The sequence below is a fragment of the Tetrao urogallus genome (genome assembly GCF_951394365.1).
Source record: "Tetrao urogallus genome assembly, chromosome: 1".
NCBI lineage: Eukaryota > Metazoa > Chordata > Aves > Galliformes > Phasianidae > Tetrao > Tetrao urogallus.
The window spans coordinates 73,513,375-73,574,322 of record NC_136813.1 but is presented as its reverse complement, the minus strand read 5'-3'; the positions used below and the strand labels follow the sequence as shown (position 1 = coordinate 73,574,322).

Below are 60,948 nucleotides of genomic sequence, written 5' to 3'. Positions count from 1 at the left end.
TAATACGCTTGCCTTGTTCTGTATGTGAGTACCAGCAAGGCCTATTACCAAGATGAGAAAGACAGAAGAGTAATCTTCTTGCAGTATCTCTGTACTACTTCTGCAACTTTCCCTATGCAGCCTTTGTTAATCCAACTCTTGAGTCAAAGGACAAATATACTGTGGATTTGTAGGCTTTCAGTGGTATGGAGAGTTTCTATCTGAAAAGTATTCAAATATTCCATTTGTTTCCTGCATGTTGTGGGATTTTCAGACTATTTTATACTTGGTATTGTTACTTAGTATCAAATAGCTGCACCAAATGAAAACCAATGTATTTTTGGTAACGGAGGAACAGCAAGTTCTGGAGGGTTTAAAATAGATGACATTTGATACCAATAATAGCCCGGTGCAACTTAGCAGACCTGAGAAACTATTCAAAGCAAAATGGAGGGCAGTTCTATACTCCAGGCTTTCACTAACATTTATTTTGCCATTTTTGCTTTGTTTTGCTTCAAACTTTTAATTAAGATTTCCTTGGCTCTGCTGACTCATTTCTATATTGTTAAAGGCAACAGAAAAGAGGCTGCCAGGATAGCAGAAGAGATCTATGGAATAGTCCCAGGTAAAGTAAAAATATAGACATTCTTAACAAACAGACGTCTATTAGCTACATATTTATAACTTTGGGATTTAAGTCATTGAGATTCCATAAAACAAAGAGTTTGTTGCTAAGTGCATAGGGTGAATGTTTTAACCTGACGTGCCTTTCACTTCTGAGGTCTTTGCAGTGTTGGTATGTGTTGGCATGTGATAGGTGTGCAAAATTTGAGACTGCAACAGCTACCCAGCTCGAATGAGGACGACATTTGCTCAAGGCACTACAGTAGATAAAAAGATTGTTCTAGGAGGCATGGCATTCTTTGGTTTGGGGTTACGGATGGCTTTGTTATGTTTACCAACAGAATATTTAGGGAAAACTTTTGTTGTGTTGATTTCCTGAAAGAAAGCTCCAGAAGGTTATAACTAATTATTTTGTGAATTTATGTCAACAAGTCAGGCCATAAAAATGAATAAATCTGAAATGGTTTTGAAAATTATATGTTGCAGGAATATGTTGTACTTACTATGCCACTTAGCTGGTCATTTCATATTTTTGGGTTTCTTTTTTTCCCCAAGTGGTTTTACCTCCATTGCATCACTCTTATGCATGTGTCTATATAAAATAACGTATAGATATTAGAAGTACTGGAAATGCAAATACCCAATTAAAATGACACAGTATTTTAAATTTACTACTAATGAAGGCATGTTTTCCAGCCTGAAGATTTCTTTCAGCATTGTGACATTTCAGGCCTTTATGTGACTCAGTTTTGGACACTTGCTTCCTGATGAACTGAGCTGCCACGAACAGGTACAGGAAAGTGAGTGGAACTGTCTGTGGTGCAAGATGGTCACCCAAAGCACCGCTGTCCAAGAGAAATATGGCAGCAAAACATTTCTTACAGAGCATTTATACTCAGGAATGTCTGTCTCTGGGTTGTTAACTTGTGTGTTGTCCTCTAGAGTATAAGTCCAATTATTTATTGCTGCCACTGTTTTTTCCTGGTGCATTCATACAATTGCAGGCAGATGTTGACAAACACCAGCTTTTTTGTACAGGTTCTTAGCAAAGTGTCTTGAAATTGAGCAGACTACAACATATTTTTATCTGCAAGTTGCCATTTGCAAAAGCCATTAAGGATAATCTTTCAAAATATAGGACCACGTGACACTGTTGCTGGGGCACTGGATTGGGTTACAGGCAGAGTTTCACAGCGACTTCTCTTTGCAGTGTGGTGCAACAGAAGTGCTCCCAAACTTAACTTAAAGATAAGTTATCCTTGACTTAGAAAAGACAGTGCTTTCCAACATGTCACTTACAGCCCTGGAGGGAAGAAGTGCTCTGTATGGGAACTATATTTGCCACACATTTCAGGGAGGTAGGTTGCTGTGGCTAGCATGGAAGCATGCAACAGCATGTGTTCTCATGAAGCATGTGTGTGCATACACATGCCTTCACAATGCATGTGAAAAGCGCTTACACATGCTCTACAATATGCATAGGAGTTTTAATAAGGCAATGAAGCTGTTACCTCTGAACTCTCCTGGTGGACGAGGCCCCTACTTTTTGTCATTAGTCTTCTAACTTTCTGAACTGAGCTTGCCTATTTCAGACACCAGCATGAGGAGGGAGCTGGGATTTTTTGGATGTTTTCATTCAAATCTTTCTCCATCTACCTGTTTCCATCATTTTGCTTAGTGAGTCCTACTTGGCCCTCAGGAGCCTGGCTGCACACTGTGCTGGCTGTCCTTCTACACCATCCTCCTGCTGTTGGAGCCCAGGGACAGCTCCTTAAGTAAATGGAGAGAAAAGTGAAAACACTATTTAAAACTGTAACGCCACCACAAGGTGAAGTACTAAGGTAATGAAAACACACTACAAGAATGCTAAGGGCTGCTGGAAACTCCTTAAAGCAATGCTGGCTTTAAACCAGAGGGTGATATAGGCCTTTTAGGTCAACCTCCTCTCCTCCTCCTGCAACACTTTGGCAGTCTCTGGTGTACTATCTGTCCTTGGTCTGAAATCCCTAGGGACGTTCACATGCCTCTCATTGAGATTTCTTTGCCTCAAGTAACATCCGGAATGGAGATATATCACCTTTTCCTTTCTCCCTGTTGTGCTGTGTAGTGAAAATAATTAATGGGATGTGGATTTCAAGCACTATGCTTGTGGGGCTATTGTACAATAGAGCACAAATGCAAACACTGGTATTGTTTCTGTTCTCTGGCAGGTTAAATGCACTCCATCTGAGCTGGCTATAAGTATAGGTAGCAGCTAGACAGACTTATTTCGTGGCACATAAATAGATTAGACTAAGGAAAAGAAGAAACCTGCAAGAAGAATTCTGCACAGTTCAACAGCTTAAAATGATTAAGAAAATGAAAGCTTGGGCAGGATCTGTTTTTTTCATGTCTGTTCTGAAAACTTTCAGTGAGGAGGAGGATGAAACTTGTTACCTACCTGTCTGAGCTAGAGAAGTCATTTGTGAAATTGTCAATTTGGGAAATAAAGCGGACAGAGTCATGCCAGAATTCATTTGATGGACAGAGCGTCCCAGTGTCTCTCTGCTATGAAACCCTTAATAAAGTGAAGGGCACTGGAATATGACTTGTGACAAAAGCTCTCTAGAACAGACAGAAGCTGATATCTTTTACAACGTGAGTGCTGCAGGGCTCTGAAGTCTTTGGTTGAGTCTCCAGCAGCATTAAAACTGTGATCTTTGCTGAAGTGTGTTCTTAGCTATTTTTCAAAGCTGGTGTTGAGGCGCCTTACCGAGTGGCCAACCTCCGGAGTGCTGAGCCTTCAGCTGCTCTGCTGAAATCAATTTATCTACAGTTTCGCTGCTGACACTACATTGATTTGAAACCCATTTTGCATTTCCATGTCACTGCACTTCCCCCATCCTCCCAGGGGAAATACCTGTTGCATAGCTGAATTAACTTTTATGAATTTGCTGTTTTAGGCAGCTGGGCGGACAGATCCCCTCTGCATGATGCTGCCTTCCAAGGACGCCTCCTGTCTTTGAAAACCTTGATTGCACAGGTAAAAGCCTGCAGGGTTGGGAAGCAGCATGGTTTCTGTTGAATTGTATCTGAGTCAGTGAGCTGGTAACAGTCTGCTGCAGGCATAAGAAATACAGTCATATAAATAATATACCCCCATGCACGCCCTTGGACATGGATTGGCTGCTTAGTTAAGATGCTGAGGACAAGCCCAGGACAAAGACTGCTATTGCTTGTAGCTGTATGATAAACAATGACGCTCATGCTCTTTTTTCAATGATAAATTGTGCAAACTGGGCTTGGGGAGAACAAGAATAATGTATACATCATCTATTTGAAGGAGAAAAAAAAAAACACAACAAAAAACAACACCAACAAACCAACAATAGAAATCTGTAAAAATATGCATTGCTTTATAAAACAACTATCATAATCATAACATATCTAAAAGGAGATCTGTCGGCCTCAAACTCTGTTCCAACAGCAACCACAAGTTCAGACAAAACAAAGAGAGGAGGAAAGAACTTACGAGAAAGGATAAGAAGTATGGTAAGAATATAAACAGCTGTAAGGAGGTCACAGTTGTGCTTTGCCATTTTTTCTCCTTATCACCCTTATTCAAACCCAGGTCCCTAGTCTGGCAAAAGTGAGTAATTTCCCCCAGCTGTTGCTGATTTCCCAATGCTCTCACTCATCTAGTTCCCTCTGTAAAGCCGTTTTATACAATAAGAAGTGGTAGATCCCTTCTATCTTCATCCGTTCTGTCTTTACACCATCCTGGTCATGGCAGGCACCTGGTGTTGTGGTTTAACAGTGGAGGCCTCTGTTCTTCACTGGTTATGGTTATACATAGGAGGACTGCCAGATGTTACAGATATACATTTTTTATTTAATCTACCCTTTGTCCTGTTCCCAAAGACATTAATTTTAAGAGCGAAGAATGAGAGTCCTTGCTGATGGAATGAGATAGATGCAGTAATGTCTATGGAGTCTGAAATGGAGATGAGTCACTAGTAGGGTAAAGTTCTGCACGGAGTACCATAGATATTGCCTAATAGCTATGCTATTAGCCTAAAATGAAATGGAGAGCTATAATTTAGGGTATGTATGGGACACTCAAAAGTCTCTACCTTTGGATTACCGTTCTTTAGATAGTCAGAAAGGCTTCTGCTCTCCAAGGGATTAATATTAGGAGCTGTTTGTGCCTTTGAGGAGATGGAGCACTGAAGTTTTAAGAAAGCTCAAGGACTCAGCAAGGCTTGATCTAGCACTGAAAGTAGCATCTTGTTTTTGAGATATACTAGTAAGAATGTATACTCGCATGAGAACAAGCTTAATGCCAACAATATTTTGCAGACAGCTATAGAAAGATCTATAACTTGGTCTCCATTTAGTAATGGAGGGGACTGCTGTTTTATCCAAGATATCAGTACTTATTCATTCATTTGCAAGGAATTATTTTAATTTGTTAAATTTATATCTGAATAATTAATAAGAATAGCTCTCTTCTTATCAGGAGCCTCTAGAAAAAATCTCTCTTGAAGGAGTGTACTCATCAGTAAGCATAAAATATCTATATAATTATAAAATGGAATAGTCTCAACATTTTAAAAAAAGATTTTATCTGCTCTTATGCATTGATGTAATGTGCAGGAAAAATTTATCTACAGCCTTCGCATGAACAGTGCTTTCACATTGCTGAAAAAATGATTGTTTTCCTATCACTACATTTCTATCTTGAAGTGATTACAGTGGCTGTTTTTAACGCTTACTGCAGCAGGATTGGTGACTTTTACAGTGTTATGTTGCTCACTGATATTAATGCCTACTGAAAGCCTTTGTAGCTGCGTACTAAACAGTGCACTGCTGCCATCTCGTGAGCTGCCACGTCTATAGCACACTGAACAGAGGGGAAATGGTCTTATGGAAGACACTCAGTCCTACTTCAAGGCCTGTTCTCACATGCGGCTGTGAAATATCACGAGAAGATTCAGCTGCATTTTGGGGACAGCACACATGGCAGCTTCTTGGTTTTTTGCGAATAAACCCGGTGTCTGTTTCTGTGGGAAGAGATACAAGAACCGTCATTTGTGGGAAATGCTGATAATGAAGCATTGTGACTCCAATTCTTTTCTTCCAGTGTAAAACCCCTTCCAACCCAACCAATCTATGATTTTACCATTCTACAATTGTATGATTCTGTGAACTACACTGGGTACTCAATATAGTCAGTGTATGTATTTTTAGCATGGAACCCACCTAACCGAAAACTACTTTGAGATAAGCGAAGTCAGATCCTAAGGGTGCCTGTTTCCCCAAAATGATGGAGCCCAAGGGTCCAACCGAATTCTGAACTATAACCATTACCAGCTACAACGCCTGGGGACAAGCAGCAGACAGCAGTAACAGGACCCACATGCATCCCTAGCCACTACCTACCTCTCTGTCCGGGGCCCAATCACTGCTGGTGCCCCAGGATTGCCACGGAGTTTGGCCAGGCTCTCTCCTCATGCCCCATACTCTACCTTGCAGGGTTTCAATGTGAACCTGGTAACAACAGATCGAGTCTCAGCTCTTCATGAAGCCTGTCTGGGTGGCCATGTGGCCTGTGCAAAGCTACTGCTGGAGAACGGCGCACACGTGAGTCCTGGGCTGGTGGCAATCACCCCAGGGAAAATTATATACGGGTTTTTGTTTTGTTTTGTTTTGTTTTCCCCCATAGTCATCATTAAAATTGCCTCTGGTTTTCTGAGGAATATTTTGGGAATGTCATGTAAGTAAAAATAGACGTGCTTAAATAAATGAGACAGCTTATCCATTATTGAAATAACTTCCCCAGCTGGATCTCAGGTAGGATATACACTAAAAACTGAGATACCCAAATAGGATGATATATATGAGAGCATGTTTCATTCAGCTGGGTTACACACTTTTTAAGCACTGTTTACATGGCAAGAAACTGAGCAACACTAAAACAGGAAATCAGGCTATCTTGAAGAACAAAATACATGAATTAACTTCCTATACTGTACAACCAATTTCAGTCTCATTGAAAGATGAAGAAGAAACTTTCTGCTCAATTTTACTTGATTTTGTTATACAAGTGGCATTACCTTTTCTTAATTAGAAGGTGGCACTACCTTTTCTTAATTAGAAGAATCATCTCTGAATTGTCTGTTGCTGACCTATGAAAAACAACCTGTTCGTGGTACATAAAGTCTTTTGGTTTTCATGTTCCAGTTTGATGCTTGCCTTTAAGTTCAACAAGACCTAGCGCACTTTGGCCACAACAACCCCAGGCGACACTACAGGCTACGGGCAGAGCCTAACTCTAGCCCTTTATCTCCCATCTCTGTATGTTGTGCTGTATGCTTGCAGAACCCATTGTTCTTTGTTCATCTTGCAGAATAATAATAATAATAATAATAATAATAATAATAATAATAATAATAAATAAATAAAGGAATGCAGATTTGCTGCATAAATTGTCTCTGAGTGTTTGCTAGGCAGTCAGACCTTGCAGCTGCTGCAGCACAGCACAACACAGGACTATGCTCTCCCAGTGAAGAACCACAGATGATGGCTCTTGCCAGGTATCTATGTTGGATGTCAAGGAAGGAAATGCTTTCTGTCTTACACACACATATGTGCATAAACACAAACCATTTTGACCTCTTTTCCTGTTTGGGATTATGACAGTGTTTCTGTGAATATGTCCTTTGCTGGAAATGTGTTTTCAGATGAATGTATTAAACATGAACTATATTTTCATTTAAATATCAGAGTTGTCTGAGCATGTAATGGACTTGGGCTGGTACAAAATAGGCAATACTCAGGTTTTCTGCATTAAAAAGAAATAATCTGCATTTTCTGAGCAACCCTAGGAGGGTCACTCATAACAAGCAATGATGTGGCCTTATGGCACTAAGTGCCTGGGAAAGAGAGCAGAGCTCAAAGGAGAATGTTATACGTGTTGTCTCACACTTTGAAAGTTGCAAACCAAATCAACTCTGACATTAAACGACAAGCGTTCTAGTTGAGCACATGATGCATGCTGTAAGGGCGTTGCTCTTATACTGGATTGTTCTGAGCATGTCCTGCTGTTTCAGGTCAACGCAGTCACCATTGATGGGATCACTCCTCTCTTTAATGCCTGCTGCAGTGGCTCTGTGGCTTGTGTAAACATGCTGCTTGAATTTGGAGCCAAGCCACAGGTCGGGAACCACCTTGCTTCACCCATTCATGAGGCAGTCAAGAGAGGTAACAGTCTGTGAGTGAAGCTAACAGCAACTAAGTGTGCAATGCATCTCTTATTGGCTTCAAAACATTTACTTCCTCCCCAAAAAACTTATACAACACAGATAAATATGCTTGGCTTACTCCCAGCTCTTATGCCTCATTGATTGTACTTGGGTGTATTCTGCACTGTGTCACTGCAATTAAGTGATAGTTCTCTTTTGCTGCACAGGACACCGAGAGTGCATGGAAGTTCTTCTGGCTCATGGAGTTGACATTGACGAAGAAGACGTGCACTATGGGACCCTGCTGTATGTTGCTTGCATGTACCAGAGGACAGACTGTGTCAAGAAGCTGTTGGAACTTGGTACGTCCAGAGAAGAAGCTGGGGGAGAGCTAGGGTAGTGTAAGCCATCCCAATTCCATCCAAGTTACCCCTATGTCATAAACATTTTGAAGGATTTCTGCAAGAGATTTTTGGACAGCTTGAATCTGTGAGATAATTAAAATTTCACTTGTATTCATGAAGAATACACGTCCAGGGAGGTGGTGGAATTACCATCCTGGGAGATGTTGAAGAACTGTATAGATGTGGTGCTGAGGGATATGGTTAGTGGGCATGGTGAGGATGGGCTGACAGTTGGACTTAATTATTTTAGTGGGGTTCTCCAATCTTTATGATTCTATGAAATTAGAATCTCCCTACTGGAAAATTCTAATTACAGAGATCTACCTGAGACCATTTGTATGTGAAAGTAAACCAGAGTTTTCTAAAACAATGGCAGGAAACAGAAAATATCAGCTATTATTGATGACCAAAATCAAGTCTTTTGATTATGAAAAATTAAATTGCCATGCTAAGCATTAATCTCATTTTCTTCTCAGCTAATGATGAAAACGGCAGTAAAGATGCTTGAAAAAATAATCTCTGTAGGCCCAGACACAATATATAAGATAGTGTAAATTTCTACTGTTGACGCTTGCTGGAAGAACGGCTCTGCTGCACATGGCTAGCTCAGGGCAACCATTTTGCTAGCTGTGCTCTCAAAGTTATTACAGGCACCTAAAGGGTGTTTTCCTCACTCTAACTAAAATAACACAATCTAAGATAGATTGTTTAATACTAACAAATTTGTCATAGGTTTTGATCAGTGATCATTCAAGGCCAGGCTGGATGTGGCTCTGGGCATCCTGGTCTAGCAGTTTGCAGCCATGCACATAGCAGGTGTGTTGAGACTAAATGATCGTTGTGGTCCTTTTCAACCCAGGCCATTCTATGATTCTATGATTCTATGATTCTATGATTCTATGATTCTATGATTCTATGATTCTATGATTCTATGATTCTATGATTCTATGATCATCTATTGGGTTGACAGTCTAAGAACTTCAATGGTTGACCAGCTTCGCCTGTTGTAGAGAGGACTCAGTAGACCAGTAGACACTTATACAGAGAATATTTGATCTGAGTTTTGCACTGATGTCACAGAGTTGTCACAGAGGCCTGGGTGCCACTCATCCCCTTCATTTATTGAGGCTACCAGTGGATATCCAATCTGTGTAGTGCAAGGTCAGATATTTCTTGCTTTTTCCTTGCACCAACCCTGCATTCTTCTTCTCCCAAGGAGCCAATGTCAATGCAGGGAAGCTACTAGACACTCCTCTCCATGCAGCAGCAAGGAAATCCAGTGCAGAGATAGTTGTCTTGCTGGCAGACTATGGTGCTAACCTGAAATGCAGAAATGCTGAACTCAAATGTGCCCTGGACCTTGCCATACCCAACAGCAAAGTGGAGCAGGCACTTCTACTTTGTGAAGGTAAAGGTTTCTTTTGCCTTTTCCCCTTTGCCTTTTCCCCTTTGTCGTTTCAAAGTAGAACAGTATTAATTTTTTACCTAAAGCCGTTTTCTTAATGAACTTAATCTTGTCTGTAAGTTCTCTTTTGATTTCAAGCCTGTATCACACTACACAGAAATGAGCAAGCAATCTCTGTTTTCTTGCCAGATCTGCTGACAAATTAGAGTTTTAGTGAGCAAATTGGCTAGTTATTCTGTGCCTTTGTTTTCCATTTATCGAAGGTAAATTATTTACGAGCCAAGACTCTAAGGACTGAGGATTGAAAACTGCCATGAGAGTTTACTCACAGATATTATCACAGCTATTTTAGTATCTTATGTTCAGATAAGTACTGTGGCTCAATGACCTTCTTCCTGGAAAAAACAAAAACAAAACAAAAACAAAAAAATGCCAACAAATGTATGTTTATGGGACTGCGATCCAAGCAGAAACCAGTAATACCCTTTGCAGCTTACATGCAGGCTCTCCAATATTTCTAGTTATCTTCCCAATCTAATTGAATAAACTTCTAAGCAGAAATAAATCTAACACTTCTTGTGCTATTTTCACTTCTGCCCCATATAACCAAAACTTTGCGCATCTCCATCCCTGGAGAAGAGACATGCTTTGTTAATTCCTCCTGTCCTCTAATCTCCATGTTTCCTAGCTCACTTGTCTCCTGCTAGCTGGTCTGTGCCCCAGGCTTCTGCCTTCCTGGTCACAGCTCACTCCCTGCCTGTGGTGAGCAATACAACGTGCATAGAAAGCCTAAGAGCTCTTGAATGGTAATTAATGTCAGTGGAGTGTATAAGCTTTGTGTTGGCCTCTGCATGCAGGTGAGTTTTATGGAGGAAGTGAAACATTGGTCCAAGATTCTTCTGTCCCTCTCTCTTTCACCACATTTCACATGGTGATTTAATTTGCCACAGAATGTCATAGAAAGGTTGTAGAATTACATGAGTTGGACAAGACCCCAAAGGATCATCTATTCCAACTCCCAGCTCCACACAGGACCACCCCAAATTCAAACCTTGTGTGTGAGAGTTTTGTCCAAACATTCCTTGACCTCTGACACTTGGAGCCATGCCCACCTCCCTTTGGTGAAGAACCTTTCCCTAACCCCCAGCAGCCCATCCCCTGACACAGCTCCATGACATTCCCTCAGGTTCTATCATTGTCACGTTCAAAAACTTCTGGAGGACATTTGCTTGAATGCTTCTCACTTCTTGTGACTTCCGTCCCTGTGTCTGAGGTGTTCAGGCCTGAGCAAAAGCAGGTGTCTCACTTCAGTTGCCTGGTGTAATTAAGAGCTTCTGTAGATAAATAACTATGCCAGTATTAAAAATCTCCTCCCTTCCTGAACCTCTGCTTGATTTTTACTCTGAAGTTGTACCCCCATCCTCCCTCAAAATCAGGTGGGCCATAGGGTCTGTCAGTTACTGCTGGCTCTTCCCTTCTCAGAAGTGAAGATTTCTCTGTACCTTATACTCCTTCAGTCTTACTTGCAGACACTTTTCTGTATCCAACATCTACAACTCCCTCACCTCATCTGTGTTTTCCGACGTCCTTCTGTTTGAAAGAAGGACCCTAGGGAATTCCCTTCAAGAGTTTTCTTTATTCCTCCTGACTTTTCTTCCGTGCTTATTATTTACATGTCTTCTTTTAAATGTTCATCTTCCTACCTATTATTTGATGTGAAATATAAAATGTTTCCATTTTCTTAATTGTCATGGGAGGTGATAGCTTCTTTTCTCTCTTCAGTGATGGTAGCTCAAGTACTCTTTTCTACAAATCCTACAAATTTCTATAAATTTATTCTCTGAGGGGAGTTAGCAACCAGCTTAGGTGCCTCCATTTTCCTGTAGTAAAAGCAGACTTTGGTGAATCTCCTCTGGGGCTGGCAGCTCTATCCTGTTCACCCCACTGGGGACAGCACCATGGTCTGTGGTGACATGCAAACACCCACAAAATGAGTCTGTGGACAACTTTGCTGTCAGTGGGCTCTCCAGTTTATAATAAGATATTGTCACAGAGTGCAACATTTCCCTCATGGCTCAGGAAGTGCCAAGCCCTGCACAAGAGCTATACGTCCTGGCACTGTCTCTAGTGCAAACTTCTATATGGAACTTTTAGTATTTGCTCAAGAGAAGATTCAGAAAAGCCTAGCTGTGCATGCATAAAAATGCTTTTAGTGTTCAAAGGTTTCGAGGTGCTGAATCTGTTTTGGCAAAATAGGTCAGCAGTGTATGTTGCTCTCCTTAACTTTCAGAAAGTTGTTGTGCAGTCCTCAATTTGATTTTCAAACCTTGCTGCTGTTTGTTACCTTCTGACTTATACTGGGGATGAGGGTGCTTGCTCTTCTGTTTTTTTTCTTTTCTTCCAGGCCCTGCCAGCCTTGCCCAGCTGTGCCGATTGTGTATCAGAAAGCATCTGGGTCGATCGTGCCTATATGCGATCCATAAGCTGCACCTGCCTGAGCCGCTTGAGAACTTTCTCCTACACCGATAAGCCCGTGACTATCTTTGCACTGGAAAAGAAAGAGGAGCAAATGGTTGTGTACTCCAAAATTATTATATCAAAGTAAAAAAAATCAAAGACATCATTTACTGTCTACTCTGGGTACCAAACATGGCTGCAGATTGTGTACACTGAAGCCAATGGAAAACATCTTTTCACAGACACTGAATGGTGTGGATACAGATCCCCCACAGTTTATTGCTGCATCTATTTTTACTTAATTGAGAAGTCGTAATACATGAACAACTCAATCAATGTGTTTGTAGATAGACATGCAGTCATCCATCCACAGATACACACACAGGATTTCCCCTGCAATTAGTGTTGTCTAATGATTATAGGTGAGTTTTTTTTCCTTTGATATCTGTGCAGCTTCTTCCACTTAATTCTAAACAGCTCACTGTCAAAATTAAGGCTGTTATTCTTCCACTAGTTTGGGAATGAAAACCTTCAGTAATTAACGTTAGGCATATTTGTGTAGTGCACATCTTTTGTCCTCTTTGACTCTGCTTCCTGAGAACTTCCCATGTTCTACTAGAGCTTCCCATGCTCTAGTAGATTCATAGGTACTTCCAGCAGGCTCTGGCTGTTCAGATTTCCCCTTACCTGAGCCCAGCTGCCCTCAACACTAATCCATATTCTCCTCCAAGATGAGAGTGATGTTACCAAATCAGATCTGGGGGCTTGGAGTAAGCCCACAAAATTGTTTGTAAGTCTTAAAAAAAAACCTTGTATCTTCTAAAAAAAAGTATATATATATATAAATATATATATATATATATATGTGTGTGTGTGTATATATATATATGAATCTATCTTATCTGAGATCTGGCTCTGTTTGCTATATGAATAATTTTTGTTAGCTTAATTTGAGGAGAGAACAGCAAATGTTTTCATAGGCATATAGTAGGCCAGCTTTCAGTGTCTGTCCTTTGCAAAGCTTAATGAAAACCATAGACTGAGTTGCTTCTCCTCCTTTGAACACTTTGATGTTTCTCAAGATATGTCCTTGGACTGTAGAGCAAGAGAGGGCAAGAGAGGGTCAGGGTCCCTAAGCATGGTTGTGCATCACCCAAATCTTCTTGTTTGTTATTACCCACTAGGAGAATAAGTTGGCAGGGCATCTGCTTCCTCATCACCTACTCTAGCATCTTTCATCACTGCCCTGGGAGGAGAGAATTTTGAAGGAGATTCTAGCTGTACTAGGAGTTTAAATCTTGTCAGGTTTCTTAGCTTGGATGCAGCAGAGTTAAAGCTGTAGACCTCCCCAGCTGAGAAACTTGGTATCCAGTGACTGGTGTCTGCATGGCTGTACAAATAAATGTTTATTTTTCCTATGGAGGCTGTTTTGAGGGCAGAAATGTTACTGTGGACCTGAAAGTTGATAAACTTCAACCATAAAATGGGCAATGGTGTATCATTGGTACAGTAAGACATAGAGGTTAAAGGGCGGTCTGTGTACACATAGCCCAGCTTTGCAGGCCCAAGAGGCTGGTTCACTTTCCAGCTAAGAGTGATTTCTTTATGAGCTATGCATGCTGGTACCAGTTTTCACTGCCCCTACGTTCAAAGTCAGGGGAAATGAGCCTTGCAAGGTATAGTGCAGTGAGCGCTTTTCCAGCAGCCACTGAGCTGCTGTCATCACTCCAGCAGAATCAGCCTCTGGTCCAGTGCTAACGCCTTAATTTCACCACATCAGTTTCCCTCCCTGAGACAGAGGACTCACCTTTCCTGTACTTTCCCATGAATCATTCAGTGCAAGTAAGATAAATTGTGCTCCCAGCAGTTTGTGAGACTAGGCCTGCAGCGTTACAGCCAAAAACAAATGTAGTTTTCAGCCTGTGAAGTACCCTGTGTCTGCACATATTGAATGCCCTCTGACAGTGAGAGCTGTTGCCCATAAAGTTTTCTGTGACATGAATGACCTTGTATAGTACAGTATATCATGGATCTCAGAGATTTGAACACTAAATTCTCAAGAGCTTCTGAAAATCAGATGCTATGAAGAAATGTCATATTAATCAGACGTCTGTAGATCTCTCTCAGGCTTATCCTTGCTTCCAGCTCAGCTACTCTGTTTATAAGCTGGTAGTCAGAATACCATCTGCTGTCCAAATAGAGAGACAGAGCCTCAGCTGTGTGGGTTGTCAGGCTTTTATTGCAATCAAGGAGTGGAGACAATTTATGGGATCTATTTCAGAACATGTAATACTGAATTGATTTCCATCTGTGATCATCAGTGAAAGCAGTATTTCACTTGCATAAGATTTTAAATTGAAAAAATGTATCTTCATTAAGGAGATGCAAAGCCTACTCAGCCTCTCAGCAAGGTTTATGTTATGAAACAGCAGAAGCTGCCCTATTTCATTGCTGATATTAACTTCCCATCAAAAATTCACCTCGCCTTTGCATCCTCCCAGAGACATCATTCTTCTTGAAATTCCATATATCAGAGATTCAAGTGGAACAGAGCTTTAATAAATCAAGAGAGAAGTTCAGAAGTCCTCACGTTAAGCAATCTCATGAAAAACTTCACCTATACTTTTTTTGTTCTTATCAACAGCACGGTTCAGACTAAAAGTTACCCATCTAATTTTCATTGACTGTGCTTTGTGTTACAACAAAGCATGAAAATATTATCAAGGAAGTAGCTGGAAGCTGTATTTGATTTTTATTTTGTAAATATACCATCTCGTGAGGATAAGGAAACACTAGTTATTGTGCTAGGAGTTTGGTAAATCTCATTGGTGATTTTTCCAAATAAGTTTGAAAAATATTTGTCAGATGTTGACAGAGCTTCTTTTCCTTGGGCAGGAGACAGCTAACTAATCATAGAAAGACTGTTTTCTTCAAGATGGGTGGCACCTCCATGCCATTCTATGATCATGTACAGAAACCCATTATTTGGGTGAAATACAACTTTCCTGAGAATGCAGAAGTTTTTCTGTGTTGCAATGTCCACTACTATGCCACAGCTGTAAGACTTTACCCTCTCAAAACTTCCAGTCCTGTCTGCTTCAGAGAAAAGTGAAGCAGATCTCAATAATTTCACAGTATCCTGGTTAGTGGAAAGTGTTGGTATTTTTTTTTTTCCAAGCTACGAACAGCTATTTTAAGTACAGACTCTTTCAGCTTTAAAGCAGGATCTTCAGCTATAGATGCTCACCAACCATAAATCTTTGTCCCAAGTGTATTTGGCAGAAATGTCTTGAAAATGTTACTGATGAGCAGTGTAAACCCAAAAGATTTTCTTTGATTGTTCCCAATCTGTTGATCCACGTTTCAGTTTTATTATCCGTGTTATGAAAGCCAGAAATGTGGACTCAGAAATGTTGATTAAATGAATCTCACGGAATGATAGAATATGCTGAGGTGGAATTGACCCATAAGGATCACTGAGTCCAACAGACATCAAACTAATTAGAAATTGACTTCAAGCTATCATTCATTACTTAGTATTCTTGTTATTGTGATCCAAAACAAAACAAAGTTAATACCATTTTGCATCAGCCCTATCTTTATTTGTAAACCAAAATAAGCAGTCTTCATATCTATGTTCTGCCTAGTAAAGGATGCATTTCCATGACTCAAAGCATTTTTACAGTCCTTTTTGTCTTTACTGTATCTTTTCTCACGCCACTAAGCTCTTGTTCATAAGCGTATCTTTCCTCATCAATTTCATTCTGAATTCATATATTTGTTTTCTGGCTTTAAGAATATGACTTTTAATTTCCTCCTTGAGCAGTATACCTCTTCAACAGCAGCCATTTTAGTGATCCTGTCTCACTGTCAGATGTGTGTTTCTCTAACTCACTAGGCTGCTGTGTTTGGGTCCCCCACTCCACATCTGCACTCTTCAGTGATCTCTTGCGCTGGAGGATGGACCTGGTGTTTGTAGAGACATTGCCCCTCAACATCTGCACCCTGCAGGGAGGCTTGCATACTCCTCAGCTGCATTGCTGTCCTTTCAAGAACATGCCTGCCCTGGCTACCCTCTCCAAGTACAGCTGGAACATTTTGCCATGCTAGATGTTCTCCAGGCGTTCTAACTTGGCACCATAAAAGGTCCACATTTCTGTCTCCTGTCTGGTCTCTGGTTTAAGTAGATTCCAAGAAAGCCTTCACTAGGTCTCAGAATTCCACATTGTTTATTCCCATCCCTGAGTTTCTTCTGTCCAGTTGAATCTCCCACTCTTAAAGTGAAATTAGAAAGGGAGGAAAATGCTAAGTTGCTCCAACAGTGGTCATATTGCAGGAGCTGAACCTTCCCAAATCAGCCTTGAAGTGTGGACATCCTCCCTACCCGTGCAGATGCAGACTTAGAGGTTGGCTGTTCATCCCTGCTCTTTTGATGGGACATACTTGTGCCTCTTTGTATGGTGGTACTGGGAATCATCTCTTCCCTACTCCGTTTTTCACCAGGGAGCTACAGCCTTGTCAACGTCCATCTCAGAGCATTCTGCTTTTGGACTTCTGCTCACCACTGATATTAGAATTTAATATTATGCTGACCCTGTGCAAATTCTTGTGAAAACTGCCCAACACTTTCAATCTCAATTCTGGCCTCTCTCTCCTGCAGCACAACTTTGCTGTTGGCACTTATCAGCCCTCTGATCTTTATTGGGTGAAAACCACTGGTTGTGCCCCAGAAAGTCGTTAGGGCATGACTGGCTATTTGGACTGATACTAATGAAATGAAACATGTTCATGGACTTTACAGAAAAATCAGGCTGCCCTGTATGCTGGGCTGACAGTTTATGATGTCGTTGCATTTTTTTTTTTTCCAAGAAATTAATAATTAGTACAAGCCAATTGCTCCTCTTTGCTGTTTTTGTTTTTTGTTTTTTATTTTTAATTTTATTTTTCTTCAAGAGGTGTATACTTTGTTATTGTCAAATACAGATCATTCTACAAAGAACTTCTGCCCAATTTGATTTCTATTTCTTGAAAATGCCTGTAACCTTAGATTTCATAACATTTGCAGAAACTCTTGATGCACATTGCAAGTGAAGGGGAAACTGTATCAGTTTTGGAATTGAAAAATCAGGAACTGAGGAAGAAAACATAATTTGCATATTCAGCTGTGAATAACACGTGGGAGTTGGGGAGGGATGAATTGGCAGGGCATGTCATTCTAGAATTTCAACAGGTAACACATTAGTCAGCAAACCATTGCAACTAATGGTTGCATATTAACCAGCAATGGATAAAGTCTCACATGTGCAGGGGATTTCCTTTTCATCTTACTTTTAAGTGAATTAGATTTATGTTTAAAGAGCTTTTCTTCATGTCAATTTGAGCAAAACTATTGTAAATGCAAAAACCCAGCACACAGTCAGTCTAGCAATTTTTGACAGTATCTTGTCTGCGATATCCTGCAAATATGACTTCCCAGAATCACAAGCACTAGCTTGGCTCACTCTCATTCAAGCACAAAATTGAGGTCTGAGAAATAAAATTATGTTCCAGCTATGTAAAAACTAAGAAAACAAGAAAAGTGAATTTGGTAATTATAGTAACAAGGGATTTAAATACTTCTAACTGTAAGATGTACCAGACTCTGTGGTGACTAGGAATTGGATAAAAATGAGACTCCCAAGCCACCCCTTGAGGGTAAGGCAGGGTTTGGACTGGGTTTAAACCCATGTTTTACTGAAACAATCCAATGGACTAATATGGAGGGTTCTACAGTTTCATCCTTTCTCTCACATGTAGAGGTTCAGCGGAAAAGATCTGAAGACAGAGAAAGAAAAAGAAGTCTTCTAACCTTTAATATCTTTTCAGGCCTGGAGGCCATGGCTACTTCATCTGAACTCCTCCATAACGCAAGCCGCAGAACCTCACCCAGCAATTGCGCTAACCCAGACTGAGCCCTGGGCTATGGCACGCTTTACAAAACCTGGAGGCACTGAGAGCTTCCCACCTCACCTCTTCACTGCTGCTGCCACCCTAGGCCAGGAGATAAAGAGGATGGGAGGCTACTTTGTCTTTTACATGCATTCATTCTTGTCCAGAGCCTGGAGCTGCCAATGTGACCATCTGAGGTGGTGATGGAGGTGCTACATGGCCAAGGCTAGCGGTGTTTATATCTCAGATTGTAGTAAACCAAACTTTTAAAAAATAAGAGGATAGATAAGATGAGTAATGACAAAAATTTCTATACCAAGTTTTGTTCTTTTGGCATGTCGGTGAATTATGCCGCATCCTACAGATATTCAGCCACGTATCATTTTACCTGTTGTTTGCTAAGAGTGGTTTGTTGTGGTAGATGATTCATTCTTCTACCAGGTCCACCTGTTAGCTATAGAGGTTAATGTGCTGTAGCAACATAGAAATTAGACAGGAAGGGAAGGGAGGGAGTTTTAGAGAATTCCAGAGAAAACTTGTTATAACTTCTGCTGTCTGGTCTAGGAGTCTCTGTGGGTAAAAAGTGTTGTGTGTTTTGTTTCTTTTTTTTCTCTTAGGAAGAATTTAAGGCTGCACAGGCCTTATGACTTACTAATTTTATGACGCCCACATCATTCTTTACCAACTTCACTAACGTTAATTCCAACTTTTTTTTTACCTAGGGTAGTGAGGAACTTGTATTATACTTTGTATTCCGAAAGAAATAGTGTATGAACTTCCTAAGTCCCAGAGAAAGCTATTTGAGAGCTAAGATGCTAAAAATATTCGCTTTTTACACTTTGCTTACAACTGATGCTGTACTGCAACAATAATGAACAAATGGTTATTAATGATCATAAGCTTGAGGTATGTGTAAAGACTCTGGCTTTTTCCATGATTTTTGTGCCTTTTCTCATTGAATTCCTGTCAAGGACCAGTCAACCCCAAATATCCAAGTGAGCTAAAATTAACGAGAAAGATAAATTAAATTTGATACTAGTGCTTTCAGTGTTATTAGGTCTACATCAAGGCATATATCTGTGGAACAGTGTCCTGAATAATTACAGTTAGAAAGGAACAGATTTTTGGGTCAAAGTTTGTAAAGGCTGCAGTGAAAAGTTTCCACAGAAACAATGCCAAATAACACCAGTTTGTTTCCAAAAGCAGTTTCTCATAGGCTGTTGCTTTAGATAGAAGAAATTCCATTATGAACTTGGTGTTGTTTTTTTTGGCTAGAAGTTAGAGCTTTCCAGTTCTGCCCCCGAAGCATTTCCCATCCACCCACTATGGGCAGGCTTGGTAGCAAGGCAAACAGCTGCTCTATCAAGGGTCCACAGACAGCAGCTTGTCTGACATTCATTAAAGCCTTTGAGCTGATGTGACTCATTCTCTGCTGAAAATTTCCCTGTCTGCTTTTCAGTCACTGTTTGTGGAAAATAAGTACCTAGGCTTTTCATGCTTGTAGCAGCTTGGGAACAAATATGTTTTTACCATTGCTCATGAAATCTCATTAGGGATATAATTATTATTATTTTTGGATGTGGCTCCGGTATAACAGCTAAAAAGGCTTATGCTAACCTTGAGATATTTTAACAGATAGTACTCTTTTGCCACCAGCCCTGATGTGGGACAAAGGGGACAACTCCAAGACTTTTTGTGGAGTGGCAGGTTAGGATCAGCTTTGGAAGAGGTCAGTTATGGCTTGCTGTGTATGGAAGATGGGGGAAGGGGAGATCCAGCTGGTCCTACCATACACCTCGGCCTTTGAACTTCAGCCATGGTAAGCTTTGCACCCTGTATATCGGTCTCCAGAGATGTTTCCCTTCTGCCCCAACATCAGATATGAAGTGGCCACGTTGGATGGGTCACCAAGAGAAGCTTGTACATTCGTCACTGTACTCAGTTCATAATCCTTTGGAAGGGATACTCTACTTTCTACAAAATCAGCTTTGTCAATCAGCATTAGTCAATAACCTTTTCCAGAAGAAAATGTCATCACCTGCTATGCTAGTGATATGCTGAAAGGAACAGAATCACATGACAGTTCTACAGACATTTTCCCTCTTTGACTTTATTGTCCAAGCAGTTGAATTGGTAATGTAGATTTCTGCAGGACGTATTTGGAAGCCCACGGAAGGCTCAGTTCAGAACAAGAATTAAAAGATCACAGTCTTTATTGTGAAAGTCCATTAATTGCATTTTTCAGTAGTGACAAGGTGCTGTAACTTTGGGGCATCATTGAAAAGCCCTGGGAGGCTGGCTGTGTGAGAATAGCTGGAGCATGCTGGCCATTCCCATTAGAGGCAGAAGAGTGGGTAGATCTGTCACACTGGTGAAATTTCTAGAGGTAACCTCCAACAAGTCCTGGAAGGCAGCCTTTCTGTGACTGTGGGTGGAAGAGCTTATTGCAATGCAATGTGTTAATGAGCAATGAGCATCTAACCCCAGTAGGGTTGGAGAAGAGAAGCAGTAGAGCAGAGGAGCATCTGAATTAGGTACTCCAACTCATGAGCTTTTGTCGCCTTCCTGTCTGCTTTGCTGACACTCCTCAGCTTTTATTGCTATTGTGTCGTGGTACTACACAGATAGTGGGAAGAGAGAGAAACTGGAGGGAGGCGTAGAAATTGGCTTGGCTTGATAAGACCCACTGTGGGCCTTTGGGCTTGGAAAGATGAGATATTGGTTGGCAAACTTTGTGTCAGGAAGTATTCCTGGGTGGATCTGAATGGGACCTGACACCATGAGCACTGCTTAACAGGACCAACTCTTCTGTGGCATTAAACTTGCTTTTATTATATTTGTGTTTTCTCCAGCATGATCATCTGTTAATCTTATCATGGAAGTGGTGGAAAACTGTCATGTCACCATTATTATTTTTAAAATGGAAATTGTTGTTCTCAGAAAGTGAATGTATTTGGGAATTATTTTGTTTTCTTCAGAAATGGTTATTGTTCATTAGAAAGTTCATGAACCTAAAAGGTTTGATGGCAAGTGACAGAACTGCCATTGTTTTTCAAAATTAATTATCAGAAGATAGAAAAGAGGGGAAGAAAGAAACTGAATTCTTCTTTATGCCTGGATTTGGATTGCATTTAAACTTATTATTGGACAAGGCCACCTTGCAGTTGGCGAAATTCTACTAGGCTATGTTAAAAAAACCAACACAGCTCTCAAGCACTATGTTGAGGTTTTTACTGTAATTACACCTACTGTCTGCTTACCGGTGTGTACTAGCCTCGTGAGAACACACTAATAAGCTGATATGATTGATAATCTACAGTTATAACCCACAAGACAAGCGAAACAAAATCCTAGCTTGGAATGGCTTGGAATCACTATGATTTGGGGGAAAAAAAAAAAAGCTTTCAGAGTTTGGATTCTTTTTGCGTGGTCTGTAGTGCACTCGTTTTAAAGCCGGTTCAGAAAGCAGTGCCAAGATTTATTTTGCAGCACACAAAAACTTACGTAGGTGTTCACTGAGAGATATTTGGCACCAGATGGTGAAAAATGGAGTGTTACTGCTTGTCTCTCTGTGGGGAGGATGCTCTAATCCCCTCCTTTCCACAAAGAAGATACAACAAACTCATGCTAAGTTTGTTCTGCTCTCTGAGATACTGTGGTGCTTCCGAACATCTGCGATGAATTAAAATACAAACACAGGTGCTTGTGATACCAAGACATATTTGCTACCTCTTTCAGGATTTGTTGGCTTTGATTTAGATGGTAATTTTTGAGACTTTCTTATTAAGTAAAACTACCAGCTTGCATAATATAAAAACTGCTTGCAGAAGTCAGTGTGGTCCCCAACCAGGCTGATGGGATGTTTGCCAAGGGAAGTTTCTGTGAGGGTGTGAGGAAGAAAACATGAAAACTTGACATGCTCAAAACAAACGTGAAAAAAGGACAGCCCCTGCAAGAGGAAAGAAAAGAAGGGATACAAGAACTGAATGATATTATGAATTTCATCAAGGGAGGACCTCTTCACCCTGTGCCCATTTGGAGACTTCACGGCAGCTCTGCAAAGAAAACTCAGGTGCTGCTGGAAACAACACTGGTGATTTAGTACCCCTGAGGACAAATTTAACTGCTGTGATTTAAAACATGACTGTCTCTGATGTTTGCCTTGCACATTGGCTAGAAATTAATGCCTTGAAGGGGAGGCAACAGAATGTAACAGATGCTATTGTTTCTGTGCTCAAGTTTACAGGCTGGAATAGAAAACTGCTTTTATTGGGTTTTGAGCTAATATAATGGATCATATACTGAACAAATCAGGCCTCAGTTTGTGGACATGGCTTCCAACCCTAAGGGTGTGGGTAACCTATGCTGAAAGTGGGGAATGAGGCAGGCAGGAACAGATTGTGCCTCTGCAGCTATATCTGCCAGAGGAGGATCAGAACCCTCCCTCTGATGTGTAGGTACTCCAGAGGTGAGGTTTGGAGGCTCAGGCATTGCACAACACGGGGCTGTCGTTGGCTATGAATTCAAACCATGCTCCTAAGGTGGGTTCTGGCTAATCACACGTACACACATCAGCTTCTTGTTCAGAGTCAGCGAAGGCTGATTCTCAAGACTCAGTTCATGTCCCTTCAAAGCAGAGATCTAAAATAGGTCAGATGAATCATGATCTTAAAATGCATATTTATCTTCAGTAGCTCTTAAGCAAAGCTAGGATATCTGACTATGAATCTAAACTGAACAAGTATCTTGCTTTGTGCCCAATTTTCCAAATATCTTCTATATTTCTACGGTTTGTATCCTCAGAAACCAATGCTGAATTTGCACGCCAAGACAGATCTACCAGCAGTGCATTTTCACTGATGTAGCAAATATTAGCTTTAATGATACAAAAAACTCATTGTACGTGCCCAGAATTGTAAACAAGAATAAAGTCTTTTCTGTGATGATTAATGTGGAAAATTTAAAAATTGATTAACAAGGGGGAGAAGAAATAAGGACAGTAGAACACTTAAATGACTTGCTGTCAGCAGCTCGCATCTTTTAAGGAGAAAAAAAAAAGATTCACTTTACAACATACTCTGTAAACATAAAAAGTGATATTGAGTGTCATATGCTCAGCTTCACAATGCACTTTTATGCATGCAAGAATGTTGCATTTGAATTATGATGCAGTGATTTCTGTAACTAGCTTTTTATGTAGAACTTGGAGCTGTAGAGCTATTTAAATGGAAAATAGCATTATAATGACTAAAAGCTCTGTGTTGTGTAAGCTGTTTCAGGTCTGTATTTGAAGTTGTGTGCTGTTTGTCTTGGGATTCAGGTTGACACTGAAACGTGTTTCTTTGTTGTTGGAGAATTTTATGCATACATCTTAAAAAGATTTGAAACTGAGGTAGTTAAATGAGTCAAAGCTTTCTTACATAGCCTTGGTGCCCAGCACGGCTCTGTAGATTGTATAGAAACTGCTTAATTTGGGGATATGTAGCTTGCTCCAAAAATAATGCCTCCTATTTATTTCCATGGACATGTTCACATGCTGATTTCTTGGCTGGCAGTAGGGGGAAACTGCAACAAAGACAAAAGAATGCAGTTTTGCAATTGTGAAGAGAAGCAGAGATTCTTTGTCTTTTACGCTGTTCTCTATATTGCTAATTCAGCCTTTTAGTCATTCTGTTTCTACTACAAACTCAAGTAGCATAATTTAAAGCTAGACTCTTCATAACTGTTTCTGCTATTTCTGTTTCTTGTGAATGTAGGTGACACAGAAAATCTCTGCAGGTGAGATCTGGCCACACACAAGTTATTTGAGATATGTACTCACTGGAGAGAGCCTGTGATGAGACACCACGCAGGACAAGGAGGAAGAGACAGGAATCTGCATTTTCATGAATAAAAATAATATTTATGGACTTTTGCTGGACTATCCTCACACTGCCCTAACCACACTAAGACTGCTGCACAAGACAGTAATTGTGGAGGGGACAGGCAGGGCTCAGGGGACATCAAACTCTGTAGCAAGCAGTGCTTTGTAATGTAAGACATTTCCAGGCTGGAACAAAGACAGGGAGATTCATCACAGGAACTTAAGATGCCCTGTCTAAGCAAAGGCTTCGGGACAGCCCAGGGAATAGGAGTGGTGGTCCAAAGGAGAAATATTATGATCCAAAGGAGAAATCTTGCCCCTAAGATGACATTTCAGAGTGTAGTCCTACAGCCCAGAATGGAGACCCATTTCTGAGGAATGGGTATCGTAGCTGGATCCTGCAGTGTGGCTTTGCCCAGGCCACTGCCTCTTCGGTGCTGTCAGAAGACAAGCATGATCAAACTAGAAGCTTCTTTTATAAGACCTGCATCTATCTGCAAAATGAAATACCAATACACATGAATCTGGACCAGTTTGTTGTGGGGACCTCAGAAGGCTCTTTCATAAAGGATTATGGAGGCAGGAATAGATAGAGGCTTCCTGCAACTGTGGGGAGTGTTGCAGGCTCATCATTCCTGCTGGGTGGTATCTGGGGTCGCATCAGTTTCAAGAAACAGCAAACTGCAGCTCTTCCTTCAATGCAGAGGTTAATACAAGAAATCATGATCAAATATGTGCAACTAATATCATATTATTCAAATGATCAGCAGATCAGAGGGTCAAATGACCCAAGTCTCTCTGTCCACGTATTATTGGGGACTAAAATGGATCATTCAGTCTTGTAGGCTCCTTACTAGTGTTGAATTTAAAGGTCACAGATTATGCTTATTCACTTACAAGCCAGACTCAGAAGACAGGAGAGCATTGGGCAGGAACAAGCCTGGAAAGGACAGACTTCTCCTTATTCATGTTTCATTGGCAGTTGTGAACCAGCGTGTGCCCAAGTTGTCTTCACAGGCTCCCCAGTGACAGGGCTTGTGGATGATGCTCATGCTGTTCAAGTCTTCAAGCAGAAATGCTTTTTTTTTTTTTTTAAAGATTAAATAAAAACCTCAGAATTATTCCAAATCTCTTGCATGTGCTAGAAATGAAGCCCTACTTCTTGGAATTAGCCCAGTTAGAATTTGGTTTATCAAAGTATCACAGAATTTTTGGATTGAAAGGATGGGACCTCAAAGCCCACTCAGCCCCAACCCTGCCATGGACAGGGCTGCCCCCCACCATCTCAGCTGCCCAGGGCCCCATCCAACCTGGCCTTGAGCGCCTCCAGGGATGGGGCACCACAGCTTCTCTGGGCAGCTGTGCCAGCGCCTCACCAACCTCTGGGTAAAGAATTTCATCCTAACATCTAGCGTAAATCTCCCCTCTTTTAGTTTAAAGCCATTCCCCTTTGTCCTATCTCTGGTAATTTGGATCTTCAGATACACACATGCAACTTCTGCTCTCCTAGACCAATTTTATCAACATGAGTGAGATTTTCATGTAGAAGTTCTGCATACTTTCACTTGTGCACAAATGAACATATACTCAGGGGCAGCAAAAGGAATTTGCACTTGTACATTGTACTCATTTGAACAAGAAAACTGTGCAAGCAGAGGTGATCCATGAGATCAGGATTTATGCATGCAGACCCAGAGAAATAAAATGGAGGTCCTCTGGAAAATCAGTTGCCATTTGTTGACGGGTAGCTTTGTGATTCTGGTTTTAGACCAAGAAATTGGTTTAAAATAGAAGGACAGCGGTCGGATATGAAACCCTTTGTGTGACTGCACCGGGGAAACGTTTGAAATGGGGAGGAAGAAATCAGCCCGCTCAGCACTATGCTTTCCACGCCACAGAAACAATGAGGAGCTTCCAGTGGAGAGCGTGGCTCGGTGAACAACATGTGGTTCCAATATTCGCACGGCACGTGGTGACCACCGCCGCGCGGCAGGAATTCGGTTCTCACTCCTTGCGGGGGTCCCGGCTGCTGGTGGGCTCACACGGGGCACTGCTGAGGGAGAAGAAAGCCCAGTACGGTGCCTGCAAACCGCTCGCCTGGGAGTGGTGCGGATCGCACCGGTGTCTCCCTGAGTTTTCTTTGCAAATCCCCCGCAGGCAGAGTTTGCTCAACTAGTTGAACTGGCTCTTTCTCTCTCCCCCCCCCCCCCCCCCCCCCTTTTTTTTTTTTTCTTTTTCTTTTTTTCTTTTTTTTTGGCAAACCAAGAATTTCCTTCCTGATAAAAACAGCCGGCCGGCTCCCCGATTGGGCGCGGGGTTGGGGAGGATATGACATCAGGCACATCTCTCGCTTCGTGCAGTGTGGTCTGCCTGATCACTGGCTGTTTACCAGCACGGCCAGGGAGGTGTTTCCCTAACTCCAGCCTAGGTACTTAAGTTTCTGCACAAAGCGGTGCAGCACCAGTCTCAGCCTGCGGCCGGTTCGGTTGCGCCTATCTGCTGGGCAGATCGCTCCTGCACGCGGGGGCTCGTCGTGAACGATGGAATTTGAACTCCTTCGAGTGACCGTGAAGTGAGAAAACAGACACTGGACAGACGGGACAGAGATGGATGAGGAGGGAATGAATCAAAACGGCAGCAAGTCGCAAGGAGCAGGAGGCCAGGTGCCTGCAACGACTCCATCAGAGGTGCTGATGAGGGGTGAGTAAGGCTCCTGCCTCTGCCCTCACGTCTGCCGGCAGCGGGCAGGGTCAGGCTGCAAAGGCACGCTTCTATAGAAGTTACACTTCAGTGCAGATCCGCAGCCACGTCCCCGTGCTCTTGCTCTTCAAAAGGGATTTTAATAAGTTGTCCATGCTCGATACTGATTTCTCTTATGGTTGTTATTTTTTTTTCTTTTTTTTCCTGGTGCATCACAGAAAAAGTGTCAGATTTTGTAGTGCAGTTCATGCAAGCATAAACAAATGCAGTAATTGAACTACAGCAAACTAAAAAAGAGATTGCAGTGTGGCATGTTGAACTTCAATTGGTGCCCGCTCAGTGTTGGCTCAGTTCCTCTTTTCTTTCTCTTTCCTTCCTCATTTTTTTTTTTTTTTTTTTTTTCCCTTTCCTTTCTCCTTCCTTCCCTCCTTTACCTCCTGGTTTTTATCTGCTTTCTATTTCTCCTTTTTTCTTTTCTTTTATCTGGTTTTACTTTTTTTTTTTGTTTGTTTGTTTGTTTTCATTCTTTTATCTATTTTTCCTTTTTTTTTCCTTCTTCTTCTTTTTTTTTTTCCTTCCTCTTTTCTTTTTAATTTTCTTATTCTTTCCAGTCAGCAGGCCCAAATGCCCTTGCCCAAGCCCAGCCATTCACCCATGCAGGTTCTTCCACAATGGCTACGGCACTATGATCAGCTGTGACCAAAGCTGTTGTGGTCAGTGGTGAAGTTATTCAAATAAATGGCCTCACTCTGATCGTTGCTCTGTTGGCTGGCCCAGAGCCATTGAAAATATGGCATGGTGACTGACCAAGGACAAAGAATTTATCTTTACACAGCAGCTTAGCTTGTAATGTTCCCTGCACCCCCATTTCTGAGACACCATTCCTTCAGTTCATGGTCAGTGAAGTGGGATCATGGAGGGAAATTAAGATAATACGACTTCACAGTGTCCTTCCTCTTTTCCAGGGCTATTGAGAACACTTCCATTCTTACCACATAGAAAAATAGAACACTGAAAAATAAAGAGAGGCAAACTACAGCATAAAGATGATCAGTATGTTGGCTGTGTTGCCTGCTGCTCCTCCTTTGTGTGTGTGCGTACACTGAGCACTGAAGCTAGGGTGGGAGGGGAGGGATGGCAATGTCATAACACAGTGTGAACCAAACCCAGTTTGCATGAGAGATCAGTTCTGCCAAAATGGAGTCTGGGAGGGAGGGAGCCTACAGGCAGCATGGGTGGCTTGGTCTGTTGGGTGCTGGAGCTCATCATGTTCTTTTTTCGTCCGCCTGTCAATAAGCTCTGCTGATGGTTTGCAACAGGAATGTTTTTGGCTACATATATCACAAGTATTAGGTGAAAGCCTTCAAATACGAAAAATCATTCATAGTATTGTTATACATAATGCCATAGTATGTCATGTCATAGTATGCCATGTATATGTAAATGTGTATGCAAGAGCATGCCTCAGCTGAAAGAATTGTAGAGACCCTTGTGAGCTGCACTGTGTGAGGTTACCATGAAATGAAAGCAACCCAGGGAGTTACTGAGTGACTGACACCCTCCTCATGACCAGAGACTGGAAAAATATGCTTTCAGCCTCCACCACAGAATGAATGCTCTTCTAGAAACGTTCTGCAAGCACATCCACAGGCAGCAGTCAAAGCTTGGTTGTTCGTGCAGTTACTGGTATAAGGCTCCCTCTGTAGCTGCCCTGTCAGCATTCAAGGGCCCAGGTGGATGCAGTGCAATCGAGTAGGACCAGAGGTTTCATGTAACCTCTGAGTTGGCTGCAGTTTCAGCAGTGAAAGGGGAGCTGGATGGCCCTATGCCATAAAAAAACAGCGGCTTTTGGATGCTGAAAGCCATGAGGCTTGACAGAGGTTGCTTGTGGATCAAGGTGCAGGGAAATTTCAAATATGGATTAACAGGCTCATTTCTCCATGAGAAAGCAATTGTACATATTTTCGGGAAGCAGAAATTTGCATTGCTGTGGCAGTACATGCAGTGAATGCAACTGTGCCAACTGTGTACACTGGACTTTCTCTACGTAGACTGCTGTGATGGCAAAGTATTTCAAGAACTTTCTCAAATGTCACTATTTGAGAATTTAAGAAGTCTACGGCTAGTTAGCATTGACATTTACTTAGGCTTTAATCAGATGCCTGTATATGGCAATAATAGTGATAATTTATATTACTGATATTCTATCTACTGTGCCATGCAGTCAGCAGAACCTTTCACCCTCTATTCACAATGTACCCAAGATGATCTTAAAGCTGTCTTAGGCCTCCACTTCTTTTTAGGATAAGGGACCCAGTCCTGCCTACTACAGGATGCCCAAGTGGGTTAGGACATCCTTGCATATACACCTTTTATTTTCTAGTGATCCTTATCTTTGACGTTTTTGCTGGTCAGTCTTCTAATTCACTGTTACAAATTCATGAAATTAGAAGTTAATCATCATTCCACAGACAACTATGGTCTGGTTTGGAGTCTTAATGGAAACTTGCTTTTTCCTCAAGAAAACACTGAGTTGGATGGATAAGGGCTGCATGTGGATAGAGCAGACCATGCACCTCCCTCTTTGTCACCAAAACAATTACATGATAGTATAACATCATGGTAGTTCATACAAAATGCTAGGTATTTGACCAAAAAGAGATCAAGCACTGCTCAGAAAACTTGTTCTTCAGTCTAGATCTTGTAAACGTTTCCTTGCAACTCATTAACATCTGGCAACAGCATTGGTAACACCATGGCACTGGATACACAACCAGAGTTAACACTTGCAGGATGGGTAAGAAAGACAGCATGGTGGAACGTGGTTTAGCTACTGGAGAGGATGCCTGGTAGAGGTGAGCTCAGTTCAAGATAAGAGAAACAAAGTTTTGTCTGCCAATATGCTACCATCTGCATTATAAAAAGCTTCATAAAATTGAAGATCTTGGCTTAGTGATGCCTGTGGGGTTTGGTTTTCCCTTGCTCCTATCACTGCTGATTTGGGCCTTCTCACAGAACTACTCAAAACAGCACAATGAGGGTCACTGAAAAAGCATAGGAAAATGTTAGACAGTCGCCTTAGTACATACAATGCACTGTGCCTGGCATTCCTGAGGTGTTTAATGCAAACAAGCAGAGATGCTTTTCAGCTTTGCACCTTGGAAAATGAGATATTTAATTTTACACAGGTGAAGGTAATTTAACAAGCACTATTTGATACACATCACTTTTAAAGCACAGTTATTTTAGTTAGTTAATAATACTGTGCTTTAATAACTGTACCATGGTTTTGCTGTCGTTATCAAATGACATATCCTCATGAGACTAGAACCATAGCTTCTGGAAATTGCTTTCCACTTGCTAAGGCCAAAGAATGGTTATGAACTTACTGCAAGTACAAGCTGTGGTACAGGGCCTATGGAACTCAAGAGGAGGCAGGCAGAAGATGGGTGAAATGCCCTCTGGAAATGCTTATTTTTCTTCCCGGGAGTACCTGGGCTATTAACAGACCAGATATTGAGTTTTGAGGCAATGAATACTGAAGGAGGTAAATCTCTCCTAGAGGGATTAGCGTTCTCTGGTGGCCCTGAGCCATAAAATTGCAATGCTAAAGGGCCCCTCTGTTAATATTTGGAGGACTGTCAGTTTTGCATTAGTTTGTTTCACTGTGTTAAAACAAAGAACAGATATAGCAGCTATGGAAATGAAGTGTAAAGTATTTCCTCAGACCTTTATATTAAGCTGCAAATTGAGGAAAGGTATGTCCTGTAAAATGCATCAAATAATGTTTTTGCCTGTCAAATAAATCTTTCAGAAAAGCTCTCTACATGACTTAACAGGTTTGTTACCAAATTTAATCATAAAGGTTCCCTCCCATGCCTCCTTCATTCAACCAGGACTATGCTGACTCATTTCCAGAAATTATTTTTGGCATGTGGTATTTTTTCTGTACATCAGTTTTGAAATATCAAGATTACTTCAAAGTAAGAGTTAGAATTCTGTTTCTGATGCAAACCTTTTTTTTGCTTCCTAAACCATATGCCATAGTGCCCTTATGTCAGTCTTTTGCATAAGACCTAGTAAGAGAAAATACGTTTTTTTTTATACAGGCACTTAGAATATGAATACTTTTAGCATAGTTGTAGGAATACTTTCCTTATGACATATCTAAGTAAAGTTACTCCCCTTGTGACCTGAGCTTGTGTCCTTACTACCATTCAGTGGGTATCCCATTCCCTGCACTGTCCCTTGGAGAAATGGAGGGATCGTGTGTTGAGACACAAGTAGATCTCAGGGTCGTGGTAGGTGTTCCCATACTGCTGAGGAGTTTCATTTGCTTCAGCATGAGAGAACAGGTCATTTGCAAGTCCTCTTGCTCTTGCTCTTTTGCCTTGGCCCAGTGAGGCAGAGCAGCAAGAGATCATGCAGTCCACATGTTCTTAGGGTGAAATCATGTCTCTTTCTTAAAGAAAAACCTTTCTGGAAATACGGTGTTTTTCACCAAATCTTCTTCACCTAAAGCTGAGTGCTTTCTTTCCTCCACTAAATGTTCAAGCATGAAAACTAAAATCTGCTAAAAGGCAGACCATTTCCTTGAGCTTTCATCTACATTTACTTTTTATGGCTTCCACAGTGCCAACAATATAGCTATTATTTAAAATGCACCACTGCAGAGGCTGACACTAGACTGAAAAGTGAGACACAAAATCAACAGGTAACACAATTTGTCTCCCTGTACTTTGGTACCGTCTCTAGTTACATATTGTTGAATCGAGCCCATCTCTGAGCAGGGGTGAATGACTGAGCAGCTGTACCCTTTCCAAAGCATGCTCCTTTTGAGCTAATTGTTAAAGCGTAATGAGCTTGTGAAAACAAAGGCACTGGAAATAATTCAAACCAAGAGACAAGCTCAGTCAGAACAAGGTGGTGTTCTGTAAATCATTCTCTTGTCTTCTGAATGGGAACACAGCTGCTCAGCACTAACATGGGATGAATTCAAAACACACCCAGAGTGAACCCATCCTGTTTTTTCACTCCCTCCCTGCGGCCTCTCCAAGAAAAGCTTGGTGGCTCAAGTAATAAATTAGAGGAGGATTACTGGTTCACACAGTTGAAGTAAAGTACACTGATGAAACAGTCCATGGAAATGTTAGACATTTTTTCTGTCTTTCTCTTTGTGCAGACTTTGTTTCAGACTGGTCTCCTTTACATGATGCATCTATCCATGGGCGTCTGCTTGCTCTGAAGAAGCTCATCAACCAGGTATTGCTCTGCCAAGTCAATATGATCTCTACTGGGTTCAGTTGCTGAATGCAGTCTGTGTTTTACTCTGAAACATCCAGAGTGAGAAAGTCACGTTGACCAAAAGTCTATGTGTAACATATGTTTTTTTTACGTTTATTTGCCTTACACAAACTCTGCATGCTAACCTGAAGACCTGCATCTTGGGTTGTGGACAACAAGACCGCAGCTGCTGTTCCTGTGGGCAGCCGCAGGGCTCGTTCTGCAGCTCCTGTGCCCATGACCAGCACTTGGTGCCTTTGGTGGGGGTAGCTCCAGGCACAGACAAGACTCCAGCTGAGGCTTCAATTCAGGCTCCCAGGCATCTGTTTCTGGTGCTCTTTGAAGCTCTTTGCTTGAAGTGCTTAAAGGCCTTGCTCCTCCCAAGCAAGGGCATAGCTGGGGAGAAGAAATTTCTGAACCTCACTGCTCTGTTCCCTCAAAATTAGTGGATTTAGCTGGTGGAGGAAAGAGAGTAGTTATTGGAAACTCTTCCACCTGAAACTTTTGGATCATGAAGACTGATAGAAAAGATCCTGTAGTACAGTCAATTCAATGGTTCCTAACGAAGAAGCCAACTTTTCTTCAAAAGGTGCCGTAATCCAGAGAAAGTATATCAAATATATGTATCAAAAGTACTTCTGAGTTTGTTCCATTCAAGCAGTCACAGACTGGAGGTCAGAGACATGAGCAGACATGTAAGCAAGAGGCAGGCATGCCATGTTGCGAGCTCTAATCTTGTTTATTTCAGAGTTTGTTAGCTGTTAGTGGAGTTAGTTTGTTAGATGTAGTTGAAGTAAAATAAAGCAGAATGCCTAGAAGGATGTCTGCATTGTTCCATTGGACAGTTCGTTGACCACAGCTGTCTGTATTGATTAGTGATGTGTAAAAGGCATGACCTCTGGTATGATGTGCCAGTGTCTGTTCCAGCTGAAGCACCACAGACTCTTTCATTGCTTACCTGGTAACTCCAAGCAGTTGAGAAAGTTGTGATTAAATCAATCTTCAAGGATCATTATGGAAGAGTGGTGGGTTGTTGCTGTTGTTGTTTGTTTGTTTTGTAGTTGGCTGTAATGTTATTTTCTTTCATCAGGGGAGTGATGTTAATCTTGTTACTGCAGACCATGTGTCTCCTCTCCACGAAGCCTGCTTAGGTGGTCATGCTGCTTGTGCCAATTTCCTATTAAAGCATGGTGCTAAGGTAAGTGCATCATGGACAAGATACTGTCTCCAGTGTTAACATGTTTTATTATGACAATTTAATGCTAGATCATAGATGATTTAGTTCCAACCCCCCTGCTGTGGGCTGGGATACTTCCCATCAGACCAAGTTGCCAAAAGTCTCATCCAACCTGGCCTTGAACACTTACAGTGATGGGACATCCACAACTTCTCTGGGCAACCTGTTCCAGTGTTGTTTTTATTCTTCCCCCAGGTGAATGGGGTTACTGTTGACTGGCACACTCCTTTGTTCAGTGCATGTGTCAGTGGCAGTGTGGCTTGTTTGAATTTACTGCTGCAACATGGGGCCAACCTCCACCCGCCCTGTGACTTGGCATCCCCCATCCATGAAGCTGCTAAGAGAGGTAACCTCATGGGTGTCAGCACTGTTTTGTAACTTGCTAGAAGTTTGGGGAAGTGAAAGAGAGAGGTAAAGAAGATCTTCATGATTTAGGCCAGGAATTGTTCCTTCCTTCTTACTCTCATCACAAGTGTTGCACTTGCTCCCACCCCTCGTGCTCACCAAGGGCCACTTATTGCTGCTCTCAGGGCCTCTGGGTTCATGTGGTGACCCCTGGAAGGGGATGCACTGTCCAAATCAGCTGCCTCTTACATAGAGATTCAAGAGTAGTCTGGTCGTCTTCAAAAGAAGAGAAGTCCAGCATGATTCATCTCATCTTCAGTAGATATCTGTAATGAGTTGGATATAATGTAGGGGCTTTAGCATATTCTCAAACTGGATTTGCAGTTCCTGTTTTTCTGATTGAAAACACTGGAGTAAGGACAGTGGATCCATGTATTACAATCACCTCTTGACAAAACAATGAATCTTTGCCAAATCACACTTCTGCATCAGAGAATTTGGACTATTGCAAAATGCCTGATCTCTGCGAGTTGACTCTCCCTTTACCCCTTTTAGGTCATGTGCAGTGTGTTGAGCTCCTCACATCCCATGGGGTGAACATAGATCACAACGTCAACCATCTGGGTACTCCGCTTTATGTAGCTTGTGAGAACCAACAAGTGGACTGTGCCAGAAAGCTACTTGAGTCAGGTAAAAGGAAAAATAAAGGGTGGTGTATTTTCCTTCCCTGTAATGTTTGTCTTTTCAGCAAAGATTTGGATAAATTCCTTCTTTGGGATCTGGAGAAGTTTTTGTCTCAATGACAGTTCTGTGCTAAAGAGGGGAGCAGGGTAAACAGGACCTTCTTGACCAGGAAATGAGCTTTACAACTCCCAACAAAGTGATGGGAGTTGTACCATCCTGGATTTCATGCTGCCGGTGGTGCCCAAAACAGCACCATCCTCTCCAGTGTCCATGTATTTGTGCTTCTGTAGCTATTTGAAGAGAGTAGCAAGATACTTTGTTTTTTCTTCCATCCTCTTTACTCAACAGAAATGACTAAACTTACATACTTCTTTTATACTTAGATATATGCTTTTATATATATACCTTTATACTTACATACTTCTTTTGCAAATGTTTTAATTCTTACATAGTTCATAAAATGTGTGAAACATTTCCAACATGGAGTAAAAACATTTAGCACTGTATGCTTTTCCTCAGATAAATCCAACTACAAATCTAACCACTTGGATAACTACGCAAGGCCATTTCTTACCTATGGCAGTGCATCTCTTCTAATAAAGAGGGGCTGCATAACAGAATATAGCACATAGCTCATACGGAAATGGTGAGCCGACCAAACTCCTTTGAAAAAAAAGACACATTTAGATGACATTATGCATGATTTAGCACGATGATCTTTTCCTAAATAAATCAAATATAGATTAAGAATTCACTTTTGCCTATTATTTTCTGTTCTTTGCCTTTTGTCTTTGCTGCCTACTGTTTGTAGGAAAGAAAATGTGCTTCAAAAAATGTTATAGTTATGAATTGATTCTGCAGTTCACACGTTTTGTGAGGCATTAGCTCAGGATAACAGACTGAGGAGCACTTGGGGATCAGAGAGTGCTTATATTCTCCACTATTAAGAGCCTCAAAACTTTTCCATCCTCACTTTTTTTTTCCTGAGCAGGCTTGGTAACTCAGCACCTGGAAATCAGCTTAAGCCTCTGTTATGGAGCAGGGTGAAACCTTGCATGCATTTTAAAGGAATGGTGAGTTGGGATAGGGAGCAAATTAGATCGACAGGTGGAACTACTCTTTTGTGAGACTTCAAGAAGTCTGTGGGCTGGGCTGTGTGTGAAAGACTTCCTTTGTGCATTGATCCTTTGGGATCATTTTCACAACTTCACTGCTTCACAGCCAGTTCAAGTAGTCCGTAAGCAAATTGTGGGACCAAGACCTAAAGGACAGGAATCCACCTCTAGGGGAATGCTACGGTATTTATGGATTGTTCAGAGAAATTGCAGCTAATGCAGGAAGTGGAAATTATTCCTTGTCATCTCTTCATATTCAGGTGCAAACGTGAACATCGGCAAGGGCCTGGAGTCCCCACTGCACGCCGCTGCCAGGAGCTGCAGTGTAGAGCTGGTGATGCTGCTGATTGACTTCGGAGCAGACATTTGGGCAAAGAATGCTGAAAGCAAAAGGCCAATGGAGCTGGTTCCACCTGGCAGCCCTTTGGGTCGACTGTTCCTGCAGAAAGAAGGTGTCTCTTAGCACTTGTTTTTTTTCCTTCATGTGGGATGCTATAGGGAAAAATCATACAAAGTGCTGCACAAGGCTGTAGTATTCTGTACTCGTAGTTCTACAAAACAGAATAAGAAAGGCTACCTGAATTTGCTGATATTTGGACACTGTCTCCTTCTGTGTCAGAGTATATTGGTGATAACAGTGATGACTACCCATCTTTTGACCAACAGGTCTATGAACACTGCATCAGGGAGAAACCATATTGAGCTTTCAGTGTGATGCAACACAGAGCTCAGGGTAAAAAAAATTCTCTTGAGTCTGGGATGGGAATAAAGCCAGAAATGTTGTCTGGAACATGCCAACAAATGTGAATAGAAAATCAACTCTGATAAGAATTGTGTTTATCTGGTGAACACTAGGACTAGGATCCTCAATTTTTACCGTGTGCCAACTTTTAGACACATGCCAAATACTGCATACATTAGAAATTACAACAGTGATCTTCTAGTTGGTTGGTATTTACTTTTATTCTGGGGACAAAACCTTGTGTAGATGCAAAAGTATCTTTAAAATGAGACTGTATTCATTGTTTTGTGGGAATTAAGGAAAACTACAGAAGAATGATATAATGAATACGTGTATATATACACTAAATTTTCTTGGAAGGCCAATGTTACGTATTGTGTAATCTAAAAGTATCAAGCTGTAGGGTTAAACCTTAGGAAGTGCTTATTTAGAACATGCAAATAAAATTGTTCCAGGTCTATGTTGTTTGACTGGTTACAAATGCTTTAATGAATGAGGGAGATGCATTTTACTTACTATTCTTGAGGGAAATTAGAATAAATTCTTTAGTGTTGGAGTTCTTGTGTTCTTTAGGTGCTCTCATTCAGTCAGTAAGCCACACAAAGTAATAAATAATCTGGATTTTCATTATTTTAAACAAATCACTGACCCACAATTCTACTAAGTGTAGACATGGTTATTGTCATAAACAGATTTACAGCAAGGTAAAGGTGGAATAATAAAGTGATGAATCAGGCCCTTCGTGGAAATGTAATATGAAAATAATAACGTGGAAACAGCTGTGCTGTGCGCATTATGTATGTGCAGCAGACATCTGGTTTCCCAGCCTAATCTATGATGCACGAAGTGGTGATCTTTTCAAACTCAAATCCTTGCTGCATGAGCCTTGTGACTCCTAAGGCACCACATGTGTCCTATTTATTTGAGATAAAAAAACATCCCAGGGAAACCCTATGGAGCTGTCATGAAAACTGCCATGGCTGAGCTAAGGGCTTGGGCAGAAAAGGATCTTTTCTAAGCAAAATTCAGCAATTCAAGTTAGAAATGATGAATGCCTGCAGGGTATTTTGCAGCTGACTGGTGTTTTTCTGATATTCTCCAACATGTCTTTTCCTGAGTAGGGTGATATCTGATGGGCAGATGATGTCTGACTCCTGGGGCTGTTGAATGGTTGCGACCCAGGAGAGGGGTGTGCACATTGCATCCTCTGATTTTGCAGGGATCAGAATCTCCTCATGGGCCCCATAGCTCATCACAGACCTCGTAGTTCCTTACAGGCCTCATAGGTCCAGCACACAAATCTTGCACCCCTCTCGCTGTGCACACCACCACATGCCATGCTGGCATTGCAACAGGGTCCAACATGTGCAGCAAAGGGCTTGCTAACAACCCATATATGGTTTCTGAATGGTTGTGAAGAGCCTGCTTGCACCTGCTTTTTGTGCTGTAGTCTGCATTCTCTCCTCACCACACTTTATTTCTCCACCTCAGCTTCTCTGGTTACCACTATCTCATGACTACCGCTCACTCATGACTGCTGGTACCAACGCTGTCCCCTCCCATCTCCCTCTTGCTTTCTACATTTTCTTCTTATCATCTCCTCCACATGCATGATAACCAACCTTTCATTTGTTCTCACTGCTTGCTTGCATTTGCAAGCCTGCCCATGGTAGGGGGTTGAAGCTTAATGCTCTTTAAAGTTCCTTCCAACCAAAGCCATTCTATGATTCTGTGATCTGCCCTTCACATCTCCTTTTCCCCTGGAAGTCCCTCACTGCTGTCAGTGCTGGTCAACCTCATATGCAGCACAGGGCTGTACAAGTGGTAGGTTGAGATCTGAATAGTGACAGGTGCTGCCATCAAAAGCACTGCACAGTATCTACCCTTTCATGAAAAGGATAAGCCTCCCAAATAAGCCCTTAATGTCATTATACTTAAATAAAGGGGTTGAAAATAGCACTGGATTCTTCAGCATGGATTGTATTTATCAGCATGGAACTGGTTAATCAGGAAGGCTTAAATAAGGATTATGTAGCATTTCTTTTGCTATGTGTTTGTCTCTGTTATGAAATAAGTTTCAAACAGTTTGCTGGAATCCTGGATCTCAATGAAGGTCTGTGGGGGGAAGCCTTTGAAGGAAGCATCAATCATCCCTTCACAAACAACACAAGCTGTTTAACACCTGTGCAAGTTAAAAAGGGAAGGAATTATTCTGTTAATGCTTATTGTGAGTGTGTAATGATAGTGAAGAGGCTTTAACCAAATGGTGGGTTGACATCCTTTGGTGGATATAGGCATGCCATTCCACTACCAAGTGTGCTGGGGGCTGCATGTCCGTGGTGGGCCTTGGGGAGATAAGGCCATATGTGTAACAAGTCTCCTGTCTCTCTCCAGGGCCGCTGTCCTTGATGCAGCTCTGCCGCTTGTGCATCAGAAGGTGCTTTGGACACAAGCAGCATCAGAAAATAACTGGCCTTCTCCTTCCTGAAGAGCTGAAACGTTTTCTTCTTCATGTTTAAGCCTTTCAAGTATAAAATGGTGCCTTAATAGCACAGCAAGGTTTGTTGAAGAAAAATTTCTCACCAGCACTGTTACCAACACCTGAAGTGTTGATTTGTGATAGCTACTGGTCCCTGGTAAAGCCCTGGGTCTGAGAAACATGGGAACAACTAACTTGCTGAGTCCTCAGCATCACCCCCAGCCAAACAGTGACTTGAAAAGGAGCTATTCTGCATGGCTGTACTGTAGAGCATAGAAATATGTCTCAAGAGCCTCCTAGGCAGGAAATGAGCACCACCTTTTGAGATAGACCTCTTGATTCTCTGAATCCTGGCACAGTTTCAGGGGGCTCATGGCTGACAAAACCTTACAAAGAAAGTACATATCTCAGCACAGCGTGAGCAGCACTTTGTGTACGTTTAAGGATAGCTCGTTTTTTCAGCAAACAGACTTAGTGCTGCCATTTGTGAGGGCTGTATCCACACCACCATAAGAGTAAGGAAAAGGAACTCAACCTACTTGCAAAGTTGGATAACACAACTGCTGGATGCACGTGTCTGATACGAGAGGTTAATTTTTGTGCTGATCAGACACAGAAAGAAGTTCTGTTGGTCTGTGGACACTAAATTGTACCCTAATGGGACAAAATGACAAGCACAGATAGGTCCTTAAGTTCCCTTGTTATGGGACACGGACCTCTAGAAATCTTCAGTGACCTGACTCAGTTCATCACACATTATCTGAACTATATAAACATTCACTGGCTGCTTTAAGATGTCCATCTCTACTCTTTCCCTCTTACTGAAGGAGAAAAATCGACATTCGTTTTTATATTCTGAAAAAAAATTGTTTATTATGGATGGATCCTTCTAAAGTCAATATCTTGCATAAGCTGAATCTCCGTTGAACAGGCAGGGAACAGACAGCTAACCTAGTGCTTAACTTTTTGAAGATTAATGTTAAGCGTGAAGAATCCCTGCATTGGTGACACATCTGAAAGCTGAAAATCCATCTTATTACATTTTAGATCAATAACTATTTTTTTTCCTACTAGTTAGATCAGTTACATTTAAGCATCTTATTTTGTTATTTTATCCGAGTAATGTTAATAGCAGGATAAAATTGATCAGAGAAGATGGTGAGGGCATTGCTTCTAGATTGCTTTTCATCTGGAAATTTCATACCTTAACTTTGCTTCCTTGAATCCCTCAGATCATGCATAATTAGGATGAATTCTGTTTGCTCAGTTTGTATCATCTCAGTAGATTTGCTTATTTATTTTAATATAAATCATGATCAACACTGGCAAATTACATCTTTATACATCAGCACTTATGCAGTTATAAACTGTAAAAGCTGTACAAGATGCAAACCAAATAAGCTAAATACAGATGAAGTTTGGATGTTTCTGTATTTGAAACCAAATATAATGCAGGATTTGAAAGACTGTATGAATATATTTTATCAGATTTTTTGCTATTATTTTGCTGGCAGTTAAATGGCTATCAACACAGAATTGTATGTGACATTAGTTAAAAAATAAATGGCTTATATTCCGTTTCGATTTTCTTTCATTTTTTAAAAATGATAAAATGAATACTGCCTGATACTGTGGATCTTTGGACTGAACACTGATTATTTATGATGCTGTCTACAGGCTAGTAGCATAGAGAGTGCTTTTCTTAAATAGACATGTATAAAGTTGAGTCTAAGATGTAGACACTTTTCAAATCTTGCCCTTTGCTGATGTTTGAATTTGACACTTGCAATTATTTTTTTACTCATTTGAGGGTTACTGAATAGCAGTATGAGATTTCACAGAGCAGGAAAAGATGTAACTTGAGATAGTCACCACCTTCAGTTCACATTTTTTAGTGACTTACATCAGATTGTTTCTTCTGTCTCGTAGGCAAGAGGCACATGTAATGATCAGGGTGCCTTGTGTGTGCCTACACAACTAAAGAATTATTTACTGTAGAATAAAAAATCTGCAGAATAAAAAAAATGTGGAAATCTCTCAGTCTCAACCTGACATCCGTGTGCCAGCACTGTGTGTGTACACTATAGGTCTGGAGAAGAACGGGAGGGCAGTAATTCCCTCTTCTTATGATGTGTCACCAGGTATGCCCACAGAGACCAGCTTAAAGAGAGATGACAGTGCTAGCAGTTTGCTTTATAAGGTGCTGTTTCAGCTCCATATGAGAATTATTGAACTAAGTTAACACCTTCATAAAAGAAGACAACTAATTTAAATGAGAAACTCCTACTTTGGTTTATTTAAAGGTGGTTGATACTAGTTGTAACACTGCTTTGGTTCTCCAGCAGTTACTAGGTGGACCAGCCGCATACCACAACTTGGTTTTTGTTGCGCAGTTTTGTTGAAAAGGTACCCAATTTCTTTTCCAATTTTTAGCCCTTTCATTTTTTTTCTCTCTTAGCTGGAAAACACAGACATCTTAATCTTGTAACATAATATAAAACTTTGGAGTGTATGCAGCGAATGTCACAGGCAAAAGCCTGAGAGGGATGAGAGGCCCAAGGGGCTCGTCAGTACTCAAGGATCTCTTCCTTCTAGCTCAGGAGTGATGCATCCCAACAAAAAAATAAGACAGGCATAAGTGCCAGAAGGCCTGCACAGATGACCAAGAAGCTTCTGGCCAAACTCAAACACAAGAAGGAACAGAAGAAGGAAGCAGAGAGTGAAAGCAAGGACGAGTAACATAGGAGGAATACAGAGACATTGTCCAAGCAGCCAGAGATCAAGCTATTAGGCTAGAGCTCAGATAGAATTTAGTATGTTCAGGGATACAACGGGCATAAAGAAGGGCTTCTGCAAAGCAACTCAATTACAGAATGAAGACTACAAAAAATGTGGGCCCTCTCCTGAAGAGAAGGGGAGACTTAGTTACCCAAGAAAGTAGAAAGTTCTAAGGAAGTGAATGCCTTCTTTGCTCCAGACTTTATTAGTAAGACTGGCCTTTGGGAATCCCAGAGCCCAAGCTGAATGGCTGGAGCAGGGAGGACATGCCTTTGAAAGAAAAGAGCAGGCCAGGGAATACTTGAGCAGACTGGACATCCACAAGTCTGTGGGCTGTGATGAGATGCACTGATGAGTCCTGAGGAAGCTGGCAGATGTGATTGCAAGGTCATTCTATAATCTTTACTTGAAGACTGGAGAAAAGCAAGGTGAAAAATGACTAGAAGGAGGATCAGGGAACTACAAGTCAGACAGCCTGTCCTTCATCCCTGAGAAGGGGATGGAATTTTCATCATGGAAACCATTCCTAGGTACACGGAAGAGAAAAAAATCATCCAGATTAGCCAGCATTCATTCACCAAGGGGAAATCATGTCTGACCATCTACTTAAGCTTCTGTAATGAAATCACCAGCCTGATGAATAGGTGAAGAGCAGTAGATTATCATCTTACTGGACTTCAGTAAAGCCTTTGACACTATTGCCCAAAACATCCTCCTAGAAAAACTGTTGAAGTATGTGCTATATGAGCAGATAGTGAAGTGAATCAAGAACGGGCTGAATAGTTGGACCCAGAGGGTAGTGGTCAGTGGTGCAAAATCTAGTTGGAGGCCTGTAACACAGGGACAAATATTGGATCTATTCCTATTTATCATCATCATCAATGATATGAAGGATGAGTTTAGAGTGCACCCACAGTAAAATTGTGGATTTCATGAACCTTCTTTAGCAGGGATATTGGACTAGATGATCTCCAGAGGTCCCTTCCAATCTCCGTGATTTTGTGATTTGGTGAATGTCACATTAGAGCTTTTCAGTATTTAAAGACTTATAAAAAAGATGGGGAATGACTTTTTACGCAGTCTGATAGCGACAATACCTGGGGGAATAGTTTTAAACTAAAAGAGGTTAGATTTAGATCAGACAGTAGGAAGAACTTATTTTTTAGTTTGAAACCATTCCCCCTGGTCCTGTCACTTAACCATTCTGTGGTTCTGTGATTCTGTCCTTTTGAGTCTCCACTGACATTCTTTTCAAGATGACATTTTAATTTACTAGTTCAGCAAAATAGGACTGACTCACTGCAAAACAGCAGATTAGCAGTGCTAGAATAGAGACAACAGAAAAAGCTTTTATCCTTAAACATGGGATGTACTGAATTCCCCTCAGCACTCATGCCTCTGAGCGCCCCAAGTCCAGGACTGGATGCTGCTGAAGTAATTTTTTCTTGATTAATTCATATAATGTCTCTGTCAAAACAGAGACTGGCTTGCCCTGTGGTCACAGCCAGTGCCCTGCTGGCTTTGAGTAAATGTTCCTGGGAGCTATTTCTCTGCATATTGTGTGATTATTTGTCATTCTTTGATACATTGCTCATCTTGCTGCTCCGAGGGATGGAGCACTTTCACACACACAGGCAACATCTGATGCAAAAGGATGCTTTGGGGAGACCACTTTTCTTTAAAATGACAGCAGTGAGCTATTGCTGGAAAGACAAATGTACCACATATCCCCACTTGGCAGGGTAACCCTTATTATAACTCTCAGTGAGTGTTTGGATAGTACAGCCAGACCACACCTGGGCTTTGTAACTGAGCAGCAAGATTTTGTTTCTTTTCTAGGTCAGATGAAGCCTTTGTTTTTCTGATCAAGCACCATTCGTATTTTTAAAGTGTTTGAAAATCATTAATCATCCACCAATGAGAAAAACAAGCTTAGATTCATGGCTTTCTCATTTGTGAAGTAAAATTGGGTTTATATTCGGTCAGCTGTCTCACTTCACAAATTCAACTGTGGAATCTCTGCTGGCTCTGGGGTTTTTGAAATCCCTAGAGCTTTCCTTTCTAAGGCCTGAAAAAATGCAGCAGTCACAGAGTAGCTTTTTGTCTCATGCTGACTGAATCCCAAGGGTTCATACAGACCCTGTAAAGTATTATAAACATGATAAATACAGGATTGCAGCGCACATTTTATTAACTTATTTTGGGGAATAGGAGTTGTGTTGTTTTGTCTCTGATGATCTGATTGTCTCCACACAAGAACTATCTGTGCTGCGAGGTTGTGCTTGTATTAAATTCTCCAGCACCCATTTGCTGGCCCTGGAGCTGCTGTGATGAGTGTCACCCTTGTGCGTGACCCCTTAGGTGCCATTCCAGTGAGACCCAGTGACTGGGGCTGGCAAACCTTTTATTTCTCCCAACAGTTTATACATAGTTTTTCTATAAGCTGGTGAGTGACACATCTGTCTTCTTAAGTCTCTTCAACAAGAACTACAGGCTTTCCCTTCAGTAATAATTACTTTCACTTCCATGGGTTTGGAATGGGCAACAAACGCACTTCTACTCCTTAGCTAATTAGTTGTAGTGGGTGCAAGCATATCCCAACTTCCTTGGATTTAAGTCTATTAATTCATCCCACAGAGAAGGCAAAGCTCTCCTCAGGCCCTGGGAACATCCTGCTCTTTGCTCACTGACCACTGGAGGGGGAGAGCAGGAGACAGTTTCTGTGCTCTGAGCTCCCAGACATTTTTTAGCCAGCCAGACATTCTACCCTAAACCTCTTTCTGAAAAACCAAAGATGAGAAAAAAGAAAATTTCTCTATTCAAGACCACAGTTAATTTTACTAATTCTGAAACTAGAAAACAACCCCAAACTGTTCAGTGCAAGTGGAGATAATCACTGTTCTTTTTCTTGCAGAAACAGTGGAAAACATTCAAAATATTATACTCAAATTGTACTGTTCTTGGGGCATATTCTGGGGAAAAGATTGGGACGCAGCTATTCCTGGATATTGAAACATAAAATTTTTAGCGGTGATAGAGGCAAATTCAAATTAGAATCATAGAATCATAGAATCATAGAATCACTAAGGTTGGAAAAGACCTAAAAGATCACCCAGTCCAACCGTTCACCTATTCCCAATAGCTCCTACTAAACCATGTCCCTCAACGCAACATCCAGTCTTTCCTTGAACACCCCCAGGGTCGGTGATTCCACCACCTCCCTGGGCAGTCCATTCCAGTGCCTGACCACCCTTTCTGAAAAGTAATAAATTCCCTCATAGGAAATAATACATTTAGTCTTTGCTCACTCAGGTGAAATAGATCCTTCTTATTTTTTGTGAATCCAAACTGCTCTCCCTCCCCCAGCTTATCCAGCAAGGCTGGCTTGAGTTCACTGATAGTTTCTCACTGATAGTGCCTTGATAGGTAAGAGCATTGGAGTAGATGTTCAGAGTAGGGCCTTCATCAGTCAGAGTCTAATGGGTGTGGGAGTGACAAGGGAGGGCATTTGCCCAGACATAATCATAGAATCATAGAATAACTCAGGCTTGAAAAGACCTCAAAGATCATCAAGTCCAACCACACCCTAACCACCCTACCCTAACTAACAACCCTCTGCTAAATCATGTCCCTGAGCACCACATCCAAACGGTTTTTAAACACATCCAGGGATGGTGACTCAACCACTTTCCTGGGGAGCCTATTCCACTGCTTCACAACCCTTTCTGTAAGGAAGTTTTTCCTGATATCCAGACTAACCTTACCCTGGCACAACTTGAGGCCATGTCCCTCAGTGTCCCACATGTGGGACATTTCCCACATGTCACCAATGAGAAGAGACCCATCTTGTTATCCATGTACATTTTCAGCATCTGTTGGACTTTTTTAAAAAAGAGCTGTAGCTCTGCCACATGTTCTGTGTATGGCTAATTGCTCCCATTTGTTTTGTGGAAGTCTCCAGCTGATTTTATCTGGTGGTCACTAACTCCTGTACTGTACAAGGAAACAGTAGTTCCTTGTTCTGTCCTTGGTACTCCCTTAATTGTTCTCTGTCATCTTACTCAGGTATCTTCCTTCTTCCCAGAGGCCAAAGACTTTCAAGCCTCTTTAGCCACACAGAAGCTATGTGACAAAAACACTGTGATTGTATTAGTAAATAAAGTATCCTCCCAACTCTCTCCCACAAAAATGGCCAGTGCTATCTGCTGGCTGCTTTCCTTGCATGCCCTGTAGTGTTTCTGAGATATTTCTCTGCAGCTGAGACACGGGCTGATGGGCTTTGCTGGCTGCTGCCAACCGTTCAACTTGAGCCAGTAGGTGGCAATGCTGGCACACGGCATCTTTTCCCCTTTTTTCTATCTATCTATCTATCTATCTATCTATCTATCTATCTATCTATCTATCTATCTATCTATCTATCTATCTATCTATCTATCTACCTATCTATCTATCTATCTATCTATCTATCTACCTACCTACCTACCTACCTACCTACCTACCTATCCTTTAATTTCCTATCACTTCCCAGCTTTTCTATGGCGACGGCAGTGAGATTGAGCATCATGCATACAACTCCTGAACTGATAAATTAATGCTGCTTCATATTTACTGTATGGTGATGACTTCTACCATTCATGGATGCTATGAAGGAAAATCAGGCTGCTCTGGAAAAAATGCAGGCAGATGCTCTGGCATGGTCAAGGATCTGGCAACTCGAGGCAGCCCACAGAACTCCCAGTCCTTGAAAGGTCCACTCAATTATTTCATTTTTAATGTAGTGTTTTGTTAAATATATTTTACCACCAAAATCCATTAACACTTGACAGAAAAGTGTGAAAACCAGAGAAGTTTAAAATGGAGCATCCGTTCCTACTGAAACGACATATAATTAACCAATTAGATACTCAAATCTGTCTCGGGGTTCAAAATGAGTACTTATAGAAGTACAATATCCTTCAGAGCCCCTTTTCTACTCTAAGGAAATAATTCCAGTTGCCAGCTTCCTAATTTCATAGCCTGCCTGTTAATGATTCCTAGACAGCAACTCTAGGCAAGAGTCCTTCTTCTCATTTATTTTCTGCAAGAGTGCTCCTTGGAGTCTGCTCTTAAAACACAGCCAGTCCAGGCCCATTTGTTGTCACAAGCAGGACTCATTGCATCCATGCTCCATGCCATACAGTGGGTGATTTCAGGGGAATGTCTTCTTCCCATGCTTTCTCTACTGTGTTTAATTTGTACTGTTTTCCACAGTTTGCTCCCAGGAGTTGCGTACACTGCAGATGAGAATCTAGTTTAGATTTATGTCTTAGAAATAAATGCCTTCATATACTGAGTACATGTAGACAAGGCTTTTTAAATGTAATATATGCTGTAAGCTACTATGGCAGATCTTCACTCATCCTTTTGGATAAGGCAATTTAGCAGGGTGTAAGTGACTGCCTAAGATAGTAATTTGCCTTTTGCAAATTGAGGCAGTTAAATAGTGTCCTCATTTCCCTGAACCACATATAGGAGCTACATAGAATAGTTTAAATATTGGTGAAAGAAATACATAGCAGGCAGGAAAGGCATCACAAACATGGTGTGTTTGTGCAGACTGCAGCTGGCTGGAGTATATAGGAGGTACAGCTCTGTCAGCAGCTTATTTTATCTCCACAAAAGCCAAAAAGGAAAAGAGACAGGAGCACTGCTCTGCTCTCTATCACCTGCATGCCTCTGAGTTTGCTTTATTAGAAATCACCTTTGCAGACTGAGCCCATGAGAGGCAGAGAGTTTCAACCAGCTGGGTGGGAACTGTGCACAGCACAGATGCAAACACAGAGGAGCTTTTGGTTCATTTAATGTGGGCTTCATCTTAAGTGATATATATTTTAAGACTAAGCTCCGACTACGGCCATTCTGGAGCCGCTGTCCCCCGAGCAGCACTGATCTTTGCATGCTGGTTGATAACGGAGTACATGCAGGTGAAAAATCTCATTTCATAGTACACATCAGCCTTTCCAGCTCCTTTATTTGACAGTAGGAGCATAGCATTTCAACTGCTGTTTTTGGCCACTACAGAAGTGCAGATTTTCTAATACAAATGGGGAGAAAAAATGCCTCGATCTAATTTTTTGAAAATGATTTCTGTTCTCTTTTCTGATCACTGTAAACAATTTTCTCTCTAGAATTCTATTTTTCCTTTCACTAATGCACTTATTGACTCATGTCTATGGGAGCACCTTGCCTCCTGGCTCCTTATGCTAGCACATTACATTTATTTATTGCTGCATTTCTCTGAAGCAATTACATTAACTTCTGTCATATGGTTATCCCAGAAATGTACTGTTAGTATGCAGTGCCCTTTCATGCTATAGCAAAAGCAAGATCATTCAGTCTCTTAAGTTTTATTAATTTGTTTTGAACATTTAAAAATGAAAACCAGTGAAGTTACTGCAGGATTTTACCTCTTTCCATTAACAGCAAAATAAAACTAATTTCCTCCAGCTTTCTGCTTTATAGCTCAAACCTTTTTTGAGAGCTATTATGATTGCCCACAGGCAAAACAAGTTCAGTAGAATATCAGCTGTTGAATCTCCAAAGAAATATTCTTTTGAGGGAGAACTTTGTTTGCATCATTTTATAGTTACTTAAGAGATATTTCTTTTCCCTTGGACTCATGAAAGGTGACCATTAACATTAGTATTTTTGAAGTGCTACAAGTATGAGGCGTGAAAGTGAACACTTCTGAGGGATTTGGAAAGTATTTCTGAGAGTCCAAAAGGCAGATTAAAAGAGAAATGTTGAGAATATTACATTGGCTCAAAGCCACATTTGCATCCAAATCCAATCAAGGTTAAAAATAGAAAATAAACTTGTGTAGTTTTGGTAATTTTTACACTCCAAACAACTGAGTCACACAACTTCCCTTGACATTCAGGTCCTCAAAGCTATTTAGATGCCATGGTATGTGAATTTTACTTAAACCATTCTGATTCCTCCTCTACCTATTATCAACAGATTGAAGTCCTTTTGCTTTATTCAGAGCATTGTGACTGGATGTCTCTCCCATGGAGAGAAAGGAGAGAGCAAAGCAGAAGCAGGATCTATCTGAATTTCACCCACCACAGAGGCAAAATGATGTGTCATGTGTATCCCGATCTGAAAAATACCAGTTCAGTTGGATTACAGCTGTTTGATTTTCTCAGGACAGCTGAGAATCTCAGGGTGTTGTTAAAAGGCCTTACTTCAGTAAAGAGTTCTTACGTACATAAAGAGTCCAACATTTTTAGTCTTCTTTACCCTGTAGGTGGACAAGGAAAGAGGGCCAACTTGCTACAGGAATCTAAGAAATTTGGCTGCTTTGTTTCATGAAGAAGAGTTGCAGCATAGAAGTAATGGATGCTATGATTTTCCCAAAGAAAAGATTGGAAAACTTGACAAAAATATTGGTGGAGAAATGAAAAAGAAAATAAAACAAAAACAAACTAAAACTGTTTTCTATGGCTTTTTTTTTTTTTTTTTTTTTTAAGGAGTAACATTAACAGGACAATGATCTTGACATGATGCATCCTTCAGTTCAGGACACTGACTGATGTTTGAATCCTTAGGTGTTGAGGCCCCAGCTGCAAAATGTGTCTGTTCCCACTAGCATTAGTTGTTTTGGGTCATTAGGAATACTGTGAAACACAGTCCTGCAGAACTGATACCACATGGCTTTTTGGCACAGGCACATTTCTGGGCATAATCCACAGTAATTCAATAAAAGGGGGCTGATTTGAGGCTGCTCTTCTTTGTATGTGGTGAACTACAACTTCAATGGGGAATAATGTGAATCCTTAGTATAAACTCTCCTTTTTAGGCACCTGAGGCTTTACAGCACAACAGTCCATAACACAAGGGTCTAACAGAGGAGAGACCCCAGCTGGATTTTCTACTCACCCTTCTAGAGAATACATGCTAACTCCCCTGAGGTGGGTTCTGTGGTGTCTAACAGTGGCTGGGAAGAAGCCTACTTCTCAGAACAATTTGAACTGGTCCTTCCTGGTCTATGCTAGCTCCCAAACTTACCCTTTTGGAGAAGGCTTCTTTTCTAACAGCTTATCAGTATAGGGAAAAATTTTGAGCCTGTATTTCTGGAAATTCCTCTATAATATACATATATTCCTCTATAATATACATGTAGCATAGAATCATAGGATGAATCATAGAATGGCCTGGATTGAAAAGGACCACAATGATCATCTAGTTTCAACCCCCTACTATGTGCAGGGTCACCAAACGCCAGACCAGGCTGCCCAGAGCCACATCCAGCCTGGCCTTGAATGCCTTCATGAACGGGGCATCTACAACCTCCTTGGGCAGCCTGTTCCAGTGCGTCACCACCTTCTGAGTGAAAAACTTCCCCTTAATATCTAACCTAAACCTCCCATGTCTCAGTTTAAAATTGTTCCCCCTTGTCCTATCACAATCCAAAATATATTATGCAGTAGTCCTGGAGTTTCTCTCCTTTTCCTCTTTGTAAATGCTTTTATAATTGTAATTCATGCTCAGTCCTAATTTGACTCCAAGCATCATCTCTGATCTTACACCATCTGATCTCTTTTTGCTGACATTCTCACACCCCTTCCTCAGAAGTTTTGTCTTTGCTTAAACGAAGTGGGTTTCTGTAGTATCAAACTTAGGAGCTAGCAGAGTGGACAAAAGGAATGGTGCTTTCTCTGCTTGTTCTGATTGCCAGCACACCACGGACCTAAACATTTAGGAAAAAACAACTGAAAATAACTTCCTCATCATCTAAAACTGAAATTGAAGTTAATGAAAGCCTTACTTTTAGCCTGTATTTTCCAGATGCTAGCAGCATCTAGAAGGACAAGAAGATAATTGAGAGTAGTCAGCTGGATTTCTGAATGGAAAATCTTGCTTGACTAACCTGACAGCCCTTTATAAAAAGATTTCTGGCTTAGCAGTTGAAAAGAGAGAAGTATATGCTGTTTATCTCAACACTACCAAGGTTTTTGACACTCCTTTAACAACCTTATAGACAAGCTGTTGAAGTATGGGCATAATATGATAAAGGGCATGAGATGGACTGAAAACTAGTTGAAGGGGAGGTTCAAGTTGGATATTAGGAAAAATTTCTTCTCTGAAGGAGTGGTCAGGAACTGGTCATGGTGTCACCATCCCTGGCAGTGTTCAAGAAATGTTTAGATGTTGCACTAAGGAACATAGTTTTGTTGGCAAATATTGGTGGTACATGGATGATAGGACTATATGATTGTGGAGGGTAATGATCTTAGGGCAAAGTTGATGAACAGATTACGAGACACATAGGTTCCTCTGCTAGTACAAGAAGCTCAGAAGATGTGATCTGTTTTATTAGGTCAGCATCATGCATAAGTGTTGTTCCAAAACAGGACAAGGTTTCTTCTCTGTTTCTTGTGGGGCATACAGTAAGAGCAAAAGCAGAAGGGAATTCCTCTCCAAAACTTGGCACGTACTAATAACAGTTCCCAAAGGATTGTTTAGCAAGCTGTCAGGAAATAATCTAAACACTGTGAGGCTAATAAGTGTCTTGTGGTATATGCCTCTCTGGACTGCTTGCACATGCTTTTTTTTGTGAGTTTTCTTTTTTTTTTTTTGGATTTCACATTTTTGGGAAAACCAAACTATTATACATTTCTCAGTTGATCAGAGCTTATTCAGCTAGACCTTTAAGATCAAGCTTTTCACTAGGAGGTAGGAAACAAAATATTTCAGATTAAACAGATACATAGTCATAATTGTTTCTTGACAACATATTCACCCCAGTGCTCGTTTTCTTTTATCTCAAAATTCCAAAGAACTACAAATTTAGTACTGATGAGAAGATCCCCTCTTACGAATGTTTTCCTCAGTTCTTATTTTAGGGTTTCCCACAAGGCAACCACCTCAACATGTTTCTCCCTCTCTATTTTGTTAATCATATTTGGAGTATGTAAGCGAATATATTTCATGGCTCTGTAGGGGATCTTGTATTTTATGTTCTTCTCTCAAAAATTTTATCACACCAGTGTTCTTCCTTGAAAGAGCAGGGGATATATGGAGCTTGAAAATAATGTAAAGGCTCTTGCTAGAGGTGTCTGTAGGATGTTATACCACCTCCTTTTGTCTCACTGTCTGGCTGCTGCTTCTTGACTTTGAATTACCCTTTTTGTATGGTCTACTGATGCACTCACATCAAATGTCATACAGGCTATTGGTTATAATTGTCTTCAAGTAAGCTTGCAATTTCCTTGCATTATTCTACTAGTCTTCTACACTCAGTGCAATTGGGCATAGATGACAGGTTATTAGTTACTCTGCCTGAACATGTCTGTAGGAGAGCAAGAATCCTCAGTTTTCTACAGCAAAAGTTTTTTGGAATCTTGTCTCATGCCAACTGCTCTGCTTTAATTTGTAGTCTCCATAATCCAGTCTCTTACCTAAAATAAGATAAAGCCTTCACGATTTGTGGAATAGTGTCTGTGGCCAAACAGCTTTGTGAGAAGCACTATTACCTTGGAATGTGCAGCGTATATATAAATGCTAATTTAAGCAGTGTTTGCCATTTCTGATCTTTCGTCCTGCCCTTTTAGACCCAGGCTCTGCACATTCTACAATGGTCATGTTGATGCTCTTAAAGGATGCACCTATATACCATGGCTGTGGAAGTTTTTATCCTTACAGCCCTCAAAAAAGAAGATCTGCATTGAATCTGGGGTGTTTTTTATTGCTCTTTGTCAAACTCATCCCCATGGGATAACCACAAAGTCTTTAAAGCATTTTCCTCAAAACACAGATGAAAATTCTCTGTCTCTACAAGAGACTTTTTTGCTGGGTCATTAGAGAAGCCATGGCAAGCTGAAACCGCAACATCTGAAATACAAATTGTAAAGGCAGAATAAAGCTTTAAAGAAACAGATTTCTTTTCTTATTGATGGCAGTGCCCCTGTTGTATAAATGCTTTGGCCTGAGGCTGGCTCAGTGGCAAAATGATGTTACACAAAGGCCTGACAATTCCAAAATTTCCACATAGGGGAAGAAAAAAAAAGAACAACAAAAACAACCCATTCAAAATAGAAGAAAGAGAAGAGAGGAAGAAAATTTCCCCAGACTTCCCATTTCCTGGGAGGTGGGAGACCTAGGGAAAATCTCATCAGTGTATATTCATACTGAATGGAAAGTGCAGGGAACACAGGAGATTCCCTTTGGACACCAGGCAGGATTTCTGTGCTGTGTGGATGATGGAGCACAGCCTACCCAGAGGCTGTGGAAAATCCTCCTTGGAGATCTGCAGGAGCTATCTGGGTTTGGGCCTGGTACCTTACTCTGGTTGTCCCTGCTAGGCATAATCTGGAGCAGATGGACCCAGAGGGCCATGCAACTTTTACCATGATGTGATTCTGTGAATCAAGTCCTCTCTGCTTGATGGAGGCAAGAAATCAGGCTAATACACTAGTTTCCCCAGCCTCTTGTCCAGATTTTCCAGTTTCTTCTCTGCTCTCAGTCTTCTTTAACTCTGTAATAGCATCTAGTGTTTGTGGAAGTGTGATCAGATTCTTTCACAGAACATACAAGCACTCTAATTATGAAAATTTTTACCATTATGAGGTTGATAGTACACTTTCTCCACCCTTGTTTGTATAGAAAAATAGAAATATAACTGCTGCACTTCTGTGAAAAATACTGTCTTTAGGTGGTTCACATTTGACTTTCATCAGAAAAAAAACTCTGAGCAAGATGTATTCCTGTCTTTTTTCTTTTTTTTTTTTTTAAATGCATCATTTATCTGAGCTTTTTTCCTGTTCTTCAGAGACTATCTCTGAGTCTCTCTGAGTCTATAGACTTCAGTATTAGGAAACCTTCTTTCTTATCATATCTGTTTCTCTTTTCAGGAAGTCCCAGATGTATTTCTCTGTTTCTTCTTGGTTCTCTTATACTGTATGTGAATCTTTATCTGTGAAGTCAAAACAGAAAGTATAACCTCCAGCAAAATGGATTCCAGAAAAGCTGTGAGACCATGTTGGCTCACAAAAAGAAATGAAGTTGGGCTAAGAGAAAGGAGGCTTGGCAATATATATTGAATGGGAGTGCTAATAGCCATTACAGATAGTGAATGACAAATAAAGAAATGTTTTTCTGGAAGGGAGCTGAGAAGCTGAAAAGAAAAATTTTATATTAACAGTACAGAAGGCTGTGAGAAGTGTTACAAAGATCAGCTATAAGCTATATCATCAAGAAGTGAATTTGAGTTTTCCAGCACCAAATTGAGCTGTGACCAGGTAGGATGAATTGCTCTTCAGGATACCTTAGGCAAAGCTGTACAAGCTCGGGTTATTAACTGATGTCCTAATAAGAGTCAGGAAGAACTGCAGAAAGAACATGCAAAGGTTTGTGAAGGGTTTTTACAGTGCGTGTGCAACAAGCTACGGAGCCATGCTGAATATTAATGGATCATGGACTGACAAAGAACTAAAGGATTGTTGCAAAGGTAATTGCATTGTCAATGTTATTTCAGGCAACTATGCAGGAACTATCAACATGGTTCCTTTAATGCTACATTATATCTTGCTTTGAGGCTCTTCTTTAAGCTTTATTGAAGACAGTCATGAATGATAACTGATAGTTAACAAGTAATGAAGCAAAAAGTCATTTTACAGTCAGCCTCATCAATCACTTCAGCAAGTAGACATATTGGGAGAGTGTATAGCTTCTAGGGAACCTACATTTCTCAGTTATTTACACAATGATAATAATTTTTTACTTTAAAATAAGTAATTGCTAAGAATTAGCATAGTCATCATCTGGTGAAAATCAGTAACATTGTATCTCCTCACTATGTTTGCTTTTATTGTCTCTATTCCATATGCAAAGTTCAAAGAGAAAAGTCTTCTGCAAAGAAGAAAAATGGTTTATTTGCAGAGGACTCTTTTTTGCTGTAGCTTCATCTAAATGATCCCTACATTAAGGGGGAGGCCTTTTACACATAGAATATGGTGAATCACAGATAGAGAGACATGATACATTTGTTTTAATTGCTTTATGCTTCTACCACATCTTGGCCACCCTGAATACCAACCACCCACACATAAATAACCAGGCATAAGGCAGAGGACACTGGGGGAGTCTCGTGTTCCTGGCAGGGTCTAAACCAGAGAAGTCATTGGTGAGTGTGTTTTTGTTTGTGTCAGACAAGGTAACAATGCAGTGTCCATTAGGACTTCCAGAGAGGGAATGAGACATACGGAATGCGATAAGCAGAGTTAACAGCATGTTTTTTTCCTCCACCTTGGATAAAATGAACTGATCTTCGTTTCTTTTGACTAGTTTGAACACGTTGTTTTATTCTCTCTGTACAAACCATTCTATGTGATGTGAGTAATGCTTTGGGACTTCAGAAAAAACAGCGGGATTTGGATGAAATTTGTAGTAGGTAGGTGGATGTGTGCTGAAGACTAAATAGGGTGGCAAAAGGATAAAAGTGCATGAACTCAGAACAGCCATGGGATCAGGAAAAAAGCCGTTCAGTGCAGTGGTTTTTAGGACTCTCAGATCCGTAAATACATTCACAGGTCTATTTCCATAGCATACAGAAATGGCAATTAAGAACATCAAACCATTTCTCAGAAAGCAGAGGTACACTAGATAGAGGCTTACTCAAAAGTATTCAGGGGTCAGCAGATCAATAAAGGCTCAAAACCACATTTAGCACAGGCTAACAAGTGAAGCAAGAGTGCACAAAATGCCTAGGATTCTTTACACATCTATGGTTGCAATTTTGAACTCATTGAATGTATACACATTGTACTCAGCACTGATGGAAAAATATTCCCTTACTAACATGCCTCTCTGATTTGAAAAGAGAATTTTAGGAGGCATGTCATGCACTGTTTTCAAAAAAAGAATTGTTTTGTTTTAACTTAATAAATTAAATTCTACGGTAATTTGTCTTTACAAATCATATCAAACATTTGCTCAAAAATTCCTGGAAGGAAAAAGATCTCAAACATCAGAGAATTTGCCACATCTCTAGCTGAGTTGTTACAGTGCCTCACTGATGATTAATTACACATCAGTTTCAAGTTGAATTTGCCTAGCTTCTGCTTCCAGAATAATGTTTTTCCTAGGCAACCCACTCTTTTCCAGAAACTACCAATTACTTATTTCAGTAACTGATTCAAAACACTTATTTAAGATGCTGAAAACAGCAGGGGTAAGGGGCAATTGACAGTGTGTGCTTGGAAGGAAAGCAACCTCTGACCTCAGAGAGTTGGCACACCAAACTGCAGCCTCAGCGCCAAGAGCATCTTCTCAGGATAACTGTACTGAAACCATTTTGTGAATTGCAACTTTGAATTTTTGCTACTCTACCCAGTCTTGCCTTTACAGATGAACATCACTAAGGCAACTGCACTACCTGCTCTATATCAAGTTGTACTGGGGGCCTCAGGCTTGGATGAAGTATTCCAGATGGAGCCTCACAAGAGCAGAGTAGAGGGGGGCAATCACCTCCCTCTCCCTGCTGGCCACCCCTCTTCTGATGCAGCCCAGGACAATGTTGGCCTTCCAGGCTGCAAGAGCACCTGCAAGAGCTGGCTCTTTTCCAGCTTTCCATCCATCAGGATCTACTTCTCCTCAGGGCTGCTCTCAAGGAGTTCTTCTCGCAGTTTGTATTTGTACCTGAGATTGCTCCAAACAGTTGCAAGGCCTTAGTGCCTCACAGTGGTGTGGGAGCTCCAAATGTGGGTTGTCTGGACGAGGCTATCCATGAGCAGCTTCTTGTGTCAACCCTAACAAGTTTGCTCTGGAGGCCAAATTTAGTCCTCTCTGCAGCACAGCTCCCAGCAGGGATGTCTGTATTTCAGATACATCAAGGGCTGACCTGCAGTCAGACTGGAAGAAAAAAAACTCTTTTCTTTTGATCTGGGAATGGGATTTTCACTCTAAATCACTGTGAGTCTCTCACTTGCCTCATTACACTGTCCTCATTATCAATGACAATCTGCCCTTCAGTAATCCCCAGTGAAAGAGCACGGAGAACTGCTTGCTTATTAAGAGGATGAATCCATGTGTGAATTAATTCAGCTGTGTATCAGTTGGAAAAGCTTGGCAAAAGATGCTGCAGTCAGAGCTGATTGAACCTCTTCCTTTTTATTTTGGTTGACTCTGTAATGCTCTTCTCTTTCTCACTACCAAAGAGCTTTATGTGGAAACAGACAGTGTTGAACAATTGCTGCTCACGAAGCAAAACATGGTTTTCCAATCTCCAAGGCAATGAGTGCCTTGTGACACCAGCCATGCCACATCATGTAAAGCATGTACCTTACCCTCATTACACACACTGTCCTGAGAAGGGACATATGAAACCCCAATTTCCAGTTCAGGGAGTTGTCTTTGGTATTTGCATATGTGCTATCGGCACCTGGCAGATGCTCAGGAGGGTTTTAGCAAAGGTTTTCTCCAGGTAAGAGCTGCCCTATGTGAGTAGTTACTCCTGGGCTTTTTGTTCAAAAGTAACAAAAGAGGTCTCTGAGCAGACAGCAGGTAATTTATCTGTGGATAATTCAGCAGATGCCACTACATAGTGCCATCTCCCTTCTCTCTCCTCCCCTACCATCTGTTTTGTATTCTGCCTCAACGGTTCCTTTGGCTATGAGTACACAAAGCCATAGAAGATCTTCAAAAGTACTTGGAAATGAGTATTGAATTTGAAAGGTATTTTTATATATAGTCATCTTAATGATTAAATGTATTTTCTCATTCTCTCTCTCCCTCTCTCTCTCTCTTTCTTTCTCTCTTGTTGTTTTTTTTTTTTTTTTTTTTTTTTTTGAACCACCATAAAGGGTAACCTTTCTGTTTGTTTGTTTGTTGCTTATTTGTTTCCCTAACTTTGTTTAGATTCAGAAATGTCCATTCTTATCTCTCCCTCATTAATTTAAACAATTGCAGTAGGCTAATGCTTTGTAAGTCTGTATTCATTAGAGATTATGTTTTATTAGATAACCTTCACATTGACTCCAAGGTCATGGGTGAATGCAGCTTATGTCTCCATCTCAGTTCTCTTCTTGTGAAAATGCCAAAAATGAAAATCATAAAAAAATGAGGATTCTATGGAGCAGCATGTCCTGGTATCTGAATTTTTAGATACCAGAATGGGTTCTGGTTCTTATATTTCTATATAAAGTAGAGCGGATAAATAAAGGGCCTCAGAAAGTGATATTCAGGAACTAGCCTGTTGAACAATGAGACATTTAATGTTGCCACTTGGAAGTAAAGACAACAGAAACAGGTCTTAAGCCCTAGCTCAATGTGGGTATGGGCACCTTGGCAACAAGCCCCTGGTTGTCACAATGAACCCTCTCCTCTCCTCTCCTCTCCTCTCCTCTCCTCTCCTCTCCTCTCCTCTCCTCTCCTCTCCTCTCCTCTCCTCTCCTCTCCTCTCCTCTCCTCTCCTCTCCTCTCCTCTCCTCTCCTCTCCTCTCCTCTCCTCTCCTCTCCTCTCCTCTCCTCTCCTCTCCTCTCCTCTCCTCTCCTCTCCTCTCCTCTCCTCTCCTCTCCTCTCCTCTCCTCTCCTCTCCTCTTCTACCAGAATGTCCTAATCACAAAGGTATAGTCTATTTTGCAAAGTGAGTCATGCTTTGAATGCAAAGGGATACATGCCCACTGAAATTGTTCTGTGTTCATCCTGAGCAGCCATACTACCTGGTGGTAGAGCACGGTTTTTTGAGGGGAAGGACTGGGCTGGGCCATAGATGAACACAGGTTCTGCATGTAGGCTCTGCCATCTGTGGTCACTGTTTGACCATGACTGCATTGTGCATGGCCATTCTATGTGACATGGATATGGGTATCTAGAGGAGTGGGCCTTTCTACCAGCACAGGTAAATATCTAGAACAGGAGTGATAGGAGAATATAGCTGTAGGCCAAGAGAGGGGGATGTGTGTATTGAAGCTTTGGAAACATTATTTCTATCTGGAACCCTTGAATGTAACTTGTATTCAACCAGACAATGCACTGAATATGTGTAAGTGCTTCCAAGCTTTAAGGATCAGATGAGACAGTGTTTGAAGTATCTCAACTTCAGGCTTTAGGCGAAGATTTAAGTACTAAAAGCCTTTTGTGGCTCTATTCCCAAGTCATTTGGAGAAATTAGCTGCCTATTCTCTGGGGAAACTAAGATCAGAAGGGAATATATATAAAAGGTCAGCATGGTTTCCTATTAATCATTCTCAATATGGTTTATGGATGTAAGAACTAAGCTCCATCCTCTGTCTTCATTTCCTTGAATACTAATCTTGTCTGCAGTGTGTCTTCATCTCTACTGCACTTTAAGAATTTTGCTGGGACCACATCAGAGGGGAAATTGCCTGCATTTTTATGCATAGATGTTATTGCCAGGCGATTATGATATATTCACTGTCTGCTCTAGATTCATAGGATATCATACCGCGTAGTTACATGGAGCTTTGTACACAGATCATTTGGAAGGATGAATTTTAATACAAAAGTTCCTGTGCAAGACTGCTATTTTTTAAAGAGTATAAAATAAATGTTACAAAATATACTCAAAGCCCACTCTTCAACAACGTCAAGTAAATAAACTCTTTTAGATTGTGAATGCGCAAGAGTGTGGGATGGGGAGGGCAACACAAAGAAATAAGACTCCTAAATATAATGTAAGTAGATAGGCAGATTGCACTGTTTCAGGTTACTTTAAGGGACTACTCTGTATTAAAAACAGTGCAAGGTATATAAAATAGATAAATTTCACATCCTCAATTGATTGGAAAGTGTTATGATGCAGTAAAAGTTAATTACATGCTGAAGAGCATACAGTTTTTATAGGCGTCCAGATTAAGATGGAAGAAAATACCAGTCACTGCATTTGTTATTTAAATGATTTTACTATAATACTCATCTCATTCTGATTTACAGTGTGATATTCCCTCATATGTGGTAATTGCTTGGAGATCTTTTAAAACCATCACTTTCAAATAGCTGCCTCAAAATGCCTTTAATTACATTATGATGTTACTTCAGTTAAAAGGACTTTTTAGAAAGGCTTTCTAAGTTTCATGAAAGCTGAAACACCTCCAGAATTAATAAGAGTTCTCCTGGAAACAGCTGAATTCACAACTGAAAAAAAAAAAACTGGCTGTAAATGACACTAGTTCTATCTCCTACGCACCCACAGTTATTTTATGTGGGAGATCAACAGGAGACACTGTGAAGCTCTGGACCCAAACAAACTTCAGTGCAGTGTCTAAACAGATGTCTTTGCCTAGGTCAACAAAAATGAAAAAGACATTGCCATTAAATAAATATTTATGATGAATATTTCAAAGCAGTTCAAGCTCAAGTTAATATTTTTGCTATGGTGAATCTGTAAGAACTTTTGAAGGACAAACCATTTCAAAACAAAACCAAGCCCTTTCTTCTGATAGCTTTGATTCTCCTTTTCATCATTTCCTTGTCAGAAATTCTTAGTCAGTAAAATGTGACATTTCTCCTGGTTTCCGTAAGTCAGGTTTGAACAATTTTTCTTTGAAATCTCAGCCTTTCCCATACATTCTCACACAATGCTTATGTCAGTTCTTAGATGTAACCAGATTTGTAAGATGTGCACTAAAAACCCGGTGCCACTGACAAGCAAAGAGAGATTTGTCTCCCATGACCTTAGATGACATTCCCACTTCCTGATCTTTGCAGTGTGCTGAAGCAGCCACATAATGAAAAAGTGTGCAGTTCTGAAAATAGACACTTCCTTCCCCAGGAACAAATGAACCTAAGGTCATCTAAATAATTTTAAAACCCTTATTCTTAATTTCAATGTGACATTTACCATAAGGCCTCCTTACTCCAGCAAGGTAAGTGACTAAGTACTTGATTAAGGTTGCATGTTATTTACTTCACTGCAGTTGTGAAAAACAGAACAAAACAAAAAATAAAACATAATAAAACACAAAGATATGTGGGTAACTCCAAAATTAATGCCTCCTATTTATTTCCATGGAGACTACAACAGATACAGAGAGTACAATAACACTATTTCATAGAGCAAATTCTCAGCTACAAAACAATATTTTTCAACATAATCACCACCATTAGCCAAATCATGCAGATGAGCTGATGGAGATGCTCTTCATTTCACAGTGTGACAGCCATGCAAGGCCATCTTGAACTTGGATTATCTTTCACATGGCTGTCACCACAATTGAAATGCTCCACCCACCACCTCACTGTGCTCATGTCCACTCTTTGGTCTCCATAAACATTCAGGATGTGTTGACACATGTCAATGGATGAAATTTTTTCCACTTGGAGGAATTCAATGGCAAACCTTTGCTCCACCCACACTCCCATGTCAGACACCACTTTTTCAGACTGTTCCTCTGATGCCACTTGTTTCATGGCAACAAAAAGTAATGGAGTACTGGTGGGAAGGTTCAGCCTCTACTGCCATACCACCAACATCTGCCTCTGACATTGTGGGCCAACAGAATAAAATAGGAGCCATTACTTTTGGAGCGGCTATCATATAAGCAAAGCTGCTGTTTCTGATACTTGGGATTCTCTTATTTATCATAGCAAATGTTTTGGAGGATTGTACATGCCTGTTTTGAGAACTGGCTTCTTCAAGTTCTCCCTTAGCTTTCATCCTTTCTAGCTAATGAATGTGCTGAGACAGCGACTACCAACGGT

At 40.9% G+C, this 60,948-nt stretch overlaps 2 protein-coding genes across 4 annotated transcripts; both read left to right on the top strand.

Moving 5' to 3' along the window:
• Nucleotides 1-426: 426 nt before the first annotated feature.
• Nucleotides 427-12,164, top strand: ASB11 (ankyrin repeat and SOCS box containing 11; the record flags this gene model as incomplete). 2 transcript variants are annotated; one of them, XM_079547696.1, is made up of 7 exons in its annotated part: nucleotides 427-604; nucleotides 3,546-3,625; nucleotides 6,118-6,225; nucleotides 7,695-7,845; nucleotides 8,054-8,188; nucleotides 9,447-9,638; nucleotides 12,040-12,164. In XM_079547696.1, 7 exons carry the CDS (start codon nucleotides 427-429, stop codon nucleotides 12,162-12,164), a joined length of 969 nt encoding a protein of 322 aa, XP_079403822.1. The 2 variants fall into 2 exon arrangements, with proteins under 2 accessions (XP_079403822.1, XP_079403821.1); XM_079547695.1 differs by having other exon boundaries at nucleotides 9,447-9,644.
• A 14,325-nt stretch (nucleotides 12,165-26,489) lies between these two features.
• On the top strand, nucleotides 26,490-38,508 carry ASB9 (ankyrin repeat and SOCS box containing 9; the record flags this gene model as incomplete). Of its 2 annotated transcripts, XM_079544502.1 has the most annotated exons (7): nucleotides 26,490-26,583; nucleotides 31,766-31,845; nucleotides 32,957-33,064; nucleotides 33,299-33,449; nucleotides 34,004-34,138; nucleotides 35,508-35,699; nucleotides 38,384-38,508. In XM_079544502.1, 7 exons carry the CDS (start codon nucleotides 26,490-26,492, stop codon nucleotides 38,506-38,508), a joined length of 885 nt encoding a protein of 294 aa, XP_079400628.1. The 2 variants fall into 2 exon arrangements, with proteins under 2 accessions (XP_079400628.1, XP_079400629.1); XM_079544503.1 differs by lacking the exons at nucleotides 34,004-34,138; nucleotides 38,384-38,508 and having other exon boundaries at nucleotides 35,508-35,710.
• Nucleotides 38,509-60,948: the final 22,440 nt, after the last annotated feature.